The 58,213-nt window shown below is 37.2% G+C and overlaps 3 protein-coding genes and 1 pseudogene across 3 annotated transcripts; 1 reads left to right on the top strand and 3 right to left on the bottom strand.

Moving 5' to 3' along the window:
- Nucleotides 1-7,868: 7,868 nt before the first annotated feature.
- On the bottom strand, nt 7,869-8,241 carry LOC112167588 (annotated as a pseudogene).
- A 21,667-nt stretch (nt 8,242-29,908) lies between these two features.
- LOC112203816 lies at nt 29,909-30,550 on the bottom strand. Its single transcript, XM_024344731.1, has one exon. It carries the CDS (start codon nt 30,548-30,550, stop codon nt 29,909-29,911), a length of 642 nt encoding a protein of 213 aa, XP_024200499.1.
- A 1,411-nt stretch (nt 30,551-31,961) lies between these two features.
- Nucleotides 31,962-32,693, bottom strand: LOC112203815. The gene has a single exon (XM_024344730.1). The coding sequence runs from the start codon at nt 32,691-32,693 to the stop codon at nt 31,962-31,964; it is 732 nt and encodes a 243-aa protein (XP_024200498.1).
- Nucleotides 32,694-46,048: 13,355 nt separating this feature from the next.
- LOC112203814 lies at nt 46,049-49,353 on the top strand. Its single transcript, XM_024344729.1, has 2 exons — nt 46,049-48,501; nt 48,588-49,353. The coding sequence occupies exons 1-2, from the start codon at nt 46,049-46,051 to the stop codon at nt 49,351-49,353; spliced, it is 3,219 nt and encodes a 1,072-aa protein (XP_024200497.1).
- Nucleotides 49,354-58,213: the final 8,860 nt, after the last annotated feature.

Below are 58,213 nucleotides of genomic sequence, written 5' to 3'. Positions count from 1 at the left end.
AACAGTGGCTTCTAACTGGACTCTATGCTAGTCCTTGTAACAGTACAAGATAAGGACTCTGGGCTCATTTATCTCAATTTGCTTCTACTCATCCTTTGCCGTGGGTATTAATTGGTGACTTCAATGAGCTTGTTTCTTTTTAGGATAAAAATGGAGGTTCTTATGCTAGTAAGTTTGGAGGGTTGAAAATGTGGGTGCAAAATGATGGTTTGATTGATTTAGGCTACCAAGGAGTTGACTACACTTGGTCTAGTGGTAATGTTAAGGAAAGATTGGACAGAAGCTTTTGTAACAGCGAATGGAGACTTGTGTTTGCTGAAGCCAAAATTGTCCATTTGGCAAGTCTGATCATTGTCCTCTCCTCCTAAAGCTTCAATCTTAGTATAGAAACAGTAAATTGAATCATCCTTTCAGATTTCAGGCAATGTGGATGCAGCATGCTCAATATGTTGATTTTGTTAACAATACTTGGCAAACAATAGCTGGTGATTTTCTAAGCAAAACTAAAATGCTTGCTGATGATTTGAAACGGTGGAACAAAGAGGTGGTGTTCGGGAATTTTTTTTAACAGAAAAGGCGTCTGCTTGCTCGTATTAGTGGTATCCAAAAATGCAGATGTACCAATGATAATCAATTCTTAAGGAATCTTGAGAAGTCTTTGATTCAAGAATATGAGATTGTTAGGAACCATGAAGCTTTACAATGGAAACAAAAATCAAGAGATAAGTGGATCCAAGATGGTGATAGAAATACCAAGTTTTTCCATATAACCACTATGGTTAGAAGAAGAAGAAATAGAATTGATGGTCTACTTGATATTAATGGTGTATGGAGTGATAACCAAGAAGTGATGAAAAGCATTGCCATGTCTTTTTTCCAGAATCTCTTTTAAGTATGAAGACGGTCCTGATTTAAGATTCCACATTCCTTCCATGTTTCCAACCATCAGTCCTGAGAGTTTGTTGGATGTTGGTAGGCCTATGATAGCTGCTGAAGTTAAAACTGCTTTGTCTACTATTGGAAGTCTCAAGGCTCCAGGTTTTGATGGATTTCCTGCTATCTTCTATCAGAAATATTTGTGGTGAAGAGGTTAGTAATCTGTGTTAAGCTTTTATTAAGGGCAAGATCCCTAATGGTCTAAATCATACTTTAATCACCTTAGTGCCCAATATTCAGGGCCTAAATACACGCACTTGTTTCGCCCTATAAGCTTATGCAATACTATTTATAAAATAATCACCAAAATCATAGTTTCAAGGATCAGACCCTTTCTCACACAGTGGATAAGTCCTTGTCAAGCTAGCTTTGTTCCTGGTAGGAATATTTCAGATAATATTCTAGTCACACAGGAAATTCTTCACAAGTGTCATACCGTTAGTGGTAAAAAAGGTGTCATGGTCTGGAAGATTGACCTTTCTAAAGCCTATGAAAAGTTGAATTGGAGTTTTATCCAGCAAGTTCTTTATGAACTTCAGCTGCCTGAGAACTTAATAAAGTTAATCATTGCATCACTTCTGCTACATTTCAAGTTATTGTCAATGGTAATTAATTTATCTGAGAAATTTGGAGCTGGGAGAGGAGTAAGACAAGGTGATCTTCTATCTCATTACATTTTTGTCCTCTGTATGGAAAAACTCTCACACTTGATCCACGCTGCTGTTGAGGCTAAGCAGTGGAAGCCTATTCAGTCTTCACAATCTGGTCCTTTTGTCTCCCATCTTTTTTTGCTGATGATATAATTCTCTTTGCTGAAGCTTCTACTATCCAAGCCTCTGTTTTAAAGAAATGCATGGATTTATTTTGTGGTCTTTCTAGGCAATCAGTGAATTTTGATAAGTCTATGCTTTATGTCTCTCCTAATGTTAGCAAAAGCCTTGCTCCAGAAATTAGTAACATCTGTGGCTCTCCTCTGACTAACAATTTGGGTAAGTATCTTGGCATGCCTCTTCTGCATTCTCGAATAACAAAAGCTACTTATGCTGGGATTGTTGATAAAGTTCAAGGTAGATTGGCTGGTTGGAAATGCAAGAATCTCAATATGGCTGGAAGGCTAACAATGATACAAGCTGTGACTGCATCCATTCCTACATACTCTATGCAGACTACTAAACTTCCAGTTTCCACATGTGATCAACTTGATAAGTTAAATAGAGATTTTCTTTGGGGAGATTGTGCAGGGCAAAAGAAGATTCATATGGTTAATTGGGCTAACGTTTGTCAACCAAAATTCTGTGGAGGCCTTGGAATTAAAAAAACGATGATGATGAATAAAGCTATGTTAGCTAAAATAAGCTGGAGACTTGTGCAAAATGAGGAAGGCCTGTGGTGTGATATTTTTAAAGCTAAATATCTCAAAAAGGAAGATTTACTCAGTTCAAACTATACTAAACCAAGGAACTGCTCAAGCACTTGGTCTAGTATTTGCTTTGGTGCATCTCTTCTCAGAGAGGGCATTTTGTGGAGAATTGGTAATGGTGATACTGTTCATTTTTGGACTGATGTTTGGCTTAATATTGGTCCTCTGCATTCTTTGGCTCTAGATTCTGCTATGGTGGATATTCATCTTCTTGTTCAAGACTTTTGGATTGACAATGATTGGGACTCCGCAATGCTTTATGCTTGTTTGCCCGTGGCAGTTGTGGATCAGATCTTGAATGTCCCTATATCACAAATGAGGAATGCCCCTAATAAGATTATTTGGCAGCACACTTCCCATGGTAAATTTTCTGTCAAAAGTGCCTATAATTGTATGTTCCTTGACCAACAAGTTGACAATACAAAGTGGAAACATGTTTGGAAATTTGATATTCCTCCTAAGCTGAAAATCTTTGTTTGGCTTTTTGTTCAAAGTAGATTGCTTACAAATGTGAACAGGGCTAGATGAAATTTAACTACTGATTCTAGTTGTCATCATTGCACTGGAATTTCAGAATCCATGACTCACATTTTCAGAGATTGTGTAAAAGCTCAAGAGATTTGGAGAACTATTGGTGTTCCTGATACAATGAAGAGAACTTTTACTCTTGACTAGAATGGTTGGTGTGCTGCAAACTTGTTCCAAGCCAACTGTAAGTTCTTGGGTTTCAACTGATCTCAACTTTTCATCTTTATCTGTTGGTTTATATGGAAATGGCGCAATAAGTAGATCTTTGATGCTGATTTTAGGGGTCCTTATAGTGCATCAACTATAATTTTCCAATATATAACAGAATGGATATCTATAAACTCTAAGCCTGCAAAAAATTGTAATACAAGGGTGGAGATGATATGTTGGCAAAGACCTGAGATTGGTCATTTTAAGTTGAATGTTGATGGCTCTAGAAATGAGGAGGGACTAATTGGCGTTGGTGGGGTTATTAGGGACAATAATGGTGTATGGAGCAAAGGGTTTATAAAGAACATTGGGCGTGGAGAAGTACTTCAAGAAGAGGCCTGGGGTTTGTTTACTGGCCTCCAAATGGCTGTTGAGAAGGATATTAAGCATTTGGAAGTGGAGACTGATTCTGCTGTGTTGTTTAACATTCTACACAGTACTGATATTGAGCTTCATCCTCTTGGAACCTTGTTGAACAATTGCAAAACTTTGGCACAACATTTTGAGTCCTACTCTATCAAGCATATTTACAGAGAGAGGAATACAGTCGCTGATATTTTAGCCAAAAGGAGTCTTGATCAAGATTTGGGAACTTACAGCTTCAATACCAATCCAGCTTTTACTACTCAAGCTGTCTTTGATGACATTGATGGCCTAGTGAGGTCTCGTTCCTTTGTAACAGCCTTGCCTGTTTAATTTCTGTGTTTTCTTTTTCTTTTGATTGGGCTTCAGGCCCCCTTGTAACAAAAAAAAAAAAAACTACAATTTTCCCCTTGCCCTTCAGACTAGAGGGTTTTTATTCTTGGAACCAAGTTCCTGTGCTACAGAAATTGGGTGATGGAGTTGTGACGAAGCTAGGTAGAGTGGGCTAATGAAGAAGTGCGGCGGTGGTGGATGTAGAGTTGCCACTAAATGGATGGAGGTGTATATTTACTTATTACCAATTGTAAAATAAGAAGTTATGGAGATAAAAGAACAAAAAAAAAACATAGAGATTTTTTTTTTTGGGTCTGAAACATAGAGATGTGTATTAATAGTAGTTGAGGATGTGCGATTAAAATTTTAATTTTGCATATTTATTCAACTCAACTAATGGGGAGAGTCTTCATTACGATCTTTGTTTGGCTCACATATATAAATGAAATTCTAGTGTGTTTACTGTGTTGAAATAAACTCCAAGGATACGTAAGAGAAATTAATGGACAGCTTGACCTTTTTTTTTAAAAAAAAAAAACAAAAGATTTCATTAGTCTGTAGGCTAATTGTATAACAATAGAATAACATCATATAGTTGTGTCCTACGTTAATGGGCAAGTCGTTTAAACCAATACCATTCCTAGAACATTAACGTGCACTTGTTCAATGAGAAAAAGATTAGGACTAGTCTTTCTTATACAAGATTAAAATTAAATATGTATACCTTTATCAATGGAATAATTGTGATACTCAAAGATCCACTTAAACTAAGTGTAAAAAATTGGGTCAAAGTATTCCTATTTACACCACCAACATATTCTTATTCCCATTTACCAAATTTAAACATAAAATAACAATTTTACCAGCCTAATTAAAGAATTACATTATGCCACTCTTGTCTCTCATACCTTCGATCTAGTCTCTCTCTCTCTCTCTCTCTCTCTCTCTCTCTCTCTCTCTCTCTCTCTCTCTCTCTCCCAAAATCTGATTCTGGTTCCGTGAAGATGTGGAGGAGCTTCTAGAATTGTTGAGACTGGATTCCAGTCTCATGAAGCCGACTCTGATCCTGGCGTTGAGCCTTCTAGAATCGTTGGAACCGTGGAGGAGCTTACCCGGTAAATCGGGTAGGAGGAGCTTGCCCAGTGATCACTACGATTCTATGAACCACCACCTCTACCACTGAAGACAGGAAAAAAACCTCTGCCTCTACCATCACCTCCGATGGCCACACCTCCTTCAACGATGGGCTGCTTTCACTTCTACACTACAAGAAAAATGGCTTTTTGCAAGGAATTTTTTTCCCTTGTAAAAACTGGAAATTCCTTGCATTACGGTTAAAGCAAGGAATATTCCTTGCATTTGGGTCCTTGCAAAGAGGCCCTTGCAAAAAAGCAAATACAACGACTTGAAAATTCCTTGCATTTGAGTTCACAAATGCAAGGAATTGTTCATCTCGAATGCAAGGAATTCAACACATGAGGTTAACCATGGTTAACTGAAATACAAGGACAATTCCTTGCATATCATTCCTTGGATTTAGTAGATGCAAGGCCCTTTTTACCAATTAAAAAGCTTTTCTGGAATTTAATTACATTTAATATATTATTAATTTCTTATCCAATCTGACAAATATCCTTTGAGGCTATGAGTAAATGAATCACTTGTATTATAAATCAGAGTAGTAATTACATATGAAAAATTCATAAAGATTAGTAACTCAAGTTTACATTATCTCACTCAAGACATCTCATCTATGTCAAAAACTTGGGAAACAATCACAAAGCTTCTCATTTACAACTATCACACACTTATTGCTAGAGTAGCTCCACTCTTATTGATTACCTGCAGGGATGAGAAATTTGATCAATTTGAATGAACTGGTGAGCCGATCTAACTACATGAGACAATCTGATATTAACCAATATTAATCCAACAAGCAAATGATGAACAATTAACTTCATGTGTTGGAATTTAAGTTCCACAAAACTTTTCACATGATACAGGATTTGGAAAAAGAAAAGATAAAGAAAAAAAAAGAAGACCACGGTCAAGGTTAGCTCAAGGACCCATTCTTCAAATTTGCCCAACTAGCATCCAACATTGCTAACCCAGCATAGATTCCACATTGACATATGGGAAGCAACAACTAGATTTCAAGTTCACAATACACTGAAAGAGAATTTAGGGAACTAAACCATGAACTTAACTTTCGCTGTTTTATGCTTGTGTTTCATCCTCAATATGGAAACTTAATAAATGATACAGAATCACAGATTAATAAAGGAAAAGGATAGTACCTCATCCTTCTCTATTAATTGTAGCATCAGCAATTGTTCGCACATCCTCATGTACATCAAAATGAAAAAGCTATGCAAAACGCAAAACAATATTATATTCAGTAAGCAATGTCGAGCGTAGCTTATAAGAAAAATTAAGACAAATTAAATACAACAAGAAATATTGAATATTACCGGTCCACTTTTGCCCCTTGCCTTGTTTACAATTAGCTCATAGAAACTATGCTGCTGTACTTCCACAATCATGAAACAAATCATGTGCAATTAGTTAGTAAATATTTAGCAAATCTAACCAGAACTAGTTGCAGATGCTTCTATCGAAATTATCTTACACACAGAATGATAAGATCTTCTTTTACATATAGCAAATTCTCCACTAAGCTAGTTTGAACTTCTCGAAACTCAGGTGCTAGTTTTTGTTGAACAGAGTGAAGAAAATCCCTTCATGAAGGCCAACTACAAGTTAAAATTTCCTGAACAATGAATTCTCTTATGACTCATGAAGCAGATTAACTTATTCATATTAGAAGTCGAACATTCATGCATGCAACAAATTCTAGTCCAGATTTACAGATAATCATCAACTACTGAAAAAATTAGTGCCTAAGGTCAATTAACTTGTCCATCATGCAAATGGTGAGCCATGAAACTGACAAGCACAAAAAAGAAGATATTCAATAGCTGATAATGAAGTTGACAAGCTCAAAGCAAACTTAATATGTGATCATTCAAGTGTTTAGTACAACTCATCTATGAAAGCACTCTTAATATGTCACTGACAGTTAAGAAAATAACAACCCAGCAAAGAAACAAATATACCTCTGAGCCCTGAAACCAAACGGAAAAACAAGAAAACCTGCAAAAAGAAAATCACATACCAGTCAACAAAAGGTACTAATTAGGTCCCATATCCTCCGCCTCAACCAAAAATAAATAAAACAGGAATACAAAATAATGGATGTTAAGCAAGACACCAAACACCTAAGAAAGAAACAGCAAACGTTAACTAAAAGCCCTAACTAAAAAGAATTAATTGTAGAAACCAGTTGAGCATAGAAAGATATATTCACTCACTAAGTTGATTGTCGTCGACTTGTCTGAGAAAATAGTGACCGCTATACTGCAAACATTTGCACTGCAAGAAAAAACATTAAGATTTTGATTGATTAATAGGTAGTCAATACTTAACAATCTTGTATACAGTTAAGTCTAGTAAATGTAAAAGTTGTGTAGGCTTGACAATTAGTACAAATGTTAGTCATGTACCAAATGCTAAAACAAACTCTCCAGTTTAACCAAATTTGTGGGAAACCAAAACCTCTACAACTAGCAATTATTCATTGAACCTGCAACCATTGAATTCCTTAACAGAATCAAAATAAAGTATTGAACTTTAACTAAAATTAACCTCGAATTTATTCAAAATCCAAATTGTAGAAAACAACAAACTATCAATAAGAATTCGGATCCTAAGAAAAATAGTTATTATAAATACCTTTACAAAAAGAGGCAAAGCAGAGTAGCGAGGATGAACCAAAAATAAGAGTAGTCATGCTCAGCTTGCCGATTTGGAAACCAATATTTATTCCTGGGCATTTGGTAATCTATCATGGATCCAAAATTAACTCAAACCTCAAAAAAATTGGTAATCTAGAAGCCTTGACCTGAGTTTCTGCAATAACTAAAACAAAAATCCCAGCTCTTTAGCTATAATCAACATTACCAAACATTCAAAACATATATAGCGACACAACAAAGTAAAACCAAGCCATTATTAGAAGCTAACCAGTAAGGAACTTGACCGGCAATACAAGTGCCACTTGCAAGGCCTGGATACCGCTCTCGAGACCCGCCACATCATTCCACTTGAAATTGGATTTTCCCCTAATAATCGCCGAATTAAGCCCGTCCCGGAGCTTGGCCTGCTCTGGATCCTCCCCATCATAGCCTTCGCCGTCCTTGGGCTTGGTTTTCGGCTTGCTAGCCACCGCCGCATCACCTTTGGAGGCCGGTCCGGCCCTGTCATCATCCAAAAAGGTGCGAATCTCCACAACTCGATGCAAGTACTCGGTGAATTTATGGGCAATAGCCTCCTTGATCTTAGGATTCCTGTAATTGAGGTGCGTACGTCTTGAAGTACTCGAGAGCGTTCATGTACAAAGGAAAGGCCTTGTGTAGTTTCCAGCATTGGAATTGGGAATCGTTGCGATCGAATTTGAAATTGAAATTGGGAAGGGGAAGAGGAGGGTTCTAGAGTTTGAATAAAGGGAAATCGGGGATCGGAGGGTGATTGCTGGAGTAGAGAAACCCTAGATACTGGTTTGGTTGGGTATGAGAGCAATTGAGACTAAAATTTGGCTTTGGAGCGAATTAGAAGTGAGAGAGAAGAGAGAGAATGGAGAGATGGAGAAACACAGGAAGAGACAGAGAGAGTAACAAAAAAAAAAGATTCAGATTAAGAGCAAAACTAAGGGCGCTAAAAATCCCGCTCAACCAATGCAAGGAAGTGAATAGCAAATACAAGGACTTTTATTTTTTATTTATTTTAATAAACAAAATGCAAGGACTTTATGTATTCTTGGTATTATGTCCAAAATAAATGCAAGGACTTGTATAATTCTTGGTATTATCACACCAAATGCAAGGAATTTTAACTCCTTGCATACATTACTACAAAAATTGCATCACACAACAGTGGAATCTGTTGTGTGATGTGGACCATGTCTGTCGTCTATCTCGATGTTGTGTGATGAGCACACTCACACAAGGTTTCACCGTTGTGTGAATATCATAGACACAACGCACTGCTTATTATCGTTGCACCAATTCTGCGCATGCCAATGCCAGAAATTGGATGTGGCGCATTTTCGATGGTGATCAGACAACAGAAGTAAGTACACGCTGTTGTTAGTTAACTTCTCACACAACAAAAAAATAACAATCAGACAACAGAAGTAAGTACATGCTGTTGTTGGTTAACTTATCATACAACAGAAAAATATGGCGACTGTTGTTGGTTGTTCCTTCACACAACAGGTATCGTAAGTAACTGTTGTATGTGTGAGGCTCAATGTTGAATTCTTCACAAGTCATACAACACATTGTTTCTATACCGTTGGGTGATTTAGCATTGGACAACTGATACATATTTATTCTGTTGTGTGAGTACTAATGAGACAACAAAATTTTATAGGGACCGTTGTGTGATTACAAGTTATTTGTTGTGTGATTAATGACATATGCGTATTCATACCACGTAATTTAATTCACTATTGTTCATGCATTATGGATATTGCACCTAGAATATTTGCACAAATATAATGCTCAATATATATTACGTAATGAAGTACTCTAATTCAAGCGTCTAGTGTACCAAAAGAGCTAGCAGCCTTTGTCAATCATCTATACATTTATGCATCCACACCATAAAACCAAGAAAGAAGACATTCTAGCTAGCTTGATAGCTGCTGCATTCTAGCTAACATTGAAAAATAGCAAAAGCTGATACAAACAAATCTTTGCGAGAGAAATATTTGCGACTAAAGTTCTCTCATACTTGCATAGTGTAGTGCTAAGAGAGCTGCACATAGTGTGTCAGGTGGATGCTCCAGTTCCAACTTTTTCAAAATGATATGTTTAAGCTTACTTGACTTGAGCTGCTGCAACTTTTACACTTCAGCCTCAACCTGCAGAAAGAAAGTTAATACTATTAATTAGCTCAACATATCTTTGCTCCAAATATTGCTATAGAGCAGATACAATGAAAAAACATAACAATGAGGAAGACCACCAGTTAGTATTTTAGATTCATGTTGGCTTCCCTAGAGGGGAGATAGAAGAAAGCCCTCACTTGGGACCCAATGATTGGCCAATGTGATCTTCTTTAAACATAGATGTCCAAACTTTATTTTCCACAGCATCTCTTATTTGCTTGTCTGATTGATATATGATGAAACTAGGGAAAATGATATATCATATACCTGCACAATTAATACCCTATATATTTAATAATAGTTAAGTTCATTGGAAGCACCATACCATATACAACTAATATGTGCAGATAACTTGTTAACCAAAAAAAAAAAAAACAACTTTAGTTATAATTCTATAGATTGATACATGACAGATAAATCAGTGTAGAATGCATTATTATCATATAAGCAAGATTCAGCTCTCATGATCAACAATAACCAGATTGAGATTACACAGGGCATGTCTCCTGCTATTCACTAAAACTAATCAATGAGTGCAGTGGAATCTCAACTTTGGACGTAGATGAAAACAAAACATAGGGAGCCTGCCAATTTATCAGTACTACAATTATTTTGATAAGTATCAACGTGCTCCAGAACATTTCAGATTGTTCTCAATCAATCTGAAGTAATTCAAGAGCATAGTTGATACATACTTTTAAACATAATCTCATCCCCACTTTGTTTTGTTCATTTTATCACTTTCCAGAGAATATAGAGGCAAAAGAAAAGTAACAGATCCACAAGGCACCAAAAAACACCTGCAACTAGTCTATAATGCTGGCTAGAGCTATCAAATAGAAAACATTATGAGTTGAAGTTGTGGAGTCAGAATTTCAACATGAAGAATAGCTTACGAACTAGCTTTGATTGTGGTGATAAAGAACTGTGAGCCATTGGAATCAGGTCCTGTATTCACTATAGAAATAGTACCTGCACAGAAAATAGAGTTTCAGAGTTTTAATAATAACAAAAAATCTAGTGCAAAACTATAGATCATTCAGGAATCAAAAGTGACAGCCAAAAACATTGACGTTAAACACCTGCATGTGAATGTTTCACTTTCAAATTCTCATAAGCAAAAGTGCCACCATATATCGATTCATATCCCTTCCCATCACCATGAATGATATCTCCGCCTTGAATCATGAACCCAGATACGATACGATGAAATGGCGTTCCCTTATAGTGGAGTAGTTTTCCATTAACACTTTTACCTTTTTCTCCTGCATTTAAAGCAAGTTTCAATAAGCATAATGACAACATGAACAGGTTCTGTTAGTAATCAAATATTGCAGGTCCAAATACATGTGCACAATGCCCTGAAATTTTCTGCAAAAGGAGAAAAAAGATAAAGGTATTAGGTATTAGGTAGTTAACTGGTATGAGATAACCTTGATCATTTGACAAGAAACTGCAACTAACAGAGTTTGCCAATGCAATGGTTTGTAATTGAGGTTGTAAGTAATCGGGCATTAAAAAGTATTGTCTCAATAACTTTCAACAAACTTTGATAAGAAAAGAAAAGCTCATAATCATATCAAATGAAGTAAAGGACTAGAAACTATCAAATTTGCATGCGTTAACAAAGGTAGATTATCTTCAGCCAACAAGTTTGTGACAAGTTGAAAGTCGAAATAAAATAGGTTTCCAAGATTCTGATGAAAAGACATTATTAAGATATAAGATCAATACATACCAACATTTTTTGGTACAACCTGACCGTATAATCCAATCATAATTCTACCTGCAAATGAAAGGTAATAGGAAATTATCAGTGAATAAGAAATTAATAGGCAATCAGCAGAAGGTAGTTCACATGCAAGTATTGGCATGAAACTGTACCTAAGCGTTGTTCCTCAATATCAATATCCAGGTATACTCTATGGGTTATTTCAGGTACTTCTTCTACTTTCTCTTCCTCCTACATAATGAAATGATTCATATTAGAGACTGCAAACTCATCTCTTCATAAATACTAATATTAAAGCAAACAATTTCATATTTGACAAAAACTGTGAGAAAGATAAAAAGTAAGACTAAATATTCAAGGACTTAGCCTGAACAGCTCTCTTCAACAGAGAAATAATTTTCGTAAGGCATACAGGCAATTATTATTCGATATAATAATTGACAAACCCAAAAAGTAGTTGAACCACTCATTCAATTAACAACTTGTTTATGCCTCAATATCTTCCTAGCTGACACATAAGGTGGGTTTCTTCTCCAGAAGTCATTCTCTGTATATCCAATCAAGAACGTGGCAGGCAACAACTCACATTACAAAGAATTAATTCCCTACCACATAACTCATATTTCTGACTTCCCAATCCTAATTCCTAATTATGAATACCAATACAAATGATAAAGATGTAGGGGGAGGAGTCAAACCTAATCTGCAGGGGCATGGTCATCAATGAACGGAGCTGCAAGACTTATCAAAGATGCCTCACCTACTCCAACTAGCCTACAATGGCAAAACCCAGTGATAACTCAGTATCTAGTACAGAGAGATACTAATGATGCAATACAAAGCCAACTAAAAGCAAAACATAGTGTAAAGATAATCACACTCATGTACTACCACACCTGGCTGTGGAAAATGTCCAAATAGATAACCCAAGTCCAATCAACCTAAAAGGATTATGGTTGCAGTGCACATGAACTTAAAAAATCAAATCGGCTAAATCACATCTCGAATAAATTCACAGTTCATCCAATTACACAAGTACTCACCTCTTTCCCAAGGATGCAAAGATGGGTGAGGCCACGAGAAGCCAAACCATAAACACAGATGATAACACCATCTTGAAAGTTGTTCAATTTAAAATCCCCCTGTAAGAAACAAGCCATCTTAAGCCAAATACAACCAATAAATACAAGAAATCATGTATAATCAACTTAATGTGAATACTCTAACATCACAATAATCCTCTTAACATGTAGTAAGATGCAAAACTGTCCTACACCAACATAATAGCTTAGATAAATGTTATCTGTGAGAATACCTTAAGTACTCACCTCTTTATCAAGTTATCCAGACACATGATTAACACCAACCTGGCAAAAGTTTAAAAGTTTCGATCACTTTCCAGCTCCATTATCAATGCTGATGATGAAAGATATATAATTAATTGATTTCAGGAAACCTGAAATTTCAATTGAGAAGACGCACCTTTTCGGGGAGAACCAGGAAGGCTTTGGAGTTGAGATTGCTGCTTTGGGGTTCTTTGTCATACGTAGTAGGGAATTAGGATTGGGAAAGTAAAAAATTTTGATACAACATTGACTCAAAAACAAAATCACTTCACCGAAATAAATAAATTGAATTTAAACAAGAAACAAACACACGAAAATCCTGATAAACAAATCAGAGAGAGAATTACTCTGGGATCGCCGGCATACCAGAAATCAAACACTCAAACAAACAGAAATTCAGTCGCCTATGTTAGAATCTTGTAACCCTGGACTTTACTAAACACACTCTGGAGCTCTAAGCCTCTGATCTTTACTGAATGAATAACAGTTGGCTTTATACTAGCCATGCAATACAGGAATGATCACAAAATAACTACCACGTTTACAAACCCTAATAATATGGAGCATTAGTTAGAGAATAATTCAAACCTAATCTAAACCCTAATGACTAGGGCTTTATTAACAGAATAACAATAAACCCTATAATAAATGAGACTAAGTCATAGTGACTTAATTAACAAGAAACCCTAACAAATCCTCCCTGAAACTGAACTGCTATCTGCAGTCAGTTTACACACACCAAGTTGATCTCTCATCTTCAAGAACACCTCCAGCTTCAAGGGCTTAGTCATCACATCAGCAACTTGATCTTTTGAACCACAATGCACTAATTCAACTACTCCTTCTTTGGATAAGTCACGAAGAAAATGGAATCTGACATCAATGTGTTTACTCTTACCATGCATGACTGGATTCTTTGACTACTTAATGGCTGAGCTATTATCACAAAAGATGGTGGTACACTTACTTGGTTTGTGATTAAGCTCTTCAAGAATTCTCTGCATCCACACACACTGACATGCACAGGAGGCTGCAGCAATGAACTCAGCCTTCGTGGTAGAGAGTGAGACGACTGGTTGTTTCTTTGAGGACCAAGCCACTGCACCAAAACTCAATAGAAATACATAGCCTGAGGTGCTCTTCCGATCGTCAATGTCTCCGGCGTAATCACTATCGGAGAAAGCCAGCAAACTTCCATCTCCACCTTTCTTGTATTGAATCCCTAGCTCAACTGTACCTTTTAAGTATCTCAAAACTCTCTTCACAGCTTGTTGATGCATGTCAGTAGGCCTTTCCATAAAACGACTAATTAAGCTTACCACATACATCAAATTGGGCCTGGTGGCCGTTAGATACATAAGACTTCCCACCATTTTTTTATAAGTTGTGGCATCAATACATGCACCTCCTTCATCCTTCACAAGCTTGGAGCCTGGTACGATCGGGTTTTTCACAGGATTGCAGTGTTCCATGCCAAACCTCTCTAGCACTTCGTTAGCATACTTCTTCTGGTTAATGAAAATCCCATCTGAGCTTTGAATAACCTCCACACCTAGGAAATACCTCATTTTTCCAAGGTCTATCATATCAAAGTGCTGCTTCATGGAGTCTTTAAATCTCTCAAACATAGCCTCATTATTTCCTGTGAAGATAAGATCATCAACATACAAACTTACCACTAGGAGCTTCCCACCTTCTTCAGTCTTAATAAACAATGTGTGTTCACTAGGACATCGCTCAAACCCTTCAGCAGTGAAGTAAGACTCTATTTTGCTGTACCAAGCTCGAGGAGCTTGTTTGAGTCCGTATAGGGCCTTTTTCAGTCTATACACGTTGTCTTCTTCACCCTTCTTTTCATACCCTTTTCATACCCCATAGGTTGATCAATGTACACTTCTTCATTGAGTTCACCGTGCAGAAATGCACTCTTTACATCAAGTTGGTACATACTCCATCCCTTGTGTGCTGCAAGAGCTAAGATCATTCGAATAGTATCCCATCGAGCTACAGGGGCAAACACTTCGTTGTAATCAATCCCATGCTGCTGAGTGTAGCCCTTGGCTACAAGCGGCTTTATACTTGTCAACCTCCCCATTCTCGTTCAACTTGGTCTTATATAGCCACTTTACTCCTATTCTCTTTGCTCCTTCTGGTAATGAACTTAACTCCCAGGTGCCATTCTTCTCGATGGCTTCAATTTCGCACTCCATAGCATCTCTCCATTTTAGGCTATTGATTGCATCTTCAAAGAACACAAGATCAGCTGATGAGGTGTACATCACTAGATTTTCTTCCCCCTCGGATAAACCTTCTCCGCTCACATAGTCCTCCATCCATGGAGGTGTTCTTCGTGTCCTCCCTTGAACTGGATTCGATGGTGAATCTGTCTCATTAGGTGAAGTTCCTGAGGCATCACCTCCTTCTTCAATCACATTTTCTTCTTCGATATTCTGCTCCCCTGCATCACTTTCTTCTTCTTGTTCACTTCCCTCCATCTCATCTTCATCTCCCCATTCTAGTACATCACTCTTGTTGCCTCTATTGGCTGCATCCCAATTCCACCTCTCTTCTTCCTCGAACACCACATCTCTACTTATCACTATTTTCTTCAACCTTGGATCATACAATCTATAGGCTTTTGACTCCTCGCTTAAGCCTAAGAAAACACACTTGTAGCTCTTGTCATCGAGTTTCTGTCTCTTGTTGTCAGGAACATGTACATGCCCTACACACCCAAACACTCTTAGGTGAGCTACTGATGGCTTGTACTCACCCCATGCTTCCTCTGGGGTCATATCCTTCACTGCAACTGTAGGACATCTATATAGAACATGAACAGCCCAATTGACTGCCTCCGGCCAGAATTCCCTTGGAACTTGCTTCTCTGCTAACATGCATCGTACCATATTCATAATGGTACGATTTCTTCTCTCTGCCACCCCATTCTATTGTGGGGTGTAGGATGCAGTGAGTTGTCTTCCGATCCCATTTGAGCTACAGAACCTGTTGAACTCCTGTGAAGTGAATTCACCTCCTCTATCGGTACGAAGACAACATATGGAGCTTCCTGTCTCTTTCTCAACTAAGCTCTTGAATTTTTTGAACATGACAAAGGCTTCTGACTTGGCATTCAAGAAGAAAGACCATACTTTTCTGCTATAATCATCGATAAAAGTAATTAGGTACCTCTTTTGGCTGTTGGACTCAGGTGTAATTGGACCGCAAATGTCTGCATGAACTAGCTGTAATCTTTGTGATGCTCTCCACAAACTTTTCTTTGGAATAGCTTCACGATGTTGCTTGCCTACCATGCAGCTGGTGCACACCTTTGTGGAAGCGTTAAGTGATGGCAGCCCTTTCACTAGTTTCTTGTAGGACAAGGTTCTCAGGCCTTTGTAGCTCAGATGTCCAAGCCTTCGATGCCATAATTCAGTCTCATCCTCTTCTGTAGTCTTAAAGCATGTTGTAACTTGAGTTTGTACTGATGCAAGCAAGATGAACATACGATTGGCAGACATGGCAGTCTGCATGATCAACCCTCTCATAGGGTGATAGATTTTGCACATGCCATGGTGAATCAAGATGGCCAAGTTTTTCTCTTGCAATTGACCAATACTAAGCAAATTGTTTTTCAATTCAGGAATGTAAAATACCTCACCAATCACCTAAGTTATCCCATCAATCTGTAATCTGATGCATCCCTTCCCCATTACTGCCATCTTCATGTTGTTGCCAAGTTTCACTACATGTCGGAATGACTCATCAAGGTTAAAAAACCATTGTTTGTTGCCACTCATGTGGTTGCTGCAGCCTGAATCTAGGAACCAAACTTCCTCTCTTCTTGAGTTGTGGAGCTCCACATATGCCATTAACAACATCTCCTGCTCTTCATCAAGTTCTGCATAGTTAACGCCTTTCTCCCAGCTGGGACACTCCAGCTAGGACACTCATATTGGAAGTGTCCCAGCTTATGGCACTTGAAGCACTCCACTACTGCCCTGTTGAATGGCTGCCTTCCACGACCTCTGCCTCTTCCTCTCACCATGCCTCGGCCTCTACCTCGGACTCCCATCCTCTCCTCATAGCTTACTTTCAGAGCTTGTTCTTCACTCCCATGGCCATTCATCCTTTGCTCATGAACTAGTAGACTACTTTGTAGTTCATCTATTGTCAATGTATCCAAATTATTGGATTCTGCTACTGAACATACCACATAGTCAAACTTTGTGGTCATAGACCTCAGAATTTTCTCAATAATGACCACCTGCTCCATTCTTTCTCCATGGATCTTCATTTTGTTGACAATTGTGAGAGTCCTGGCAAAGTAATCATCTACTTTCTCTCCTTCCTTCATCTGCAAGACTTCAAACTCTTTCCTGAGGGCTTGAAGCTGTGCACGCTTAACCCTAGTTGAGCCTTGATATTTCTGTTTCATGGAATCCCAGATATGCTTGGCTGTATCTTTATTTAGGATTGTTTCCATGATTGTGCGGTCGATGGCCTGGAAGAGATAATTCTTCGTCTTGAGATCTTTCAGCTTTTGATCCTCGATCGATTTGCGTTGACCCTCTGCCAACTCAGCTCCTTCTACTGGTAACGTGACTCCATTCTCAATCAATCCCCAATACTCCTTGGAGCGTAAGAAATTCTCCATCAACATAGCCCAGTGATCATAATGGCCATCAAATTTTGGGATCGCTGGCTGCACAAAGCTGCCCTCAGTTGCCATCCTCACTCACTCTTTCTTACTCTTCTTTCTCTTCTCTCTCACTCAGAAATCTAATCTTGGTCAGGCTCTGTGGTGGAGCTCTGATACCACTTGTTAGAATCTTGTAACCCTGGACTTTACTAAACACACTCTGGAGCTCTAAGCCTCTGATCTTTATTGAATGAATAACAGTTGGCTTTATACTAGCCATGCAATACAGGAATGATCACAAAATAACTACCACGTTTACAAACCCTAATAACATGGAGCATTAGTTAGAGAATAATTCAAACCTAATCTAAACCCTAATGACTAGGGCTTTATTAACAGAATAACAATAAACCCTATAATAAATGAGACGAAGTCATAGTGACTTAATTAACAAGAAACCCTAACAGCCTAGACTTGTCAATCATCAGCTCCTACAATCCAATCTCTCTTTTGTATGTAAAGCTTTGAGATTTCCCTATAATCAACATACCCAGTAAACAAAATTTCAGATTAAAGAATTGATAGAGGGATCGAATTCAATAAAGACAGTAAACTAACCCTTTGTCAAGCACTCTCGAGAGTATAGCGAACAACCAAATAGAGGCAACCGCGGGCAAGAAAAAATTCGATGACGAATTTGCTCGAAGTCTCCAAGAGGAAGAGAAAAGAGCATATATCCTCTTACAAATCGAAATGCGAAAAGAGCAACTCCTATTTCAAGAAAGGCAAGATCGAATTAAAGAGAGGGAAGAGCGTATTATGGAGATTGATACAAGTAAAATGACGCCAAATAAAAAACGTTATTGGTCAAGAAAACAAAAGAAGATAGCGGAGAAAGAAGATCTTGACGAGCAGCCGCCACCTTCTATGGGTGGATACTATCCGCAACCAAATTTTGGTGGTGCATACCCACAACCACCTTACCTTGGTGCATACCCACAACCACCTTACTCCGGTGCATACCCACAACCACCTTGCCCCGATGGATTCCCACAACCTCCCTTAACCGGTGGATTCCCACCACCTCCCTTCACCGGTGGATTCCCACAACCCTCTGCTTCTATAGGTGGATACTATCTGCAACCACCTTACCCCGGGGGATATCCTACACAACCACAATTTTCACCTTTCTCTACGGATGATTCCACTAACCCTAACCCTAATGATGACCCTTCAAACGCAAATTGGATTCCTAGAGAAGATGAGGATTATGATTATGATTTGAATACTTAGTTGATTATGCATGTTGTTAGTTGTATTGTACTTATTCATAGTTTTTCATTTATGTAAGCGACTATTTAATGAAATAAAAGTTGTATTTTAAAATTCCTCTTATTAAAGCACATTCCTCTTATCAAAATCATAGCACCTAACAAACATAATACAAACCAAATTAAAATCACACTGACATAAAAAAACATAGACATTAGCCAAATTAAAAGCACACAAACTTCCCAAAACATAATACAAGCCAAATTCAAAGCACACAAACATAACTTGTCCACTGAAAATATTTTTGAAAAAATAAAATTGCATAATTATGACATTAATTATCCATAAATCCATGTTAGTAGCATCAAATATATTTTATTAAAAAAAAAAATCCAAAAAAATGAACAATGAACAGTAAAATGAACGGTGCAGAATTCAGACTAAAAACTTAATGAACAGTGAAATTGGGGAACAGTACTGGATGAACAGTGACCGGTCAAGAAAAAAACGGGTGGAAACTCATGTCCAGTGGCAGTGAACAGTAACTTGACTGGTCGAATTTTTGACTTTTCGACCTTGACATTTCTTGACTACGGGTGAACTTGCTCTAAGTGAAGACATAAATGGTGTAAAAGATGATGTGGCACTTGACAAAAGTAATGTGAGGGGGTGATGTGACAATCATGTCAATTTGGTAAAAGTTTTCCCACCGATAACGTATTGGTGCCCTATGCTCTAAAGGAAACTGAAACAAAGGGCACTCTCAAGCTGTGGGTGGCTGCATAGTGGCTAATGAAGATTTTGGTGGTTTTTGTGAACAATGAGCACCCTTAATGGAGGGTGTCCTTCAGCCAATTTTGTAGTAGTGAGCCTGTAATTAGAGGGGAAGAAATAACTATTCTGATTCATGGTTTATGGAGATGCAATATTGCAGCAACCAAATTGTTGTTAGTAAGAAAATTAAAGAACAGAAGCAACTGTGAATCGTCTACTAGACAATTAATTGAGAAACAATCTAAATCCTCAATTACAGCAACATCATATATGAACAAGATCAAATAATATATTACATGTATTATTTCTTATTGCATAGTACAACTGAAAGCAAAAATTGAATAGAGAAACATTAATTTCCACAATGAATAAAACAAGATCAAATAATATATTACATGTATTATTTCTTATTGCATAGTACAACTGAAAGCAAAAATTGAATAGAGAAACATTAATTTCCACAATGAATAAAAACAATCGTATTATTTCTTATTATACTTGGGGCTCATTTGTTAAGTACATAACTTCTTCTTTTGGTAGTTTCTTCCGAAGGTTGGAGGCCAAATGGAGATTGATGAATGGTAAATATGAAGGAAAAGAATACCAGAAGAAAAATGGTATCAAATGAGCCCTTTAGTTACTATATATGTATTATCAACATATGAAACAGAAGCACAAAAAGCTAGCAATACGTCATTTGATTTGCTTATTTCTCCCTGTTTAAAAAAAAAAAACAATCTTTAGTAGTTGGCTGAGTCACCACGGGCTTACTAATTGGTGGATTTGAATTTGATGGGGGTTCCCCGGGCCACAAAATGCCACGGACGGTGGGTTGAGGAGAAGTAGATGGATTTGAATTTGATTCGGGTTCCCAAAAATGCCACGGGCAGTGGGTTGAGGAGAAGTAGAACCAGAAGACATGATAAATGGCTTGCTGCTTTATCTTGTATGAAAGATATCTTAGAACTTATGGCTTATACACAGGTCACATATGTCTATATATAGTTGAGGAAGTGAGTTGCTTGGTGTACAATTTTGGTTTGGGAAATTAAAGGGATGTTGTGTTGGGATTAGGGAGAACCTTACCATGGATAGATTAAACATGATAAGTAAACATTCAAAAAAAAAAAAATTTACCAAGAAAATTTCGGTAATCGTCTGTTAACTCAAACATAACCATGAACTATGACAGCAAGTTCATGTTGTGTAGTTTACAAGAACTTGTTGCTGAAAATTGGGGTATGGAAACAAGTCAAAGCAACACTATTTCCAGTTAGTTTCATTTTCTATGAAGGGTTTATTGTGGTATTGAACCGACCTTCTTTCTGACCTTGGATAGACATACAACTCTTGTACGTACAAAGCTAGGACTTGTATTATTTTAAACAGATTATAGAATATATCTCTTTCGAATTCCCTTCTTGTTCTTCTTTTGTTTACAAACATTGCTGCATCGCAGCATACTTAGAATTTGAAATTTCCGTCTCTGCCTGCTGTTATACAGAATTACATGATTTCTTGAAGAATTGCTTCTCTAAGTGGTGCCCGCTTTCCTTCTTATTTCTCATTGTTTTCCTTGAGAAGATTAGTTATTTGAATTTCCTTCTGTAATTAACTAACGTTATTAATTAATTGACTTCAAAACCAGTCGGTTGATAAAGATGACCAGAAATTAAACACGGATTAGCCCACAGCTGCACTGCACACGAATCCATCCTTGATCAAATCCATATGTACAAGCTAGGAAATTTATTGGGACATACTAACTAATGAGATCTCAAATGACGTACAGAAGAAATGGTGAAGAGTGACCGACCAAAGAGAGCGCAGCAAGTTCTATCTACTTGACCATTCACAGACCCCAGAAACAAATTCACAGAAGACGGGGGAAAATCTATAGTAGTTCCTGCAGGAATTGCTATGCGATTAAGAGGAACTTGCATAACTTCACTCAGATAAATTCTAAACCGCGTTTAAACCAAAGGTTTGACGGGTCTGAGTCCCATCTTCATTGCCACCTTCTGGTACACGTAGCTTGCTTGGTATTATATCTTTGGCCTGTAGATTTTGTTCCCAATTCATTGTTTTCTCATTAATTACTTTATTTCATTAATTCGGGCAACTCTTGAGACCAAGATAGAAATCCCGCGTCGTTTCCTTGCAGATTTCTGAGGGTATTGGTTTCATAGTCTTCTGTTAAAGCTGTTTCGGGGAAATATTTGAGGACATTCGTTCTACACCAATTTTTTCAGGCAGTGGTTGGGTGCTGTTCACACAAGCAGGACCGTCATAAACTGCCTAATGGTACTAGTTATGTCTGAACTACTTGCCCATTAATGTAGGACACAACTATATGATGTTATTCTATTTATCATTCAATTTGCCTATGGACTAATGAAATATTATGTTTATTTAAAAAAGAAGAAGAAGAAGGTCAAGTTGGCCATTGTTTTGCTCCCACGAACCCTTGGAGTTTATATCAACTCAACTAATGAGTTACACGTATGCCTTTATTTGAAATAGTCAAGGGTAAAGTTCCCGCGTATTTGTTCCCAACCTCTGTGAATACATAGATTTAAAAATCATAGTTCACCTTTTAAAAAAAAAAATTTCAAGTAGTTAAAGAATATTCTGAACTCATTTATGCATTAACGAATTACACAATCCACCTCAATGGGATGTCAAGCTTGCCCCACAATACTGTCATAATTAAGACGCTAGAATCAGCGGCCTGAACCAGTCCAAAGAAGCTGTTGTGACGAACTTGGGTTCGAAAAGAGAGTGTTGCAAGGTCAACCATTAATGAAAGAAACTATACCTATCACCTGACCAGATCAAAAACGAAAGCCACCCTGGTGTCACATACTATTTCACTTTTACCCCGACTTGAAATAGCTAGTCTCGGCTGTAAACTTACAGTTAGTGAGACTTTCTATTGATTATTGTTTTGTTAACATGTTTTTTTTTCTTCCTTTTTTTCTTTCTTTTGCCAAGAAAAAACATTTGTTTCTTATATTTGGTAGAGCCAATGACTAACACAAACTAGGGCTAGATACGAGCCAGCCCAACATGATTTTTCTTAGGCTGGGATTGGACAAAAAAATTATAGGTCGGGTCCAAAACAAGTGTATGTCTCAATAGGGCCAGACCAAAAGCATCATATACTATAGAGCTACGTTAACAAAATCACCAAAAAAAAAAAAAAACCCGTACTCGTCTCCGTGACCTACTCTCTACTTCACTTTGGCTTTGTCGCTCGTCCGACTGGCTGCCATGTTGAGCAAGCCTTAGGCTTTGCCGGCGTGCGTCGTTCGCGGTTGGACGAGACTAGTTTTATGGGATGATTCTAGATGAGCGGCGAGGCTCTAGGTGTGAAGGAGACCTGAATCGGGTTGGTGATCAGATCGATTTCAATTTGGTTACGGCCTGATGATGGGATTGGAAGCGTTTGGCAGCTGCAGGTGGTTGGAAGCAGTTGGTCATAGTGCCTGAGGGGTGCAATCTAACGTGACCTCTCGATTTGGAAGAGGATGTGGCTGAAATGCAAATGGCTTGGGGGGTTTCGAGGCTTGGTTATGGCGAAGGGAGGACAGATTTTACTGGATCTGTTCTGGTGGTGGTTCTCTCAGGCTGGTTCCGCTGGGTCAATGTGAGTTGGTAAGGTGGTCACCCTATGTGCCATGGCGACGCCAACGACGACTTCAATGGTTGCCAGTGACGATTAAAAAACTTTGAGAATAAATTAAATCAGAAAGATAAATAAGACAATTATAAAATAGATTTTTATTAAGAAAATTAAAAAGAAATGATTCCACAACCCCTACTTTTCTCTCCCACTATTTTCTCTCTGCAATAACTACCAGTGAATCTACTTCTTCTGTAATAACTACCAGTGAATCTATTTCTTCTGCAATAACTAACCACCTTTTAAAAAAAAAAAAAAAATTCGTACACATGCAGAGCATGTGATTGCAGACTAGTGTATGACTAAAACAAGAAAAGAAATAACATATGGGCTAAGTTTAGAAATTTGAGGTGGGCTAATTTTTAATATTTAATCTGTTAAACCACAATTAAGCTACAAATTTATGTTTTTTCAAAATCTGGGGTGGGCTGTAGCCTAACGGAGTCCGTGTTTAGCTACGCATTTGGAAGAAATAACTGTTCTGCTTCATGGTTTAGGGAGATACAATAGTGCAGCAACCAACATTTTGTTAGTTAGAAAATTAAAGAATAGTAGCAACTTTGAATCCTTTATGAGACAATCAATAAAGAAACAATCTAAATCCTCAATTACAGCAACATCATATATGAACAAGATCAAATAATATATTACATATATATTTCTTATTGTATAGTACAAATGAAAGCAAAAAAATTGAATAGAATACATTCTACAATGAATAAAAACAATTGTCTTATTTCTTACTATACTTAGAACCCATTTGGTAACTACCTTCCTCTTCTGGTAGTTTCTTTCGTAGGTCGAAGGCTAAATGGAGATTGATGATAGAAATGGTAAATGTGAAGGAAAAGAGTACCAGAAAGAAAAATGGTATCAAATGAGCCCTTTAGTTACTATATCTTATCAACATATCAAACAGAAGCACAAAAGCTAGCTTGTGCACAATACGTCATTTGATTTGCTTATTTCCCTTTGTTTTTTGCTAGACAGGCCTGAACAGTTGGTTGAGTTGCCACGGGCTGACTAACTACTGGATTTGAATTTGATCCATGTTCCTTGCGCCAAATAGCGTCCCGGACACTGGGTTGAGAAGAAGTAGAACCAGAAGACATGATAAATGGTTTGCTGCTTTATCTTGGATGAATTAGGATATCTTAGAACTTATGGCTTATACCCAGGTCACATATTTCTCTCTATATATATAGTTAAGGGAGTGAGTTGCTTGTGTACATTTTTGGTTTGGGAAATTAAAGAGATATTGTGTTGCGATTAGGGAGAACCTTACCATGGATGGATCAAACTTGATAAGTAAACATTAAAAAAAAAAATCACCGAGTGAATTTCTGTAATCATCGGTCAGCAAGAAGAAAAGAACTCGAAAATAAACATGAACTACGACAGCAAGTTCTTGCTGTGTAGTTTACAAGAACCTGATGTTGAGAATTGGGGTATGAAAACAAGTAATCCTAATGTCAGAGCAACACTACTGTTTCCAATTAGTTTCATTTTCTATGAAGAGTTTAAATTATAGAATTGAACCAACCTTTCATACCAACGAGTTTTCTGGTTTGGTGTTCAGAAAAGTGGGTTTGAATGATACGTGATTGCTTTTAGGATTGCTCCTCCTAAATCACACATTCCTGGAAAAGGAAAAGAAACTTTTGGCTGATTATAGTTTAAGTTTACGGAAGTTTCTTTCTTATATGTTTTCATATTAGGATTTTGATGATCAAACTTTGATCTTTGATCTGAAATGGCTTCTGTAATTAAATGTTATTGACTTTAAAAACCATGGAAGAAGATGAACAGAAATTAGTGATAGGTATGTGGATTAGAAGATATGTATTATCAAATTACAGAAGAAATAATCAAACTCAACAGATCAGCAATTAATTTTGGTCGACCATGCAGGCATTTTCTTATTATCTTCCGAGAAATAGTCGGACATGGCATGCTTGCACAAGCTGACGACCAAACAAACCAGAGCTGGAGAGATGGAGGCTCAAGGAATCGACGTGTACATGGTATACATTTAGCTTACTGCATACAGTTCTACGAAAATGAACCTGAAATGTCGGCAATGACCATTAGAGCAACCCAGCTAACTGTCACTGTTGGCTTTCAGGGAAATATATTAGCAACACGGCAGCAGCTTTTTCAACGGTCGAAAATTTCTATATTCTTTCCGTTTTTTTTTTATCTTTCCTTTTTCTATGGTAAATGAAGTATTTCGATCACTGAGAAATTTTTAGTTAGGACAAATGTACCAGTCAAGTGGTACCCCCAACCAATCGTATCTCCATATTTTTTTAATTGTATTCCAAAACAATTCAAGTTTAATTATAATGAAATATCAAAAACACCCCCTGCATAGGTAATGATTAGCTGGGCGTACCGCCACGTGGCACGTCTTTCCTACCTAATAATCTCTCTGAATTAATTAAAAGATTATTCTCAAATGTGGTTTGACTAAGACCTATGGCTGGATGTTTTAGCCCGAAAGCCCGATCCGGTCTATTACGGACCGACCCAAACTGCCCGGCTTTTTTGAAAAAATTTAGTGTTTTACAAAATCCAACCTGAAGATAGTATAAAACGATCTAGCACCGGGCCAAAAGAATTAAAAAGAAAATAAAAAATAAAGCCCGAATGGTGGATCGATATTGAATCATAGGATAGGTGTCCTCATATCATTTAAGGCAAATTTCATTTTATCTCCTAATCTTTACACTCTAAATCATTTGTGCCCATACACTTTTAGTTTCATCATGCGTGCCCAGGTACTTACTAATTTTAATCAATCTTGTCTAACTTGGCTTTTTTGCCTACTATTGTGTGATGTATTTTGAAATTGTAGTCACATACGATATAATTTTGCATGCCACATTAGTGAATTGTCATCATACAAGGGAGCTCATTAGAGCCACATTTTTAATTTCCAAAATACCTTGACAAAAAAAAAAAATTATTAGACATGATTGATTAAATTGGAGAGCATAGTGGATTATGTGATTAAATTAAAAGTGCAGGGTCATAACTGATTTATCATCTAAATGCTAGGGAGGTAAAATGAAATTAGCTCTATCAATTAATATAGGGGCCGTGACCACTTATCCAATTTTAATCTAAAAAATGCCCACTTGCTCCACTAAGAGTTTTTTGACCCCATTTACCCAATTTAATCGCAAATGACATTTTCACCCCCAATCAAATTATTAAACTACAAAATTCTCTCTCTCCTCCTACCAGACTCTATCTCAGACTCTCTCTCTCTCTCTCTCTCTCTCTCTCTCTCTCTCTCTCTCTCTCTCTCTCTCTCTCTCTCTCTCTCTCTCTCTCTCTCTCTCTCTCACACCTCCTCCTCCTCGTTGGAGCGTCGGAGCACAAGAATCCGATCCAGGGCGGTGAAGACTTCACTGCAGAAGTCGTCGCCCGGCAAGCCGATGACCGTGACGAAACCTGTCCGGCGAATTTTGGGACAACACGGATCTGTTTCTCGATCCGAATCTTGGCCGAGTCTTCCTTGGGGAACCCGACGGTGACGAAGACTCAAGGTGGTTGAGGTTGAGGTCGGCGGTGGAGGAAGAAGCCGCGGGAGACGAGCTCGTCGGCCCAAAGCTTGAAGACCTGCCTGTCCGACATCGAGTTCAAGATCTGCCGGTCCGATTCGTCCCCAATCATTCTGATCTGGTGCCCAGAGCAATTTCTAGGTGCCCAGATCAATTTTTTTTTTTTTTTTTTACAGTGTGAACTCCGAGAATGGTGAAGGAAAAAAAAGTTAACGTGTACAATTGAACATATAAATGGATCAATTGTGTTTTTATTGTATTCATTTTGGTTCACTTGAGGGCAATAATATGATTACTAGGAGGCAATACTTTGCTTATTGGGGGGCAATAATATGATTACTGGGGGCAATAATATGATCAATTGTGTCTGTAGTGTATTCATTTTGGTTTTGGGAGTTTATACAATTCACTGGACGGAAATAATATGACTATTGGAGGCAATACTATGCGTATTGGGGGACAATAATATGATTACTGGGGGGCAATAATATGATCAATTGTGTCTGTAATGTATTCATTTTGGTTTTGGGAGTTTATACAATTCACTGGACGGAAATAATATGATTATTGGGAGGCAATAATATGAGTATGGGGGGGGGGGGGGCAATAATAACAGTACTGGGAGGCAATAATATGATTACTGGGGGGCAATAATATGGTTACTGGATATTATTAGGGACCGGTCGCCGGATTCCGGTCACCGGTTGTCAGATTCCGGTCACAATCACTGTTACCGGATTCCGGTCACCGGTCGTCGGATTCCGGCGCCCTGCCATTGGTCACCGGAGGTTGGCAAGGTGGAGGATGACTTCTCCCTCTAAGTGAAAAAGAAGGAGAGGGCAAACAAGTCTCAAAAAAAATAAAAAAGAATTAATTGGGTAAAGGGGAAATAATCATTTAGAGTGTTTTGGGTAAATGGGGTTAAAAAACAGTTGGTGGAGCACGTGGGCAATTTTTAGCCTAAAATCGGGTAAATGATCATTTTCCCTATTATAAAATCAAGTCCAAAATTATGTGGTGTACTCGACTTCACTCGATCGTCTTCTATTCCTCAAATTATCTGTCTCTCATTCTCCCTTTCTCTGTTTCTCGGTCTCTCCACCCTTCATCTTCAACTCGACTTCATCATCTCAATCTTTCTAGGTCCCCAGTCTCCAGTATCCATTTTCAACTTGATTATAGAAACAAATGGCCCAAAAAGAGAAAGAACCTAATTTAAAGTGGTGAAGGCCGGAGTTAAATTTACAAAGCATGGAGTAGTACTGAGAAGAAAGAGAAGAAAACATGTTCTTTTTCTTTTTTTTCTTTTTTCTATTTGGCAATTCAATCATGAATCAAACATCATTATAAAATACATCAAAAAAATTTTTACCTATAAATGAAGGAAAAATAATACGTTTATTAAGTGGAGTGACCTATATTATTAAACAAAGAATATGCTTCCCAAGTCTTCACCCAAATGAATCTAAATTGTAAAGTTTGTCCTGATACTTTGCAAAGTACGAAACTTAATGCTTGTTTGTTTATGACTCTTAATCCAGGTGTATCATCCTCAAATAAAAAAATATATATATGGAATCAGCGTTTTATCCACTTCAGCGGTTCAGCCACAAGCTTCCACACTGCAGCTAATGATGTACACAAAATTTGGAGATGCTCTACATAATATTGAATGTAATGAGTTGCAATCTTCGTGATGGGACAAAATTATGTTCTACTAAAATAATATAGTAGAACAAATCATGTTTATAATCATAAAGCCATCATTATTAGGCTGTTGTAAAGTTCTATTGCTCCAGGATTCAAATACACCAAATAATTTCAGTTAGAATCTTACCGGGAATAATGGATTCAAAGGGGCTCGAATGATCATTGAACTCACTTTTTTTTTTTTTCATGTTTCCATTGCAAATCAAATGTAAATTTTTCTCAAAAGATGGGTCTAAAGTTTCTTGTTCTACCATGATTAAACTTCAAAGCATCATATTAGAGAGATAGAATGACTATACTAGAGAAGTTTTTGAAGAAAATGAAAAGAAGGAATCGAAAAGAGTTTTGAAGTCTTTTGTGTCTGCCGGAAAATAAAGGTTTAGAATTTGAGGAAGATTGACTTGCCAAATTGAAAAAAGAAAAAGGAAACATAATTATAAGGAAGGGTAGTTAGAGTAAATTGAAAAGAAAATTGAATTAAACTAATAGAAAAATAGAGGGAGTGTGTGAATAGAGAAAAAGGGTGTGCGAATAGCACCACCCATATATATATATATATATATATATATATATGTATATATATATATATATAGACACACACACACACACACTAGCATTCCTGCACGAGCGATGCGCGTGCGTATTGTCCTTCCTCTTTTGCTACGCATATTTGAAATGTTACTCATGAGTGCAATATAATTTATGTGTTGCATATTACCTAACTCTTACCCCATACAGATATTATAAAATATTGTATATGTCTTTAGCAATCCATTGTACAGAAATATGCGCTGGTATATACAAATATATATAATTTTAATGGTTGGAACCCAATCTACTTATTATTGAAATTGGTTAACTACCACAAAATAAAAACATATTTAAAGGAAAAGAAGTAGAGCTTAAGAGTTCTTTTTGTTCCACTCTTTCAAAATAAGCTGACTGAGATAATAATGTTCATTTTTACTGATTTTCCCATGCACCAACCACATGAAAAATACGGAAACATGCCTCCTATGGCCATCGTCTCTTTAGAACTTTTAATTTTGTTGAGGGCGACGATCTGGTACCATTCCTACAAATAGAAAGAATTACACAAAGTTACAGGGTTATAATCCAAAAAAACTCAATCAAATATGTACATTTCTAATCAATAAAAATGTCAAAATACCTATGAAGACGATATATCATTTGTGTTTGAATGAAGCAAAACTTCTTTAAATACGACATTCTTCGTAAATACGTCATCTTCACCAACTATGGATCCTTTTTTAACCAGAATTTTTGTGGTTGACTCCGATACTCCTCTCGACAATGCCACATATAATTGTTCATGACTAAAAACATGATCTAGGAGGTAAACACCTACATGTGGGATAGTCTAGCCATGAGATTTGTTTATGGTCAAACAGAAGCTCAGTTTGACTGGAAATTGCTTTCTTGTTAGTTGAAATGGGAGCCCAGCATTTTCTGCACTTTTCAAAGGAATTCTAGGTAGAAAAACTCTAGTCCCAGCAAGTTGTCTTGTTAGTGTCTCAGCATAAATCAGATTTTGGTACGAACCATGGCACAACAATCTAGTACCGTTACACAATCCCAACTTAGGGTCAATATTCATCAAAAGCATGATTGGAGCACCTACTTTCAGAGTTAACTTGTGGGGTGGCAGCCCACCTGCAGTTATTGAGTTTAAAAACTCTGGTTGGTACAAATTTCTGATGTCATCTTCAACAGAGTCAAATGAGTACAATGTAATTTCTTCACCTGGAAACATATTGATTATCTTTTCATTCAACACGCCCACATCGTCGTTTATAGGAGTAATCAATGCTCTATCCACCATGTATCTTGCATCATTTACATGATCACCCAAATTGGGGAAAACTTCATCAATAATTAGATTGATAGATTGGTCGCTTTCCCATGGAACTACCATGCATTCTGGTACTCTTATTATTTCGTCATTGATGACTTGTTCACTCCCATCACCTACACGAAGAAGACTCTGCAAATTGGTGGTCATTTATGGATCTCATATTCTATCTCAGTCTCAATATCTTTATCTGTGTCCAAAATGTTGATTTCACAATGGAGGTTTGAATGAGTTCAGATTTCGTTCCTTTAGGAATAACAGGGAGGACTTAATGAAAATCCCCCCCAAAAATCATTATCTTTCCACCAAATGGTAAGTCGACATCCATTATGTCTCTAAAAGTTCGATCAAGTGCTTCAAAAACATGTCGATGTGTCATAGGTGCCTCATCCCAAATAATTGCAGTCGAATCTTGTATCAGTTGTGCCAGAGCAGACTGTTTACTTATGGAACACATAGATGACGCATCTACTTTGAGTGGAATCTTAAATCTAGAGTGAGCTGTCCTCCCGCCGGGCAGTATATTTGCAGCTATTCCATATGATGTTGTGGCTAAGACTATATGATTCGTTCTTCATATCTTTGCTAGCAATGCACTGTATAAATATGTCTTCCTAGTTCCACCAGGACCATCAACAAAAAATAATGCACTTCTTTTTCTCTGAACTGCATCCATGATCATGTTAAAGGCGATCCTTTGGTCATCATTAAGGCGGTCAATTGCATCAATGTATTCTTGAGAGATATGTACGGAAAGTTCGTCTTCAATACACCTTGGCATTCTTGAATTTTCATCTGGTTCCGTTGTCATTTCAGACAGGTCAAAATCTCTAATGTTCCTGTTAAATTGTTCAAGCACTCCATTTAAATCTTGTAAGAGCCTGTTTCGGTTTGCAATATCACTAGATGAAGGATAATCTTCCACCATAAAAGGAAAAAATTCATCCCACAATGATCGGACACTGATTGGCTCATTGTACACCAAAATTGTGACGAATAATCTCGTCGAAGTTGATGGCATCCTAATTGCAGAGGCCTCCAACAAACACTGTCAGATACTATTGTCATTTTCTAGCAAACCTTGTTTCTCTACTGCTTGCATGAAAGTTGGTTGTAGAACACCATTAACAGTAAGCAAATCATGAAATGATCCTGGACCTCTGAAATGATTAAGAAAGACACGCAGGTAAAATTTCTCACCTTCAGACGGTGAGATACTGTATATTCTCCCAATAACCTTGTAGTTTCTCCTTCTTTTCACCCAAATTTTGTTGCTATTATCCCACCTGTAATGTTCAGGAACTTCTCGATACAAATATGCTCTTGCATCCTCATCCATTCGATTTATGGTGAAAAACTCAGTAAGCATTGACATTTGTGCGTGCTCATCTACCAGAATATTCTCTACTGTTTCATCAACATTGAATGTTATCTGTTGCATGTTGGGAAGATGTATTTGTAATCACTCTACTGTTGGATATATTTTGTTCATTGCAAATTTGAAGATCCTCCATAAACCCTCTGGTGCACAGACCCACCTTGCATCAACAAATTGTCTAATTTAATCAAACTCTGGGTTTGATTGCAGCTCAAGTGCCACTCTGCCGGAACCTTTATAGATATACTTATATAAGTACTTGACACTTTTTATGCTCCCACATATTTCAACATTGATGTGACAATTATACCGTAATAGCAACCATGGGTTGTAGGGAACCACCCAACTGTTATCCACCATCACATCTCCTCGTCTACGCGAAGGTACCGGTAAACGACTTACTAGTCTCTGATATACAAGATATGCATCATTCCCTTGCACAGTGAAATTTGCAAATGGTTTTGGGTAGCCTTTATTGCAACTCCCATTTTTCATACATGACTGTCTTGGGTTAAGAGTTCCACATGGACCATGAATCATATGTGTACACACTGCATCATAAAGTTGAGGCTCCTCGTCCTCATATGGTATTTCATCTCTAACAATGCGATCATATTCATCAGGGTTATTAAGCTTGTCATTTTCTTCTAACATAATCAGCATATGAACATGTGGTAGGCCCCGTTTTTGAAATTCAACAATGAAAGCATGTGCAGCCACTTTTCCCAGCACCCCTTTGTTGATGATGTCTTCTTTTAATTGCTCAAACTTGGCATGAAATACCCTTGTGACTAAATCAGGACGGTCTTGTGGCATTTTTGCAGGGAGTAGTTCATTTCTAACTTCTTTCCAATTGGGGTTACAGGTCATGGTGATAAAAAGATCCGGCCTACCATATTTTTGAACCAAAGCCATTGCTTCTTGATATCGTTGGTACATGCCACGTGGGCTTCCAATAAACAATGATGGCAGAATTGTTCTACGACCAACGTTACCTGTAATGTATGAAATTACATTTAATTTGTCTTTCTACAACTATAAATAAAATGACGCTAATTATAAGATCTTAACATCAATCCAATACTAAATCAAACCTGCATCATTTTCTCCTGCATGTAGAGAGTCTTGAAGTCGTTGACTAAATTCTCTCTGAAATTTTTCTTGATTACTACGAAGCCATCTGAGCTTCTATGATTCAATCTTTACATAATTATCTACAACATACTGTTGTAAGAGGCGTCCTCCTCGATGTAGAATATTTTCATGACCTTGACGCATCTATAAAATCAAGATTTTAAGCATGCATTTTAATGCCATATTTTTAGCTAGTGATAGAAAATTTAAAGTAAATAGTGTAGCCAACCTGTAACATATATGCGTGTTAGTCCAACATGACATTGGTCTTCCATTATTGCCATGAGTATTAATGTCTCATCCATATGTTCCATAAGGCAATAATAACGGATACTGCATAGGGTCATAATATCCAACTGAGTCTTTGACATTCCAAAGTTGTCTACTAATTGTTTGAACAATAAAATCTCTCCCATTTGGATTGATGTCGTCACCTCTACTATAATAGCAGCAACTTGTGATGTAGATGGCAAATTATACTGACAGTGGTCGGAAGGCTGCTCTCTGATGATGAGTCTGCAATTGGGAAAATCTTGACGTTGTCCGAGACTTTGAAATGTTTGAACAAATGGATTGTGTTGGTTAAGAATTTGTTGTATCTTTTCAACCATTCCCCTCTCCAAAACTTCGCTTTCAGACAATCTATTCTCAAGTTCATGCTCAGTGTCGTATATATAAGCCTGTAGATATCGTGGTCTTCTCTCGTCAATTGGTAACAGATCACCAATTTTATGATATATAGAACCTTGTGCACGAAACGTATAAGGTCCACGACCTTGGATATTAATTCTTTCATCAACATGTAGACCAATTGAAATGAATGCAAACACATTGTTGTAGGGCCTAATAATTTGTCTGAATTTTCTGCCCTCATCAGTTTGATTAGAAAAGAGGTGAACCATTTCTGGGGGAGACTGTATAAGTGGTAGAACAATATTCCCCTTCAAGCAACACAAACTAAAGGTCTCTTGATCAAACAACAATGCATTGCAGTATGGGCATGTTTTTAGTGGGGGCAATTGACAATCATGGACACCTATTTCCTCATGAAAATCTCTAGCAGAATTATTATTTATTCTTGCCCTCCTCATGCGCCGTATTGATAAATGTTGTTACGGCGCTCCTCATGATTATTCATGGGCTCACTTTCATTGTCTTCCTCAATGTTATTGGTATGTTCCTCATCATTATTCATGGCCACATTGTTGTTGTTATGCTCCTCATGATTATTCATGGTAGCATTAGGTAACTCTGGATATAAGTAAAAATATTGATCCTTATCAAAAGTTGTTTACAACAATACATACACATGATTCGCTATCAATAAGTTTAATATATTAAGCTCACCATAGCGAGTAGAAATTCGGACAACTCCATCTCTTGTTTCTGATCTATTCAAACGTGCCATTTGTCTTATGCTTGTTAAGCGAACCGTTGAGTAGTCTTGTTCGGGGTTGTTGGAATTTGAAGAAATTCTTAAACTTGTGCCTTGATTGTCAAATTCTTCTATTAACACAAATGAATTAGCATTTTTTTGGAGGAAATTCCTATGAGTGCATAAATCTTAATAGTGCAATTGTATTGAAGAAGTTCATGTAATTGAACTATAAATTATAGCTATAAAATTGAGCAATATACTTGGAACATTTGATTACAGAAGTAACTGGAGCTTGTTCAGCTCTGTTACTTGGGCTAGTTTCCACCACGGGTCACTTTTCTTGAGCTATTGTGCGTCGTCGTGCCAAGTTTGCTTGACGTTGTGAAGAACTCATTGACTCTTGCCATTGTCGGTGCCGAGCACGCACACGCTCCATTTGGTCCATGAGTCGTTGGCGTTTGTTTCTACAAAAAATAATAAATCTCTTTAATTTTATTTTTTTCAAATGATTTTTGGTATAATAAATTTTCCATTCCATACATTGCAACCGGTTTGCATTTAAGAGTTGCTATATATTTTTATTTTTGGTATGACCAGTACCAAAACTATGAGATAAGTTTCATTTGTGGTAATATTGCTGGACGCCAATTCGTTTTAGTCTTCTGTGCAAACTGCAAAATGTGTTCTCTTTTGTTATTTTCCTTTTCATTTCATTTGTCTATGCACTCGATGCTTGATTGCTTGTTCATGGTGATACCCAATTGTAATTGACACCCAAAATCAACATGTAAATACAGTCCAATGGAATAAAAACAACAGAAAAACCTAAACAAATTGTCAGCGTTGATGGTTTTCCACTCTGGCACTTCGTGCTGCAACTAAACACGAAAAACTAGCAAAGGAGAAAAATTCTTGTACGACCCATAAAGAAAAAAAGAAAAAGAAAAAAAAAAGTGTTTGTGTTCCGTAGATAGTGCACTGTTACACGTAAGAATAGTTTAAAAAAAAAACACACACAGAGAGATTTGGAGCAATCGTACCTTAATGAATTTTATCGAAAACTAATCATACCTTAATGAAGAGGGAACAATAGGAACACATAAATTAATTGGGAACGCAAGATCAAATGAATGACTTACCTTACTTGAATGAAGATTCAAAGAACTTGTAGGGTATCTCCTGTGTTAATAAACCAATTCCTCATGAGTTTGGGTATCTCGAAAAGTTTGTCAATTAAAAAAATTATCAATTACGAGCAATCAAAAATGGCTAAAACTAAACCTGATAGAACCTCCTTTGATCCAGCTTTAATGTCATAATTTCATCGATCTTCCTGTGTTGCAGTGAAGCAAGTATGCCTACTGGAGAGATTAAACACAATAAAGGTGTGATGCCCCAGAAATTCGTAATTATTTTCAGAAGATTTATGGTTGTTGGACGGTTTCGTGGCTCGTGGATAGAGTGGAAGTGTTTTGGACGAATTAATTATTTGAAAAGTATGACTTTAGGGGGGGGGGGGTTCGGTTGACTTTTGATACGTTGGGATTCTCTAAAAACTTCCTTCACGAAAGTTGTAGAGCGCGTCGATACGAGTTCGTGGACATGCGGAACACGAGAATCGGAGTTTGTATGAAGAAGTTATGGGCTTCGAAAAAAATTTTCATTTTTGTATAAAAGGATGAATTTTTGGGAAAATTGCAGAAAAGCCCAGATTTCCCAAAATGGAAACCTGAGCTTTCCTCTTCTCTCCCGAGCCGTGCGCAGCCTCCATTTTCGCTGGCGTTGTTCTCGCTCCTCCAGCCACCGTTTGCTTCAATTCAAAAGTGGGTTTTGCTCACCTCAATCCCCTCTTGAGGTATGTGGAAGGATTGAAGAGAGATTTGAGCTGTGGAGGAACCTACATCGACTAGAAGTGGCCGCTTCGGGGATGAAATCTCCTTGATCGGAGTTGGAGATTCCGGCCACCTTTATCGGTGATTCTTGAGGGCTTTTGGAGCTTGGAGGACATTGATGCTTCCCACAAGGTGGCTTGCATCGATTTAACTCATGGAGATCGAATTTTGGAATTGAAATTCTAGGGTTTCAGTCGAGCTGTTTTGTTCTAAGGTAAAATTCGATCGATTGGTTCATATTTGGACTTTGGTGTAGTTATGAAAGTTTAAATTGGAGTTCAGATGAAGAACTTTGGTGTTGGGAGTTTTGTCAAATTCCGACTTTGGTCTGGCGGCGGTGCCGCCACTATGGTGGTGTTTTCCGGTGGTTTCCGGCCACCTCAGGGATAGTTTCTGTTCCTGAGTTCGATCTACTCGTCGATACGAGCATTTCGATATATTGTTTGTAATTTTTGGAGATCGTATGAGCATGTTAGAGTTTTTACGGTTTCGGACAGTTCGATGTTTCGATCCGTGAGGATCCGACTATCCGATCGACTTGTGGTTTTGGCATATCGATCGTAGAGGTATTCCGGAGACATTGGCTTTCGCCTCAATTGGCGTCATTTTGGGGATTTTAGTTCAAAACAGGGGTTTCAGACTTAAATCGTTTGTGGATTGTTGCTAAGTTGAAACCGTATGTGATTAGGTACTTGACGAAGTATTTGGACGGCTATTTTGTGGTGTGGCTGCCTTATTTTGTATTGAAGACGCAGCAGGAGTTTCGAGGTGAGTAATCTCATGAAGTTCATTCACGAACGGGAATACCCTTATTGTTTTGAGAGTTATTTATTAACTGCAAACTATAGTTGGTATTAGTAGGCAATCCTGAGTGAATGACTACATATAGATATATATTTACGTGAAATATATATGTTTTGGTGGTTTGTGGATTTATGAAAACAATATGCATAAAAATGGTGCTTTTTATTGTTTTGGGTTGTGGCTTTGGGAAAACAAATGATTGTGGAAATAATTGATTTCGATTTGTTTTGAAAAGCGTTGAGATTTGGGAAAAAGCGCTAAGATTTGGGTATGAAAACAATAGGCATGAATTGATGCTTTTTATTGTTTTGTGTTATGGCTTTTTCGGAAAACAATGATTATGGAAATGTTGATTTCAATTGTTTTCAAAAGCGTTGAGATTTGTGTAACATTTTGGGTCAAGTGCGACTCCTTTAATGTTTTGTTCCAAGGGACAGTGCGGCCCGAGGATCGAAGGTCTATGACCTTGGGCAGAATAATAGGTAATCACGTCTTTGGCCGGACGAGTGCTTACGTTTTCAGTTAGAGCTCTAATCTGTCTGCCATATAGGTAATTCATGGGGTAACGGGAATTGGTTATTGACAACTCATAACATTACGTATTTTTAGGGAACAAGGTGTGAGTTGCTTCCTTATTAATGGTTTTTAAGGGGACAAGGTACAAGTTGTTTTCCTTATTAACGATTTGATAGAAATCAAGGTGTGAGTTGCTTTCTATGGTACGCTTATGGTACAACTGATAGAATTCAAGGTGTGAGTTGTTTTCTATGTTTTATTGATAGAAATCAAGGTGTGAGTTGCTTTCTATGGTACGCTTATGGTACAACTGATAGAATTCAAGGTGTGAGTTGTTTTCTATGTTTTACTAATAGAATTCAAGGTGTGAGTTGTTTTCTATGTTTTATTAATAGAATTCAAGTGTGGGTTGTTTTCTATGGTATGATTTGGTACAAATGATAGGAACCAAGGAGTGAGTTGTTTTCTATGTTTCGATTTGAAAGGAAATTAAAGTGTGAGTTATTCTCCTTTATTTCATGTTTTAAGGAATCAAAGCGTGAGTTGTTTTCCTCGTTTTGGCGTGAGTTGTGCATGTGTATTTTGAGTTACTCATACGGGCTTGCAAAAGCTTACCGGGTTTGTTGTGTGACAACCCGGTACACTATTCAAACGGTGTAGGAGTTAATCCTGCAGGTTAGGATAATCGAGGTTGAATCGGAGATAGCGCCCTTGCAGCTTTACGGTAGGAAGCCATTTTTGTGACTTTACCGTTGATAAGGTTTTCCGTTGTAGTTATACTCTGAGAAGCATTTACATTTTATCTTGTTGTTGTCAATTTAATTCGTAAGCTTATGTAATATATGACTCTGTGGGCGGGCCAATATTGATATAGTGGGTTCAGGGCATCAATATGTATGTTGTATAAAAGGAAAAAGATTTCAGGTATTTTGTATTGATGACTGGACGTTCACGCATATATAATTAAGGGGTTATATATATCGATTTTTAATTATGTTTAAAAATCAGGGGCGTGACAAAAGGAAGAACGTGTTATTGGAAAAAAGAAATTGAGTTCGAGTGGGAGTTGGTAACTTCTTTTCTTCCTCAAAACGTGGTCGTGGGTTTGCTGCGTAAGAGGGAGTTGTGCATTTCTCTTTTTACCCTTTATGTATTTCATTTGTAATAATAAGTAGTTTAATAAATCAAGGGCAATCACAGGGTTTTATGAAAATTTAACCGTAAGGGTTGTTTGCTTAATTAATACTTATATATATATATATATATATATATATATTAGCCTCTTTGGGCCTGAAATCTTGGAAAATCGGTCCAACAAATGTCAGTTTGGGCTTAATTCGGTCCCAGCCTAATTTCCTTCAAACATCTCCGGCGTGAAGTAAATTTTCTTGTTGACTCTGTGACTCACTCAATCATTTCATAGATGTGACGAGGTTGGACCTGCTCTTTTACCTATTTCAGTAGCTTATGTCTTGTATGTGTGGCTTAAGTTTTGTTAGAGGAGACCCATGGGGTTTGGTCCAGTGGTAGCAAGCTGGCCCTGCATGTTGGGCGAACGCTACAGTGATACTCCTGGTAGTAAGGAGGTCACTGGTTCGATCATCCGCATGTGAAAAACACTCTATGGGGAGGGGTCTTACCCATGTTGCTCTCGGCCCCGGAGTGGCAGTCTCACCCGACCACCATTTTTGTAAAAAAAAAAAAAGTTTTGTTAGAGGAGCAAATTTGTAGCTTTATAATTTTTTTATTTGGACGAAAAGAAATAATTGAAGAGATCGAGATTACCCCACAAACCTCTGTGTGCCTAGCTACGGGGTGTTAAGAAAATTCAAGCCAAAAGGCTACACACGTATAACTTCGTAAGACACTCCATAAGAAATTCATTCCAACTTTTACGCCCTAGCCTGAAATCAATCTACGTGGAGGGTTGACATTTATATTAAGCCAAATTGGGTGTAAAGTTCTTCCGGCTTAATATTTATAAAAAAAAGTGTGACAGAGTCAAAATGAAAATCAAAAGCAGCAAATCTATGTCCTTTACCAGCAGTTTCTAATTGAAAAATGAAGACAAGACAAAACTAGGACCACAATAATGATTAGGCCCTAATTAAAGTACGTAAGAGTTAAAAGCTCAGCTCCATGCATGGATTAGAACTGAGCTAGCTTTCATGGCGTTTTTCTCTTCATTTGAGAGTCCCCATCCAAGAAATTAGAAGTGATTAAACCAACACAATCTATGAACAAATTGAACATGTCGGAATTCAACTTACAACTATAACAACTTACATCAAATAGTAATAATGCTTACATCGTGAATCGAATTGAAATGTGTACAAAGAATGAAGATATATAATTCCAATCTACTCTGTTTATAGAGGACACACATATATAACAACAATTAGCTAACTGGAAACTTCCATATATATAAAGCACACATCATTCTGCACTACTCCTTTCTTCACGGCCATGCTTCTCGTTTTATTTGCCGCACATCCCTTGAGCAGTCGGTTGAGATCCACCACTTCCCTTGGAACTACCCTGTACGCCTGAACTCTTTTCAAACATTTCTTGAGGAGAGGCCATGTTTATGCTTGTAACCAGTTGAGCAGTCGACCGTTGAGATCCACCACTTCCCTTGGAACTACCCTGTACGCCTGAACTCTTTCCAAACATTTCTTGAGGAGAGGCCATGTTTATGCTTGTAACAAGTTGATACTAATCTTGTGTCTTTAAGGATGCTGATTTTGGATATACAAATTATCTGCTTTGATTATGTGCCTATTTATACACATATGAGCTTGGCAGGGAAATTACGGGGAACTTTACAATAACGAGTAACGTACCCTAATGTCCAAGCAACACATAAAATTCAACTTATTTTGCCCTATTGAGTTCTATAAAAACTATATCAAACTGTCCTACCAACCAGGACGTTCTCATGGGATGCAATGCAAGGCTGAAAAATATAAGTACGTGATAAATTTGCTAGCTTCTTCAGTTCTTCATGGTGCTTTCTCTCATATTTCTCGTTAATTTCCTTAATCAGACTAATATTTGATATTTCAAAATAATCAGATTAATATTTGATATTTCAAAATCTTGTAATTGACTAACGTACGTTATCGACAAACCTGCACAAAAATCACAAGGGAATCGTGAATCAAAATCCCAGAAGCAAGCTAGGTAGGAAATTGTTTAAATTATATACTAGTAACTAAACAAAATCTGTACGTACGTGGATTGACACAGATCCCAAATTACAGAAGATATGGTCAAGACCGACCACAGGAGCAACAATTTCTATCTGCAGAGACCCAGAAAATTAACCAGACGTCGACAGATGTTCAGAGAAACAACGTTGTATAATATATAATATATTGTAAATATAATAAATCTCGGAGGATTTGATAAACCGCGTTAAAAGCGCAAAGGTTTGACAGACAGCTCTGTAACCCTTTGTTCATCGTCAACATACGTATACTACTCGTGCACCCTAAATTCATTGGTTTCTTACTTGTTTATTTCAGTTGGTCGCCACCTCTTCAGACCAGGATGGAACACAGGGCTTGCCTGCCTTCTGATGATGAAGTCTCCTGTTTCGGCCAAGTATATGAGAAATTCTGCTATGGCTGGGACTGACGATGGTTTATTGGGTACTGTTCACGCAACCCAGGAAGAGCGCTATACCGCCAATCCCGCCATACGTCTTACTTACACGGACGCTTTTATTTGAAATAGTCAAGGGTAAAGTTCCCGCGTATTTGTTCCCAACCTCTGTGAATACATTTTTTTTTTTTTTTGAGAAATGAATGTTTATTCACATGAGAAACAAATACAAGATATATGAATGGGATTGTTCTGATGACAATCCAAAACCTAATATGAAAGCCAAGAAACAAAAGCACTCACTACTAACTAGCTGCACTGCCTATAATTTTCACGAAAAAAATACACTTATAACTATAAATCGGAAGAAGTGGAAAAATGTCTTCATTTCTCCTCACACCTAAGCTAAGGTGTCCTCGTTAAAATCATTGTTCACCTTTTCTTAATTTTTTTTTTCAAGTAATTAAAGAATAGAGTTTCTATTAGAACCTCCAAATCTGCTCACTTGACCTCACTCTATTATGAATTATTAAATGACATATATAACCTCACTCTATTATGAATTATTAAATGACATATATAACCTACTATAAAATGACTATTAAGGACAATAATTATACCAAAAAAATTGTTATATTTATTTTCTCTAGACTTTCCAATTCAATAATATTATATTGCATTCTTTATTATTTTCCCTATCTATTTTCATTTTTCAATTTCACTACATACTCATTAAAGCATTCATATATATATATATATATATATATATATATTTAATAAGAAAAAACTATGATTAAGATAAAAATGTATGATATGCATATTGAACGCATATTGGTCAGGGAGAACAAAATAAATTGTATTATGACCTAAATCTAAATCTATCCATTATATTTGCAAAAAGAAGAAAAAAAAAATAGAGCTAGCAAATAAAAATAAATAATAAAAAAATTTAAATAATTAATCATGAGGTACAGAAAATAGAGAAACATTAAGTAAAAATGATTAATCTGTTTTTTTGTTTTTTGTTTTTTGCATAGCTTTTTTTTTTTGAGAATTTGTTTTTTGCATAGCTAAAAAAGAAAAAGTAAATAAAAAAATCACATAATAGTTCATGTTATTTTATTTTTATTAATTTTTAAAACTCAATACCTTGTGTTTGATTTTTTTTTTATTGGATAAGAGATTTATGTTATCTGATTAAGGAATGGAGATGTAATTAAGATTTATAGAGTAATTAAATCATTGAAATGACTAAGTTTTTTATTATAAAGATCTTAGTTTGTTTGTAAATTATATGTGCACTACTAGAATAATGTCATTAGACATCGCCACTATTAAATCGGTCAGGATTGCACCTGATGTCAAAAATTGTGCTAACATCAGTTTGTGAAAAAACCGATTTCTATTGTTATTATAGACATTAGTTACTAACTGAAATGATGAGAAAGGTTTCGTTGGAAAATTTTTAAAAAACGCGGAGGGACTAACTTTAAAAAATTTGAGAATGCGGGGACTAAAATTTCATTCCCCCCCCAACACTTAGTATTTTTTTCCGCTTTCTCTAAAATTTCGAACCCTAGCTAATAACGATCGACTCCCGACCTCCTTCTCCAAGCTGACCTGCATCGACTCCCGACCTCCTTCTCCAAGCTGACCTCATTCTCCAACCTAAGCCTACTGGAGCCGCCTCCAACCTGACCCCGAGTCCCCGACCTCGCTTTCTGACCCCGAGTTCCCCTGCCTCGCTCTGACCCCGAGTTCCCGATCTAGTTTTCCAGACCTCGAGCTTAAGATCCGATCTGACCCAGAGCCTATTAGCCGACCTGAGCTTGTCATTCTCCAACGTCTAGTCTCGTAGGTCCTCTCTCTCTCTCTCTCTCTTCTCTTGGTTACCACCAATACTGATTTTCTGTCCAGTTTTGATCTAAAGTTCAGTCTTTTTTGTTTAATTCTTGTGTATTTGAGTTGGGTTTGTCTTTGAATGGCTTAAATGTGTGGTATTTTGAGCTGGTGCATGTTGATTGTGTTTGATTTTAGTTCTTGCACATGTTGGCTGTCAATCTGCAGAGGAAGATCGTAGATTGAAGGTTTTCAAGGAGGAGTGGTTTGAAGGCAAGGACTGTCTGAACATTGGCTGCTATTCTGGGGTTATCACTATACAAATCGGTAGTTATTCTTGCTTATAATGATCATCATTGTGTGTTATGAGTTAATTAGCTATGGTTTATTGTAATTTTTCTCTTCTTCTAGTCAAATGGAAAGAAGAGCATCAATCTGGGTATTTGATTGTCCATTTTGTTCTTTTTGTCCTTCTGAATTCTCATGCATTGGTTTGTTGCTTTTGTTATAGTGGTTTGATGCTGTTCTTTGGTTTTCATTGTAGTTGTTTGATGCTGTTCTGCATCTACCTGGGAGGAGTACTGCTGTCGTCTTTGAGTTATGGATAATAGGATTTTGAATAGAGACAAGCAGAGAGGATATTTAGTTTTTAGGGTAAGTTGAGGATTTTGGTGTTGTTTATTTTGATGTATACGTTATCTCATCACATGCACACAACTTGATGGAAGTAAACTGAAAGGGTAATTACTAATTTGAATGTTGGCTTCTGCTCTATTCATTGATCTTTTAGTGGTCAATAACAATCAGTTAGGAACATTTGGTTTTGTTATGAACCTTGATGTTGGATATGAACAGAAAGAAAGAAGAAGAAAAGCTATGTCTGGGAAATAGATACATTTCAGTTTTCAAACACTGCCACTCCATGACTTGTTAAGCATGGCAGAAATGGTTTCAACATGGGATTTGTTGTTGTCATTTATGATTGTGATTGCTGACCTTGAAGTAGTCTGTTCTGCTAAGTCCTATAGTCTCTATTGCTTTCATTCTGGTGTTCTGCATTTCTATTTTTCCTTCTCAGCCACAATTTATTATCTGCTTTTTATTGGTTGGGCATGAACAAAATATAGTCAAATACCAAAGTTTCATAAGTTTCTTTACTTGCTGTGCAAAACCTTCTCTTTTCGTACATGCAAAAGGTTTCGGGAAACAATCTGACATGTCATCTATGCTAGATTCACAGTTCTATATTACAAGTAACAAATTGAGGGAACCAAAATAAACTTGGAACCTGGAATTCACAGCTTTGTATTTTAATTCTTGGTGTCTTTTTCTCTTCCATTGACACTTAATGACCTCATGAACTTACATTTTTCAAATATTTCTGGGGCCGCATAACTCAATTTGGTAGTTGGCATCTCCATTTGAGTAGAAGAATAGCAATCCCAGTAAAGTAAAGATTATTATTTCAGTATGGAACTATGGATAAGTGAATTTTGAAGTTAATTGTTCAACTATTTGTTTGTTTTACTTTACTTTGAAAAATATGAATAGTGTCCTGCTTCTGCTTCCTTTTCTCTCTAATCAATACAACGTAACACATGCATTCTCTTCGTTCTTATTTGACTGTCTGAGAATATATATGTAAGTTATTTCATTTTAGAATAGTAATGCTTACTGTTAGATTACATGTACATACATTTATTAATATCAAATTAGATTACAGGTATATATAGGTTTCCTTCATCCATTATGGTATGAATTCAACATTTTTTCCTAGAGATTAACCTCATTTATTAATTCTAGTGTAGAGCTCTATGCCGTTTTAAGTACCCATCTTATGTTTGTTAAATGTACCTGTTCTAAATCTTGGAAGAAGACTTATGCTTCTGATACAAATTCAGTTTGATAATATTTTAATTTTAATTTTTTATTTTTATCTCTGCAGTAAAGGTTTCAGTTATGATCCTCCATTAGCCCTTAAACAGGGCTTACTAAAGGTAACATGAAATTAAGTTTGATTGCTATTTTTGCTTTCTTTTTGAGGAAAGGATTGAGATCAATTTTTGTTGTCACCACTTCTCACTTAGTTCTTAATTTTAGTATTGTCGTGTATATTTTGCTTTGTGTTGGGGCAGCTGGAATGTTGGGTTAGTTAAAATATCTGTGGTTTCTGAAAACCTCTTTTTTGGTTTATAGCAATCGCAGGCTTTACCTCATGAAAACCAAAAAATATACTCATGAGCATTGTTTTCCTTTGTTGGTTTCAATGAGACTAGATTATAGTGTTCATAATAGACTTCATGAGAATGTAATTTTTTGGTTAAATTCAACCAAACTGAAATAAGTCGTAAATATGGAGCTTTCATGATAATATAAATTTCATAGGAGAGAGCACGTTACCCAAATAAAGTCTGATTTTCCTGCAAGGGGTCTAACTGATATATACCACCCTCTTTGGCCCGGATTTATGTATACTCAGATTTATACCTTTAAAAAGTTTCATTTAAATTTTCAGTTCTATGCACCATTTGTTTAGTTGAGAGAGAAGCATGCACCATTATAATTTTTTCTTTCCAGAATGTATTGGATAAATCTGGGTTTTGTACTATTTCAACTATTGTGCAGTAGAGTTACAATTGCCCTCCGTAAAAATTTCAGACTTTAAGGTTTAAGGGAGTTGAACCCAGAATGACCTCTTTTCTGTTAAGGAGTTAACCACCTCTTTGTAATAAGCATGTCTAATACATGTTAGTATGTGTTTTGCATGGTCAAATTATTTCACACATAAAGCAGCCGAAAAGGCCAATCACATTTTGGAATTTCCAGAATTTATGAGGGTTGGGGGGCTATCTAGATGCTGAACTAAAGTTTTATTATGACTTTTCAGGTCAGCTGAATAACAAAGAGATGTAGTTGGCAGCAGCAGTTTTGGGAAGGGCTAATCCTTGTTGACGCTTCCATAGTCAGGTTAGATTTTCATTATTTTCGCACTGCTCTTCGGTATTGTTTATATGAATTATTGATTTCCAGTTTGTTGTTTGATGTCATGACTTGATTGATCGAGTGTTTTCTTTTTAATTTTTTTTTTAAATGTTTCAGTCATGGATAAATCTTGGATTAATGAAGATAGGAACACTTTAAAGTATGAAATGGGTGTTGAAACTTTCTTGATTTTTGCTGAAGATAATGCCATTGACCCTAAAAGAATTCCATGCCCTTGCTCAAGATGTGTAAACTTTAAAATGAAGTCGATTAAAGTCATTAGGGGACACCAGTTTGATTATGGCTTTAGTTTGAGCTACACAAATTGGATTTGGCATGGAGAACCTACTTTGTCCTCCTGTGCTAGTGTACCTATTGGCGCCCCTCCAGACCCTCAATTTTGTTCCGAAACTGTTAATATGTGTGAAGCTGCCTTCAATGAAGGTGATTATGATAAGGAGTCGTATGAGTTCAGTAGGTTTGTCGAGGAAGCAGAAAGACCATTATTTGACAATAGTGAACACACCAAGTTAGAAGCATTAGCGCAACTTCACAATTTGAAAGCTAGGTTTGGTATGAGTGATACTTGTTTTTCTGAGTTACTCGCCACTGTTGGGTCTTTGCTTCCGAAAGATAATGTATTGCCTCAAACTCTGTATGAGGCAAAGAAGACTCTCTCCAATTTGGGCCTGCAATATGAGAAAATACATGCATGTCCTAATGACTGCATATTCTTTAGGAAAGAGTTTTCGGATGCAACTATTTGTCCCAAGTGTGGTCTCTCTCGTTGGAAGCTGAAGAAGGATAAATCTGTAAAAGTGGGGCAACCAGCCAAAGTCTTGTGGTACTTTCCTATAATTCCCAGATTTAAGCGCTTGTATAAATCTGCTTCAGTGGCTGAAATGCTTACCTTGCATGAAGACAAGCGAACTCAAGATGGATACATGCGCCATCCAGCCGATTCTCCTGCCTGGAAGTTGGTTGATTATAAGTGGCCCGATTTCGCTTCTGAATCAAGAAATCTTAGGTTAGCATTATCAGCTGATGGTATTAATCCACATAGCTCTATGAGTAGTAGATATAGTTGCTGGCCCGTAATATTGGTGACGTATAATCTTCCTCCATGGTTATGCATGAAGAGGAAGTTTATGATGTTATCTTTATTAATTTCTGGTCCAAAACAGCCAGGCAATGACATAGATATCTACTTAGATCCATTGATTGATGATTTGCGATCTTTGTGGGATGGGGTTAGTGATGTCTATGATGCACATACGAAAGAATACTTCACTCTTAGAGCTGTTTTATTGTGGACCATAAATGATTTTCCCGCATATGGAAACTTATCGGGGTGCACCACAAAAGGGTACAAAGCATGTCCAATATGCGGTGACAAAACTTCTGCCGTGCATTTGGCCCATAGTAGAAAAATGTCTTATGGCAGCCACCGTAAGTATTTGCCACGCCATCATCCATATAGGAGACAAAAGAAGGCATTTAATAATGAGCAAGAATTTGAAGTTGCACCAGCACCGCTATCCGGAGAGCAAGTGTTGAAGAGACTTGAGCATGTAAACTATGAGTTCAGGAAGGGAAAAAAGAAGAAGAACTCGGCTGCAAATGGAGCTGGTCCTTCTTGTTGGAAGAAAAAGTCAATTTTCTTTAACTTGGAGTATTGGAAGTCGCTTCATGTTCGCCATGCTCTTGATGTGATGCATATTGAGAAGAATGTTTGCGAAAGTTTGATTGGTACTTTGTTAAACATGCCTTTTAAAACAAAAGATAGTGTTGCTGTCCGCTTAGATATGGTTCAAATGGGTGTAAGAGTTGATTTGGGTCCGAAAATTGGGGAGAAAAGAACATATTTACCTGCTGCCCCATATATTTTGTCGAGGGCGGAGAAGATAAAAATATGCACTTCCCTATTGTTTATGAAGGTCCCTGATGGTCATTCATCAAATATCAAAAATCTGGTTTCCATGGATGATTTGAAATTGTATGGATTGAAGTCTCATGATTGCCACATGTTGATGCAACAATTGCTTCCCGTGGCCATCCATTCGGTGCTTCCCAAACATGTCAGAATTTCTATAATGAGGCTGTGCTTCTTCTTTAATGCTTTGTGCACCAAGGTGGTCGATGTGTCCAAGTTGGATAAGCTTCAATCTGATTTGGTGTTGACATTGTGTGAGCTGGAGAAGATATTTCCTCCGTCCTTTTTCGATATAATGGTACATCTCACTATGCACCTAGTTAGAGAAGTTCGATTATGTGGCCCTGTTTATTATAGATGGATGTACCCATTTGAACGATTTATGAAAGTACTAAAGGGCTATGTTCGCAATCGTTTTCATCCTAAGGGTTGCATAGCTGAGAGATATCTTGGAGAAGAATCTGTTGAGTTTTGCTCGGAGTTTTTACAACAATGTAGTTCAGTTGGTGTTCCTAAGGGTCCATCTAAGCTCTCTGGCCCACTTTCGGGTGCGAAGCTGAAGTCAGTAGATGAAGAAGTCAGAGACCAGGCACATCTTCATGTGTTGTTCAATAATGCTGAGGCGGATCCATATAGAAAGTAAGTACTTTCAGCCAAGTATGTTTTCTCTCGCATCTTCGAATATTTTTATAAGCACATTTTTGATTTTATAACTCTTGTTGTAGCGCACATAAGGAGATTGTGGAGCAGCTTTGGGGAGGGAAGAAGAAGAGCAAAAAGTGGCTACAAAGTGAGCACAATCGTACCTTTGCCGATTGGTTTCAATCCAAGGTGTCTGCTGAACTTAAGGAAAAACCTAACAATGTTACTCAAACAGTGAGGTGGCTGGCTGGAAAACCGAGTTTTACAGTTTTTACTTATGAAGCCTATCGATATAATAGAGTTAAATACTTCACAAAGCACCGGGACAACGCTAGAGCTGTCCAAAATAGTGGGGTGTCCTTGGTGGCTAAGACAATGCAGCTATCGAGTGCCAAGGATAAAAATCCGGTGGAGAGTGATATGACTTTTTATGGGTTTATTGAAGAGATTTGGGAGCTCGATTATCATGATTTCAAAGCCCCTTTGTTTTTGTGTCGATGGGCAGAAAATGAAAAAGGAATTAAACAAGATGAGTTTGGTTTCACATTGGTCAACCTTAATCGCCAAGGCCACAAAAAAGATAAATTTGCTTCTGCTGGTCAAGTGAAGCAAGTTTTCTATGTTGAAGATCCCCTTGATGCCGACTGGTCAGTTGTGTTAACTACCCCAAATAGAGATTATCATGATTCTTTCTATGACGATGATCTAGGGGACACCATCATGGAACATCAACCATTCTGTGCCGAAATTCCATATTGTGATGAAGATGAAAATGAGGATGATTCTGCTTACATAAGAGACAATGTTGAGGGGCTTTGGGTTGACCAGTTCACCGCTCCAAGAGAGTAAGATGTGAAAAATTTGTATGGTATTTGCTGCTGAACACTTTGTTATTTCTTTTTTGCTCAGAGTTTGGACAAATATGTGATATATATATATATATATATATATATGGTATTTGATGGTATTTGTTGCTGAACACTTTGTTGATTCTTTTTTATATGAATTTGGACAAATATGTGATATATATATATATGGTATTTGTTGCTGAACACTTTGTCGATTCATAGTCATGAGAATTTGGACAAATATGTGATATATATATATATATATATATGGTATTTGATGGTATTTGTTGCTGAACACTATCATACTATACTTTCCTCCTTTGTTTCCCTTATATAACATTTTATTTATCAATTTTCGGTATATTTCAGGTAGCAATGGGTTCCAAGAAGGGAATTCGAAAGTCACCAAGAGGCAAAAAATTGAAGAGAAAAGCTGATCTAGAGACTTCTCAACCTGAGACTGATGAAGTGCTTGAAGAAAAAGAAGAATCTGTATCAGCCGACACTATCACGAGCACCGAATCAGTCAAAACCAGAGGGAAGCGTAATGTGGTAGCACTGTACAAGGTCTTGGTCAAGAAAGCTATGGGAAAAAAGTTTAAAGTATCATACACCGAGACTGGCAATCCAAATGGAAGAATAAGACACACTCTACAGTCTTACATAGGAATGTTGGCGCGGACCAAGGTGCCCATCAATATTGTAAGCTGGCCCGAAGTGGATGGTGACTTGAAGGATAAACTTTGGCTCGATGTTCAGGTAAATTGACTTGGTATTCATTGTCATTGAACTGCTTATGAGTAAGGTCTTGTCATTGAAATGCTGCTGTTCAGAACCTGTAGAGGGAGTTTAGTTCAGTTATCTTGATGTGCTATCTAGATGCTGATGAGCTTCTTTCATTGAAATGCTACGTATGATTAGTTTGTTCATTTATATTGATGTCCTATTGTATTTGAAATGCTGCTGATGGATAGTTTAGTCTATTTATTGTACTTCATTTGATACACTAAGCTGAAGTCATTTCATGCTTTTATGATATTTGCATAGGAAACATTCAATGTAGCCCCTGAAAGCAAGAAAGCAAGAAACTGGTATTGACATCTGCTGGCACTAAATGGAGAGCATTCAAGACCATGTTAACACGAAAATATGTGCTCCCATACTTGGGAAAGAAGAAGAAGTTGAGAAAGCCACCGAGTCAATATAATTTTGTTGGGAGGGAGCCATGGAAGGATTTTGTAAAAGAGAGGACTACCGAAAAATTTCTGGTATGATAGAATATATGTATAAGCATCTTATGCATTTATGCTTTCTATGTGACAAAGACAATTAGTGGGGTAATATTTTTTTTTATTATTTTTTACTGCAGCAACTTCATAATGAACAAAGTGAACGAGTTAAGAAGAGAAAATATCATCACCGATTATCAAGAAAAGGATATATTGGACTAGAGGAGGAGCTGGTTGTAATCTTGTGCCATTTTTTTAAGCTTTTTTCCTATTTTTGATGAGCTTAATGAAATCTGTTAAACTGAATTGTATAGTGTATTTACTAGCTAATAGTTTTAATCTTTTCACAGAGAAAGACGTTGCCCGAAGGAGAGGTCATTGATCGTGCAATTATGTGGAAGAAAGCCCGTCAACGAAAAGATGGGGACATAGATGAGGAGGCTAGAGCTGTGGCCACAAAGATAGTAAGTATTTTCCTCCATGGTTTTTTTAACATAGCTGCTGATTATTAGAATGAATTCTAGTAAGTTGTTCAAATTTTTAGTTTATTACCTCGTGTAGCTTATATTTTTTGTGGTATCCTATTAGGATGATTTGTTGGAAAAGAAAAGTAAGGGTGAGCTTGAGATCTCAGGGAGTAGTGATGTTCTTTCTCAAGCATTAGAAACTCCTGAACATTCGGGTAGGGTGAGAGGCGTTGGAGGCTTTGTCAATCCCTCAACCTACTTTAAGATGCCGAAGCATAAAAGGATTAGAATTACCAAGGCAGAATTACTAGCACGTGATAGAGAGCGTGATCGTGAATTGGAAGAGACAAAGAAAATGCTCGCTGCACAACAAGCAAGGACAGAAGAGCGTTTACATAAAAGGATTGCTCAATTAGAAGCATTAATAACAGGGAAGACACCTTACACTTCACCTTTGAATGTGCATGTTGTAGGAGAGAATACAATTTCTCCTATATCGGATAAAGGGAGTTTCCAAGATAAAACAAGAAATACCTCCAATATTCTTGATGAACCGAAGGTGAAACAAGAGGTTGACGACTGCGAGGTTGTTCCTCCCCCTATTGAAATGGTAAAAATATATTTTCTAATGCAATTCCAGTATTTTACATTTTATTGAATTTCTGTAATATATTTTTATTCGGTATTTTTGGCGTATGGTTCTTCATGTAGGGTGGCACATGTGAGTTAGCAGTGGACACCATTAGCAACATAGTTGCATTTGGTACTGTTTTTGATGAAGAGGATGTCAGTAGGGTGATACATGGAGTTCCAATGAAGGAGGGGTGTGTTAGGGTGTCTGTGGATGGTGCCATTCAAGAGGAAGCACGACTTCCTTTCCCAGTGGGTGATGAGATGGAATTGGTTGGCCAAGCTGTTGGAAGTCATGTTGCTTGGCCTGAGGAGCTTGTTATTCGAAGAGTGAATAAGGTAAAGACCTAAATTGGATCAGCTTGATCTTGCCACTGTAGGATGTGCATGAGTGTTGAGTTTGATTTAGTAGCATCAGTTTGATATTGCCACTGTAGGATGTGCAAATTGAAGTCAGTTTTGATTAAAGAAAGATGTGATTTGCATATTGTGGTTTGAAATGAGTGTTGAGTTATTGAATGTGTTTATTTAGTAGGACTTTGTTATTCGAACAGTGAATAAAGTCAAGACCTAAATCTGATTTGCATATATATTGTTGTTTGAAGTGAGTGTTGAGTTTGATATTGCCACTGTAGGATGTGCAAATTGAAGTCAGTTTTGATTAAAGAAAGATGTGATTTGCATATTGTGGTTTGAAGTGAGTGTTGAGTTATTGAATGTGTTTATTTAGTAGGACTTTGTTATTCGAACAGTGAATAAAGTCAAGACCTAAATCTGATTTGCATATATATTGTTGTTTGAAGTGAGTGTTGAGTTTGATATTGCCACTGTAGGATGTGCAAATTGAAGTCAGTTTTGATTAAAGAAAGATGTGATTTGCATATTGTGGTTTGAAGTGAGTGTTGAGTTATTGAATGTGTTTATTTAGTAGGACTGTTATTCGAACAGTGAATAAAGTAAAGACTTAAAACTGATTTGCATATAAATTGTTGTTTGAAGTGAGTGTTGAGTTTGATTTTGCCACTGTAGGATGTGCAAATTGAAGTCAGTTTTGATTAAAGAAAGATGTGATTTGCATATTGTGGTTTGAAGTGAGTGTTGAGTTATTGAATGTGTTTATTTAGTAGGACTGTTATTCGAACAGTGAATAAAGTAAAGACTTAAAACTGATTTGCATATATATTGTTGTTTGAAGTGAGTGTTGAGTTTGATTTTGCCACTGTAGGATGTGCAAATTGAAGTCAGTTTTGATTAAAGAATGATGTGATTTAATTTCTATGCTGACAGAAAAAGAAAAGAAAGATGGATTTTATCAAACAACTGTTTGACAAAGCTGAGCTAAACCCGTTTGTGCCCAAGCGTTGTAAGTTGTTGTACAAGCATGCCGAGACTATTATGAGCCAAACCAATGAGTCGATAAGCACAGTGTTGGATGATAGTGTCTTTGGGGTACAGAAACAGCTCTTCATATTGACTGAGAATGTCATTGATCTCTTAGAAATGAATAAGATTGGCCAAGGAGTGATAGCAGCATATATGGCGTAAACACCTTACTCGACACCAAAAGCTTGATTTTTTTTTTCTCCTTCCCAAGTTTCAACAATTTCATGCTTATATATTTTGACACAGGAACCTACATGAGACTCTCCGTGAGAGAGATGAGTTAGATACTTTTGGCTTCATTGATCCGGCAGCCACATATATGTGTGAGAGATCGGAATTTGTCCCTTACTTAGTGAATCGGTTGAAAGAGGGCAAGGCTGATCGTATATTTTTTATGGCCTACAATCCGGGGTAAGTTTTCATTTTATACTTTTAGTCATGGATAGCATGGTGCTTAGTTAACCGATTATCATGTGGGTTATGTATTAATGTAGGGAACATTGGATATTGACAATCATTTGGGAAGATGAGATTTATATTGTCGACCCTTTGCCCAAACCGGTGCATTACAAACCATGGGAAAATGCAGTGATAAAGTAAGCTTGCTTATGGTTTGTTAATTCACTGTCTTTGTGCACCAAGTAATATTTTTGCTGAATATTTCCTTGGTGGTGATGTATGCAGTGCAGTTAAAACTTACAAAGCTGAAAAGGGGAGGGTTAACAAAGTGCCTAAGTTAAAATTACTTTCGGTAAGCATAGTATTTGTGGTAATCGAGTTACAATATATGTTTTACTATGATAATTCTCTTTCTAATTCAATAACATGAATAAATAGGGCGCACCTAAGCAGCCGGGTGGAGTTGAGTGTGGCTATTATGTTATGCGGTACATGAAGGATATTATTAATGACGACACGCTTTCGTTTTCAACCAAGGTATAAGCATTGTAATTTGACAAAAAAACTATGTTTTAAATATTGGTGTATCATTATGACATACATTGTTATATGTATTTGTAGTGGGCGGTAAAGGATCGGAAAGGGTATACCTAACAAAAACTTGACGAGGTCCGCATTGAAGTAGCCGACTACTTACAGACTTTGCTGTAGGTTCTGACCAGTTTCTTGATTTTGAGTTAGACTAGCTTTTAATTAACTTTTTTGTAGCAATTATGAACAAACAAGAATACTAATTGCTAGGCTAGCCTTGTAGTATATAGGTGCATGAATTGAGGTTTTATTTTGCCCATTTTGTAAACTGTTAAGGATGATGAATGTCGGTTATAATACCCCAATTTGCAATTTATAATCACAATTCTATTTTGTGGACATCATCCTCTTTATAGAATGTGATGTTTAGATATAAAGTTGAAATCAGTTTTAGCCATAAAAACTGATGTCCAGTAATACAGATACATCAGTTCCAAAATGAAAACCGATGTTACTAAAATATCCAGACATCGGTTCATTGTCAGAAACGATATACTACCGAGTGCCAGACATCAGTTCCGAAATGAAAACTGATGTTACTAAAATATCCAGACATCGGTTCATTGTCAGAAACGATATACTACCGAGTGCCAGACATCAGTTCCAAAATGAAAACCGATGTTACTAAAATATCCAGACATCGGTTCATTGTCAGAAACGATATACTACAGAGTGCCAGACATCAGTTCCGAAATTAAAATTGATGTTACTAAAATATCCAGACATCGATTTTTGAATAGAAACGATGTGCAATAGATTATTAACATCGTTTTTTCGTTACACACTGATGTTAATATTAAGTAAATATATCGGTATATGTGGCAGATTATGCTTCAAAATCATTAAGAACAAGAAATGTTTATGGGAACCGATGTCTGTAACAGTATTACTCATCGGTTCTTCAATAACGATGTTAAAACTCAAACTTGTGTTATATAATCTATATTTCTTTAAGCTTTAAATACAATAAAATGTGGGTTTAACAATAGTAAAGCATGCAAGTTTGTTATCATTTAAACCTATTTACATCGGTTTGTAATAAGAAACCGATGTCTACCCGAATACTAGACATCGGCTAAAAACCGATGTCTGCATTTTCCGGATCTTTCTCATCACCCACAAAGACATCGGTTGGGTTTTTGTTTCTCATCGGTTTTTGACCGATGTCTGGGGCTATAATTCTAGTAGTGGTGTGAGGTTATTTGAGGAACTTTAATGAGGTTTAATAAGTAAATTTAGTATTTAAAAATTTGATAGGAGGTGTAAAAAACATAGAGGTCAAGGGAGTAAATTTGGAGGTTCCAATAGAAAAACTCATTAAAGAATAGTCTGAACTCATTTATGCGCACATTAACGAAATTACACATTCCACCTTAATGGTATGTCAAGCCTGCCCCACAGTACTATCATCATTGAGATGCTAGAATCAGCGGCCGAACCACCAAAATTGGCCTAAAGTATTTCACTTACCTCAATAAATTCCCACTTACCCTGTTTAAACTAAAACAACAGTTTTGCCGTTAACCTAATCAATTAATCATATATGCTCTCTCTCTCTCTCTCTCTCTCTCTCTCTCTCTCTCTCTCTCTCTCTCTCTCTCTCTCTCTCTCTCTCTCTCTCTCTCTCTCTCTCTCTCTCTCTCTCTCTCTCTCTCTCTCTCCCTCTCCCTCTCCATCCCTCTCCCTCCCTCCCTCCCTCCGCTCTGGTCTCTGGTCTCTGGTCTAGATGGCATACAGTGAGACGAGGCCACCATGACATCAATGGAGGTGATACTTCGGTGAAGGTGCAGCTCCCTCTCCCTCCCTCCGCTCTGGTCTCTGGTCTAGATGGCCAACAGTGAGATGAGGCCACCATGACATCAATGGAGGTGATACTTCGGTGAAGGTGCAGATCCAATTGAGGTGGCGCCATTGATCGTGCAAGGTAGGCTAGAGGGCTTTGCTTGGATGATGAAGTTGAAATGCAAGCGAAAATCGAAGCCACAAAACGGAAACTCTGTCAGCGTTTCGGGTCAGAGCTTTGCTTACGGTCAGTAAGCGTTTTGATTCTAGCAGCAACGTTTTGAATTGTTTTGGGTCCGGGCTCACGACTACGTCGGGCTTTGCTTGGATGATGAAGTTGCAGCGCAAGCAAAAATCGAAGCCGACCTCAAGCTTTTCTCCTTTTTGTTTGTCGCCGGTTTGGGATCTGAGTCGTGCTTCTGGGTGTTGGCAAAGGCCAGAGGCAGTACTATATCATAAGGCACCGTAGTTGGTGCATTGAATGCTTCTGGTACTGGAAAGCGATGCAAATCAATTTTGGGTGCCCAAATCAAATTTTTTTTGTTTTTGTTTTTTTTTGATAAAATGGGGCGGAAGGCTTAGAAGGAAAGGAAAAAAAAAGTTCTATTGGAGGCCAATAGAAGTCTATTGGGGGCAATAGACGTTTTGAATTGATATAATCTCCTCATTTTCTTTCTTTAATCAAAGTTTTATTTGTCTAATTTTAAAAAGATTAGTTCTCATTCCACCGACCGAAAGTTCTATTGGGGGGCAATAGACGTCTATTGAGGAGGAAATAGGGGTCTATTGGGGGGCAATATACGTCTATTGAGGGCGATAGAATTCTATTGGAGGTAATAAACATTTCTGGCCACCTATGAAATGTCCAACGATCTCTTTGGGAACCTCCTACGAGATTTTCAAAAATGTCTAGTGGGTGGCAGATAGTAACCGGTTTCTGGCAGTCAATTACCTGAATCCGACTGCCAGTGACGGGGCTCCGCCGAAGTCTCTTATGGTTTCTCTCTCTTCTATTTTTTTTCTCTCTCTCTAAGTAATAAAGGGGTGAGGGTAAAATAGTCTCAAAATAAACAAAAAGCAAAAAAAAAAAAAATACTTAATTGGGTATTAGGGAAGACTTCTTTAGAGTGCTTTGGGTAAAGGAGAATTAAAAAAAAAAAAAAAACTTAATGGGTGTAAGTGGGAAAAAAACCCCAAAAAAATTACAAGTCGGGTCCAAAACAAGTGTATGTCTCAATAGGGACCTGACAAGGACCAGACCAAAAGCATCATATATTATAGAGCTACGTTAACCAAATCATTTAAAAAAAATAATAAAAAAAACTTGGTATGCGTCTCCGTGACCTACTAATGTTTACTTCATTTTGGCTTTGTCGCTCGTCCAACTGGCCACCATGCTGGGTGAGCCTTAGGCTTTGTCGGCGTGCATCGTTCATGGTCGGGTGAGACTAGATTTATGGAATGATTCTAGATGAGCGGCGAGGCTCTAGGCATGAAGGAGACTTGAGTCGAGTTGGTGATCAGATCGATTTCAATTTGATTACGGCCTAGTGATGGGATCGGAAGCATTTGGCAGCTGCAGGTGGTTGGCGGCAGTTGGTGGTAGTAGTTGAGGGGTGGAATCTAACGTAACCTCTTGATTTGGAAACGTGGAAACTGTTCTTTAAGTGAGCAAATCTGCAGGTATAAATGAAAGTTTTTCTATTGTGATCTCCAAATTTCTCATTTTACCTCTTTTCTTTTTAAATTATTAAATTACTTATTTATGTTAATATAAAATTACTATTATAGACAACAAAGAGTTTTTTTTATTTCTTATTTTATTTTATTTTATTGAGACCTTCAAATTTCTCTCTCTATAGCTTTTGTGAATGAAGTTTTCTTAAAAATTTGACAAAGGAAAAAAAATATCATTTCTAGAGCCTCCTAAAAATGTAAACAAGATTCAAAAGAGCTTTATGGTTTACCGTTCAAATAACTAATAAACAGAATAAATCTTGATCTGAGAAGTAACATAAATACAAAATCATAAAACAAGAGACTAAGGTCACATGCTGGCGTAAAATTATTGAAATGAAGCTAGTCCTCAAAATCTACTAGACATCGGGGCAACCATAGACATACGTGTCTAGCGACGAGGTGTTAAGAAAATTCATGCCAAAAATGGAATACTTGCAAAGCAATTCATTCGAACCGGCACATTGTGTCTACTACGCATGGGAGTTGACATTTAGATGCAATAGAATTAACAAGTTGACATTGGATTAAAAGTCCTTCCTTCGCAATATATATTTATCAAGAAAGTGTCACTTCACAAGTCATGATCGCCGTAAACAGAATAGAAACATGCCAAAAAGAAAATCAAAAGCAGAATGTTGAT

Source organism: Rosa chinensis, chromosome 5 (genome assembly GCF_002994745.2).
Source record: "Rosa chinensis cultivar Old Blush chromosome 5, RchiOBHm-V2, whole genome shotgun sequence".
Lineage (NCBI taxonomy): Eukaryota > Viridiplantae > Streptophyta > Magnoliopsida > Rosales > Rosaceae > Rosa > Rosa chinensis.
This window is presented reverse-complemented; position numbering and strand designations above follow the sequence as displayed.

What these genes read in the sequence shown, in the direction of transcription:
- LOC112203816 (XM_024344731.1), bottom strand. Translation starts at nt 30,550, where the DNA reads ATGACCACCAATTTGCAGAGTCTTCTTCGTGTAGGTGATGGGAGTGAA.
- LOC112203815 (XM_024344730.1), bottom strand. Translation starts at nt 32,693, where the DNA reads ATGGCTTTGGTTCAAAAATATGGTAGGCCGGATCTTTTTATCACCATG.
- LOC112203814 (XM_024344729.1), top strand. Translation starts at nt 46,049, where the DNA reads ATGGATAAATCTTGGATTAATGAAGATAGGAACACTTTAAAGTATGAA. An exon ending in GAGGCGGATCCATATAGAAA is followed by an intron (nt 48,502 to 48,587) that starts GTAAGTACTTTC and finishes CTCTTGTTGTAG; the next exon opens with CGCACATAAGGAGATTGTGG.